The following is a 72,089-nucleotide window of genomic DNA, read 5'->3' on the forward strand; positions in this document are numbered from 1 at the left end:
ACTGTCTACTAGGGTCTATTACCATCTAGTAGGGAGATGTCTACAATACTGTCTACTAGGGTCTATTACCATCTAGTAGGGAGATGTCTTCAATACTGTCTACTAGGGTCTATTACCATCTAGTAGGGAGATGTCTACAATACTGTCTACTGTCTATTACCATCTAGTAGGGAGATGTCTTCAATACTGTCTACTGTCTATTACCATCTAGTAGGGAGATGTCTACAATACTGTCTACTAGGGTCTATTACCATCTAGTAGGGAGATGTCTTCAATACTGTCTACTGTCTATTACCATCTAGTAGGGAGATGTCTACAATACTGTCTACTAGGGTATATTACCATCTAGTAGGGAGATGTCTACAATACTGTCTACTGTCTATTACCATCTAGTAGGGAGATGTCTACAATACTGTCTACTAGGGTCTATTACCATCTAGTAGGGAGATGTCTTCAATACTGTCTACTGTCTATTACCATCTAGTAGGGAGATGTCTTCAATACTGTCTACTGTCTATTACCATCTAGTAGGGAGATGTCTACAATACTGTCTACTAGGGTCTATTACCATCTAGTAGGGAGATGTCTACAATACTGTCTACTAGGGTCTATTACCATCTAGTAGGGAGATGTCTACAATACTGTCTACTAGGGTCTATTACCATCTAGTAGGGAGATGTCTTCAATACTGTCTACTAGGGTCTATTACCATCTAGTAGGGAGATGTCTTCAATACTGTCTACTGTCTATTACCATCTAGTAGGGAGATGTCTTCAATACTGTCTACTAGGGTCTATTACCATCTAGTAGGGAGATGTCTTCAATACTGTCTACTGTCTATTACCATCTAGTAGGGAGATGTCTTCAATACTGTCTACTGTCTATTACCATCTAGTAGGGAGATGTCTTCAATACTGTCTACTAGGGTCTATTACCATCTAGTAGGGAGATGTCTACAATACTGTCTACTAGGACCTATTACCATCGAGTAGGGAGATGTCTTCAATACTGTCTACTATAGTCTATTACCATCTAGTAGGGAGATGTCTTCAATACTGTCCACTAGGACCTATTACCATCTAGTAGGGAGATGTCTACAATACTGTCTACTGTCTATTACCATCTAGTAGGGAGATGTCTACAATACTGTCTACTAGGACCTATTACCATCTAGTAGGGAGATTTCTTCAATACTGTCTACTAGGGTATATTACCATCTAGTAGGGAGATGTCTACAATACTGTCTACTGTCTATTACCATCTAGTAGGGAGATGTCTACAATACTGTCTACTGTCTATTATTATCTAGTAGGGAGATGTCTACAATACTGTCTACTGTCTATTACCATCTAGTAGGGAGATGTCTTCAATACTGTCTACTAGGACATATTACCATCTAGTAGGGAGATGTCTACAATACTGTCTACTAGGGTCTATTACCATCTAGTAGGGAGATGTCTACAATACTGTCTACTGTCTATTACCATCTAGTAGGGAGATGTCTACAATACTGTCTACTAGGGTCTATTACCATCTAATAGGGAGATGTCTTCAATACTGTCTACTGTCCATTACCATCTAGTAGGGAGATGTCTTCAATACTGTCTACTGTCTATTACCATCTAGTAGGGAGATGTCTACAATACTGTCTACTAGGGTCTATTACCATCTAGTAGGGAGATGTCTACAATACTGTCTACTAGGGTCTATTACCATCTAGTAGGGAGATGTCTACAATACTGTCTACTGTCTATTACCATCTAGTAGGGAGATGTCTACAATACTGTCTACTAGGGTCTATTACCATCTAGTAGGGAGATGTCTTCAATACTGTCTACTGTCTAAACTCCCGAGTTGAGCAGTGGTCTAAGCCTCTAGAGATTCTGGGTTTGAGTCCAGGATCTGCCGTGACCGGGAGACCCATGGGGCGGCACACAAATGGCCCAGCATTGTCCGGGTTAGGGGGAGGGTTTGGCCGGCAGGGATGTAGTTGTCCCATCGCGCATTAGCGACTCCTATGGCCGGCCGGGCACAGTGCACGCTGACACGGTCTCCAGGTGTTTCCTCCAACACATTGGTGCGGCTGGCTTCCGGGTTAAGTTGGCATTGTGTCAAGAAGCAGTGCGGCTTGGTTGGGTTGTGTTTCGGAGGACGCACGGCTCTCAACCTTCGCCTCTCCTGAGTCCGTACAGGAGTTGCAGCGATGAGACAAGACTGTAACAACCAATTGGATACCATGAAATTGGGGAGAAAACAGGGTAAAAAAAAGAAATAACAACATAAAATAAAAACTATTTTGGAGCCTGTCAACACCTCATATCCGATTTACTGTTGTTTTCCACAGCCTGCCAGGCTCAGACACAGTATCACCTTTGAAGTTCAGACGGAAACAGTAATAGTTGGAATAGTAACTGAAGTCTGGACACTGACTGTAGACCTCATGTAGTCTATTATAATATTAACTGAAGTCTGGACACTGACTGTAGACCTCATGTAATCTATTATAATATTAACTGAAATCTGGACACTGGCTGTAGGTCTCATGTAGTCTATTATAATATTAACTGAAGTCTGGACACTGACTGTAGGCCTCATGTAGTCTATTATAATATTAACTGTAGTCTGGACACTGACTGTAGGCCTCATGTAGTCTATTATAATATGAACTGAAGTCTGGACACTGACTGTAGGCCTCATGTAGCCTATTATAATATTAACTGAAGTCTGGACACTAACTGTAGGCCTCATGTAGTCTATTATAATATTAACTGTAGTCTGGACACTGACTGTAGGCCTCATGTAGTCTATTATAATATTAACTGAAGTCTGGACACTGGCTGTAGGTCTCATGTAGTCTTTTATTATATTAACTGAAGTCTGGACACTGACTGTAGGCCTCATGTAGTCTATTATAATATTAACTGAAGTCTGGACACTGACTGTAGGCCTCATGTAGTCTATTATAATAGTAACTGAAGTCTGGACACTGACTGTAGGCCTCATGTAATCTATTATAATATTAACTGAAGTCTGGACACTGACTGTAGGTCTCATGTAGTCTATTATAATATTAACTGAAGTCTGGACACTGACTGTAGACCTCATGTAGACTACTATAATATTAACTGAAGTCTGGACACTGACTGTAGTTCTCATGTAGTGTCATGTCCTGACCAGTATAAGGGGTTATTTGTTATTGTAGTTTGGTCAGGATGTGGCAGGGGGTGTTTGTTTTATGTGGTTCGGAGTTTGCTGGGTTATGTGTTTATGTAGAGGGGGTGTTTGTTTAGAGTGTTCCGGGGTTTTAGGTTTATGTTCTAGGTTTTGTATTACTATATTTTCTAGGTTGTGTATTTCTTTGTTGGCCTGGTATGGCTCTCAATCAGGAACAGCTGTACATCGTTGTTGCTGATTGGGAGTCATACTTAGGTAGCCCTTTTTTCACCTGTGGTTTGTGGGAAGTTGTTTTTGCATAGTTGTGTGTAGCCGGCATTACTGTTCGTTTTCTTGTTTTGTTTTTTTCAGTGTTCTAATAAACGTTAAAATGAACACTCAACCCGCTGCGGCTTGGTCCATTACATACGACAACCGTTACATGTAGCCTATTATAATATTAACTGAAGTCTGGACACTGACTGTAGGCCTCATGTAGTCTATTATAATATTAACTGTAGTCTGGACACTGACTGTAGGCCTCATGTAGTCTATTATAATATTAACTGAAGTCTGGACACTGACTGTAGACCTCATGTAATCTATTATAATATTAACTGAAGTCTGGACACTGACTGTAGGCTTCATGTAGTCTATTATAATATTAACTGAAGACTGGACACTGACTGTAGGTATCATGTTGTCTATTATAATATTAACTGAAGTCTGGACACTGACTGTAGACCTCATGTAGTCTATTATAGTATTAACTGAAGTCTGGACACTGACTGTAGTCTATTATAATATTAACTGAAGTCTGGACACTGACTGTAGGCCTCTGTGGGTCACTAGTTTATACAGACAAGCTGTCTTCATCAGAGTATAATGACAAACACTGCGGGTCACTAGTTTATACAGCGTCAAAGGAAACACAGGTGTCTGTAATCATGGCCCGGTGTAGCTTGATATCATTGGTTCATTTACAATATGACTACATAGACCTACAAATATTTACAATGAATAGCAAAATCACAAGAGTGACTTCAAAGTCTACGTGAAGACTTTAAATTAAAGATCCAGGCAGCCTCTCGTTTTAACAATAAATTATATAGGTCACCCCCTCTCCTAGGCAGGGTGACATGTTCGATGTCGATATAACGTAGGGACGAAATCGCTTCCAAAAAGTGGGCCGCAACTGGGTACGTCAAGTTTTTGCACCTAATGGTGCTACGATGCTCCAAAATTCATACTTTAAACCTTTTACAACTACTTAGGGATAGGGCAGTATTGATACATTTGAAAAAATATGTGCCCATATTACACTGCCTCCTACTCAATCTCAGAAGCTAGGATATGCATATTATTACTAAATTTGGATAGAAAACACTCTGAAGTTTCTAAAACTGTTTGAATGATGTCTGTGAGTATAACATAACTCATATGGCAGTCAAAAACCTGAGACAAATCCTAGCAGGAAGTGGAAATCTGATGTGTGGGATCATTTTCAAGTCTTTGCCTATGAAACACACAGGGACTGGTCACTCATTTAGCACTTCCACTAGATGTCAACAGTCTTTAGAAAGTTGTTTGAGGCTTCTCCGGTAAACACAGACCGAACGAGAAGCCTGGAAAGTTGGTTACAAGGGGAGGGCCATCACTACATTGGCGCGCGTTCATGTGGGGGGCTGCTTTGTTCCAAAAATGTTTTATAAGACAATGCAATCGTCCGGTTGGAATATTATTGAAGTTCTGATTGAAAAAGGCCCTAAAGATTTATGCTATAAAATGTTTGACATGTTTGAACGAACGTAAACAGATTTTTTTTTAAACTTTTCGTCGTGACATTTTCCGCACGTTTCGTACATTTTGAGTTGCCTACTGAATGCGCGAACAACAAGGAGCTATTTGGACATAAATTAGGAACTTTATCGAACAAAACAACATTTGTTGTGGACCTGGGATTCCTGGAAGTGCCTTCTGATGAAGATCATCAAAGGTAAGTGAATATTTCTAATACTATTTATGAATTTAGATGACTCCAAAATGGCGCTGGTCTGTATCGCCTAGTGTATTTTTCTGAGCTCAGTACTCAGATTATTGCAAAGTGTGCTTTCCCAGTAAAGTTATTTTGAAAATCTGGCAATGCGGTTGCATTCACGAGATGTTAATCTATAATTCTTTGAATGACAGTATAATATTTTATTAACGTTTATGACGAGTATTTTTGTAAATTGTGGTGCTGGTCCACCGGCGGTATTGGAGGGAAAATATTTTCTGAACATCACGCGCCAATGTAAAATGCTGTTTTTATATATAAATATGAACTTTATCGAACAAAAAAATTAATGTATTGTGTAACATGATGTTCTAGGAGTGTCATCTGATGAAGATTGTCAAAGGTTAGTGCTTCATTTAGCTGTGTTTTGGGTTTTTGAGATGCATGTAGTTGCTTAGAAAATGGCTGTGGTTATTTTTGTCGATGTACTCGCCTAACATAATCTAATGTTTTGCTTTCGCTGTAAAGCCTTTTTGAAATTGGACAACGTGGTTTGATTCAGGAGAGGTGTATCTATAAAATGGTGTAAAATAGTCCTATGTTTGAGAAATAGAAATTATTAGATTTGTGGTTTTGAATATGGCGCTCTGATTTTTCACAAAACTCGATCCAGCTAATGGGATATGCGCTGCAAGAAGTTTTAAATTAGTTTGTTTTACCCACATAATTCTTAAAACAAGGACAAGTTATAAGATAAATAATTGCCTTAGTGGAGCATGGGATAAAACCTTTGATTGGGATTTGTTTCCCTGTTTGGGGGTGATTAATCTACATTTGTAAGTGCCATATCAGCCATTACACTTATAGTTTCCATCCGGTAGAGGCGCAAATAGACGTTGTGCAGGGTATTTTGGGTACATCAGAGTTTAAAAATTGATCACTGAGATTTCTGCTCCACTAAGACAACATCATGACCAACTTTAGTCTTTACTGTTATAGAGAAACATAATGACCAACTTTTGTATTCTGTGGTTTAGAGAAACATCATGACCAACTTTAGTCTTCTGTGGTTTAGAGAAACATCATGACCAACTTCTGACCTTTAAGCAGTTCAGAACGGACTGCTTCCTTTCTTTCGTTCTGACGTTTTCCAACGACATTAATGGTTCATGAATCACATGCCTCTATTCCACTAAGACCTAATTGAAACACAAAGCAGAAAATGGAATCAGGGCTGTGTGTGTCATTCTTATCGAAAGTCCCGTTAACTCTCTCTCAAAAACAAATGTATAAACACTGCATGCACACACACACACACACACACACACACACACACACACACCTCTAGCTCAATCTGGCCATCTCTGGTCACTGTCCACAGCTAGTTAATGAGAAAGGGACTAAAATCAATGCACACACCATGGGAGGAATACCTGATTACCTACCCTTCGTGTTTGTGTGTCTGTGTCTGTGTGTGTGTGTGTGTGTGTGTGTGTGTGTGTGTGTGTGTGTGTGTGTGTGTGTGTGTGTGTGTGTGTGTGTGTGTGTGTGTGTGTGTGTGTGTGTGTGTGTGTGTGTGTCCGTCCTTTATCTCCCTCAGTAGGGAAAGAGAGAAATAAAGAAGTACATTTAAAGACGAACGTCGTCCTGAATAATTTCTGCTGACTAATCTCTCTCTCTCTCCCTCCCTCTCTTGCTCTCCCTCCACAGCAACCCATATCTCTCAGAGTGTCACTGATGTCACCCAGCCCATCAGGGCTCAAAGGCCCCAATTACCAAATATAAAAAAACTTCCACACATCCTCTGTCTCCACTCCCTCTCTCCCTCTCTCTCTTTTCCTCTGTTCTGACTATCTACCCTCCCTCTCTCTCTTTCCCTCTGTTCTGACTCTCTACCATCCCTCTCTCTCCCCCTCAGGGCTCCAGATCCTCTATCAGTTCTGACTCTCTACCCTCCCAGTATAGTAAACACAGACTGTACAACAGGACAATGATCCTAAGCCCGGACTTGAACCCGATCGAACATCTCTGGAGAGACCTGAAAATAGCTGTGCAGCGACGCTCCCCATCCAACCTGACAGAGCTTGAGAGGATCTGCAGAGAAGAATGAGAGAAACTCCCAAAATACAGGTGTGCCAAGCTTGTAGCGTCAAATCCAAGAAGACTCAAGGCTGTAATCGCTGCCAAAGGTGCTTCAACAAAGTACTGAGTAAAGGGTCTGAATACTTATGTAAATGTGATATCTAAGTTTTTTTTAAATACAAATTTGCACACATGAAATAAATTGTTTTGCTATGGGTTATTGTGTGTAGATTGATGAGGGGGGGAAAAACAATTTAATTAATTTTAGAATAAGGCTGTAACGTGACAAAATGTGGAAAAAGTCAAGGGGTCTGAATACTTTCTGAATGCACTGTATATCAGTATATTAGACTCTCTCTCTCACTCTCTGTATATCAGTATATTAGACTCTCTCTCAATGCATTGATGTTGTTTTCATCAATTCTGGTTTAACACTTCCATCAAGTGGTGATTGTCCAAACTGCACCCCGGTTAAGATATAAAAAGCAAGAGATTGGGGGGAGAGAGAGAGAAAGATAGAGAAGCAGAGCGAGAGAGAGAGCAGAGAGAGAGAGCAGAGAGAGAGAGCAGGGAGCAGAGAGCAGGCTGAGAGAGTGTCCAGAATCTCCCTCTCCGATGATGACGTCACAGGGTTCCTCTCCAAGAAGACAGTCCTCTGGTCTGGAGAGATTCACGCTGGGGCGCATCACACTCTGTTGCTATAGTGACCCTGCATCACAACACTATGTTGCTATAGTGACCCTGCATCACAACACTCTGTTGCTATAGTGACCCTGCATTACAACACTCTGTTGCTATAGTGACCCTGCATCACAACACTCTGTTGTACAATTTGTTTAATTCAATTTCACATATATAATTGTTTTGTATTTCATTTCATATTTGTTTCATGTAACCAGTCGCAGGTTAACCTGATAGAGACAATGTAAAAATCAATAATGAAGTGGTTTTCACAATTAACATGCTGTTTCTTGTTTCAAGTATGTTTTATTATGAAAAGTACAATATATCCCTGTATACTTGTACAACTATGGAGCGTATGTCCACATATAATTGTACAAATTGTTATTCAACATAAAAGACAACAAATGATCACATTAGTATTTTAACGGTGTTATTGTAAGAGGTCCTGGGTCAAGGTCCTCACAATTATAGGAAGACGCACATGTGTGTGTGTGAGAGTGTGTCCAGTGAGTGTGTGTGTCCTGTGTGTCCACTGTGTGTTTGTTTGTCCAGTGTGTGTGTGTGTTTGTTTGTCCAGTGTGTGTGTGTGAGTCCAGTGTGTGTGTGTGTGTGTGTGTGTGTGTGTGTGTGTGTGTGTGTGTGTGTGTGTGTGAGTGCAGTGTGTGTGTGTGAGTCTAGTGTATGTGTGTTTGTCCAGTGTGTGTGTGTGTGTTTGATTTCCAGTGTGTGTGTGGGTTTGTCCAGTGTGTGTGTGTTTTTCCAGTGTGTGTTTGTGTGTGTGTGTCCAGTGTGTGCGTGTGTGTGTGTGTGTGTGTCCAGCATGTGTGTGTGTGTGTTTGTCCAGTGTGTGTGTCCAGTGTGTGTGTGTGTGTGTGTGTGTGTGTGTGTGTGTGTGTGTGTGTGTGTGTGTGTTTGACCAGTATGTGTGTGTGTCCAGTGTGTGTGCGTGTCCAGTATGTGTGTGTGTGTGTGTGTGTGTGTGTGTGTGTGTGTGTGTGTGTGTGTGTGTGTCCAGTGTGTGTGTGTGTCCAGTGTGTGTGTGTGTGTGTGCCCAGTGTGTGTGTGTGTGTGTGTGTGTGTGTGTGTGTGTCTAGTGTGTCTGTGTGTGTGTGTGTGTGTGTGTGTGTCCAGTGTGTGTGTGTATGTGTGTGTCCAGTGTGTGTGTGTATGTGTGTGTGTGTGTGTGTGTGTGTGTGTGTGTGTGTGTGTGTGTGTGTGTGTGTGTGTGTGTGTCAGGTTATTATTTACAGGGACACTGAGGAGTCATTACCCCAAACCCCAAACCCTGGATAGAGGGGCTCAGTGAATGTGGAGGTGAATGTGATCAGGTGGGTCAGTGTGTCAGAGGAGGCTCTATAGAAGGACAGAGTGCCGGCTGGCCAGTCCAGATACACTCCAACTCTGTGGGGGCTGGAGGGGCGGACGTCTATGGTAGTGGGATTCTTATTATTGTAATAGGCAGCGTAACTGTTTTCAGAGCAGATCAGACTCCAGGACTTGTCATTGGCTCCAAGACAACAGTCACTATCCCTTCCTCTCCTGCTGATTCCTTTATATGTCACTGCTATACTTGCCTCCCCTCTCCACTCTACCTCCCAGTAACAGCGCTCAGTCAGACCCTCTCTACACAGCACATGTTTACAGTCCTCAAATCTCTCTGGGTGATCAGGATACGGCTGCTCCTCTCTCCTCCATGTCACCTTTCTGTTCTCCTCAGACAGAGAGAGGCGTCTGTTTGCTGTGTTTAGGTCCAGTGTGAGATCACAGACATCTGATGGATGAAACCAGACACAATATTAGAAATCATCATCATTCACATTAGAATGTTAACTCACTTTTCACTAATTCATTTAATGTAGATGTTTGTAGGTATCAAAAGGAGAAGTTAAGGTAACTTGAGACTTGTTGAATGATCACATGTTATACTGTATGGTAATATAATACACACTTATTCACATTAATTACACACACACACACACACACATTGTCATATCAACTCTTTGTAAACTTTGGTGTCCCTGATTTCTGCTTCTGTAGAACTACAGATGATATTTAACATGACCAAGTCAGTAATGATGGTGGTCATTGACTTAACTTGAATTAAGACTTATTCATAGTCATATTCTTCACAGCAGTCAACACTCACATTTTCTAAGTCCAGGTTTCATTCTGTTCTCTCCACCATGTTCCACACTGTAGCGGTAAGCAGAAAAACAGACAGTCATTGAGGGATACACCTGAACTCACACACACACACACACACACACACACACACACACACACACACACACACACACACACACACACACACACACACACACACACACACACACACACACACACACACACACACACACACACACACACACACTGGACACACAGTCAGCATATCATTTCTCCAAGTGGTGGTCAGAATGTTTGTCTTAACTAGCCTGATAAGTCAAACATGTCTGATATGAACATTGACATAAACCCTCTACATACTTGAGTTTCTCCAGTCTGCAGTGTGGATCCTCCAGTCCAGCAGAGAGCAGTCTGACTCCTGAGTCTCCTGGGTGATTGTAGCTCAGGTCCAGCTCTCTCAGGTGTGAGGGGTTTGACCTCAGAGCTGAGACCAGAGAAGCACAGCCTTCCTCTGTGACTAGACAGCCTGACAGCCTGCAAAGAGTCAAATCATATTAAAACCACACCGCTATTCTTTGGTGGTGAAAATAGTGGCAGTATATTTCTTCAACATATTCAGATACACCAGTGTCATGAAACCTGCCATATCTATTCAGAAATTAATGTATCATAATATAAATTACAGATTATCAAAGTTTTGCCTGCAGATAGAAACATGTATAGTACAAATATTTGAGTAGACTGATCAGACCAGTTTAAAAGCACTATCAGTCAAAAGACAGACAGTGAGGTATCAGATTTAGATTGTATTGAGTATACAGTCCACACCATATCTATTTTGACAGTGAATCTAACATTTTAAATGTGGCTCTAAACTCCAACATTTTGGATTTCAGATCAAATGTTTCATATGGGTTGACATTGACGCATTTGCAGTTTGTTTTGCCCAATAGTAAAATGGTGGATGATGACTGGATAATGTTCTGTCTAAGTGAGTAGATAACATGTTTCTAAACACTACTAAATGAACCCTGATGATAACATGATTAATACAAATCATGAATGAATCATGAATAATAATGAGAGAGAAAGTTAGAGGCTACAACAAAACATGCTAACCTCTCACCATTACCAATAACAGAGGCTACAACAAAACATGCTAACCTTTCACCATTACCAATAACAGAGGCTACAACAAAACATGCTAACCTCTCACCATTACCAATAACAGAGGCTACAACAAAACATGCTAACCTCTCACCATTACCAATAACAGAGGCTACAACAAAACATGCTAACCTCTCACCATTACCAATAACAGAGGCTACAACAAAACATGCTACCCTCTCACCATTACCAATAACAGAGGCTACAACAAAACATGCTAACCTCTCACCATTACCAATAACAGAGGCTACAACAAAATATGCTAACCTCTCACCATTAACAATAACAGAGGATACAACAAAACATGCTAACCTCTCACCATTAACCTCAAATATAAGGTGACATTCTGTACTGTCACCTAATATGAAACATTCTATCTCAAATCCAAAATGCTGGAACATAGCACCAAATTTAAAACTGTAAGCTTCACTGTCCAAACACATATGGTGTGGACTATGTGTGTCTGGTAAACACATGTGGATCTGGTGAACAGTTATCACTTGTTGACCAACTACAGGAATACTGACCTCAGAGTCTCCAGTTTACAGTGGGGATTCCCCAGTACAGCAGAGAGCAGCTTCACTCCTGAATCCTTCAGGTAATTGTTACTCAGGTCCAGCTCTCTCAGGTGTGAGGGGTTTGACTTCAGAGCTGAGACCAGAGAAGCACAGCCTTTCTCTGTGACTCCATAGCCTGACAGCCTGACAAAGAGATCATCATGACTTCACAAACACACTGTTAATTTAACACCAGTAGTGTAGAAGGACAATGGCAGACGCATTTGGTTTATTCTCTCAAACAACATATAGATTCATCTTCCGTCTCCTAGAATTGTATGGTCATAATGGTATACTAATGTGAAAATCAATGCATTCATTCAATATGTTTTTCAATATAATATTATATACATATTATAATACATATTTTTCTTTAAACATAATATTTCTTCCTGATGAATACTTCTTATATGTCATTTGATGTACTCACAGAACAGCTCTGGAGGCTTTGACCACTGGCAGCAGCCTCAGAAGACCTTCCTCTGATCTGGAGAATTTCTTCAGGTCAAACACATCCAGCTCCTTTTCTGAAGTCAGCAACACAAAGACCAGAGCTGACCACTGTGCAGGTGACAGGTTGGGTTTTGAAAGACTTCCTGAGCTCAGGAAGCTTTGGACCTCCTCCACTAGAGAATGGTCATTCAGTTCATTCAGACAGTGGAACAGATTGATGCTCCTCTCTGGAGAAGGATTCTTCCTGATCTTCTTCTTGATGTACTTTACTGTTTCTTCATTGCTCTGTGAGCTGCTTCTTGTCTTTGTCAGTAGACCTCGTAAGTGCTTCTGATTGGACTCCAGTGAGAGTCCCAGAAGGAAGCGGAGGAACAGGTCCAGGTTTCCCATCTCACTTTGTAAGGCTTTATCCACAGCACTTTTGTAGACAGTAACTTCAGACTTGTCTCTGTACAGCAGAGAAAAGATACTGGACTTTGTTTGCTGTTCGGCCATGAGATTCTCATTATTGTTGATGAATGAGAGGAACACATACAAAGCAGCCAGAAACTCCTGAATGCTCAGATGAACAAAGCAGTACACCTTGTCCTGGTACAGCCCACATTCCTTTTTAAAGAGCTGTGTGCACAATCCTGAGTACACTGAGGCTTCATTGACATCAATGCCAGCATCTTTCAGATCTTTTTCATAGAAAATCAGATTGCCCTTCACAAGCTGTTGAAAAGCCAGTTTTCCCAGTGACAGAATGCTCTTTTTATTCCAGTGTGGACCTGTCTCTTCTTTCCCAAGATACTTTTCATTCTTCTGTTTGGTATGAAACACCACAAGGTGTGTGTACATCTCAGTCAGAGTCTTGGGCATCTCTTCTCTCTTATGTTTCAGCATGTGTTCGAGGACTGTTGCAGAAATCCAACAGAAGACTGGAATGTGGCACATGATGTGGAGGCTCCTTGATGTCTTTATGTGTGAGATGATTCTGTTGGCCAGGTCCTCATCACTGAATCTCTTTCTGAAGTACTCCTCCTTCTGTGGGTCATTGAACCCTCGTACCTCTGTCACCTGGTCAACACACTCTGAAGGGATCTTATTGGCTGCTGCAGGTCGGGTAGTTATCCAGAGGAGAGCAGAGGGAAGCAGATTTCCCTTGATGAGATTTGTCAGCAGAACATCCACTGAGGTTGACTCTGTGACGTCCCAACAGATCTTGTTCTTCTGGAAGTCTAGGGGCAGTCGGCACTCATCCAGACCATCAAAGATGAACAGAACTTTGTACTTGTCGTAGTTGGAGATTCTTGATTGTTTGGTTTCCATTGAGAAGTGATTGAGAAGTTCAATCAAAGTGTGTTTGTCCCCTTTCATCAAATTCAGCTCCCGGAAAGGGAATGAAAACACAAATTGAACATCCTGATTTGCTTTTCCTTCAGCCCAGTCCAGAATGAACTTCTGCACAGAGACTGTTTTTCCAATGCCAGCAACTCCCTTTGTCAGCACAGTTCTGATACGTTTGTCTTGTCCAGTTAAGGGTTTGAAGATGTCGTTACATTTGACTGCAGTCTCTGGTCTTGCTTGTTTCCTGGTTGTTGTCTCAATCTGTCTCAGCTCATGTTCATTATTGACCTCTCCTGTTCCACTCTCTGTGATGTAGAGCTCTGTGTAGATCTGATTGAGAAGTGTTGGGTTTCCTTGTTTAGCGATCCCCTCAAATACACATTGAAACTTCTTCTCTAGATTAGATTTGAGTTCACGTTGGCAAATCACAGCAGGATCATCTGAATCTAGAAATAACACAGAGGATATTAATATTACGTCTGTTTTAATGCCTACAGTATTGTAGGACTGTTATAACATTTTAAATTATAATCATTTATTCTCTTAACTGAATGTATATATGTGTAAATGTTTTCATAATGCATTACAGACTGGTGTGACTGATTATATTATTATTGGTATTATTGATGGTATTATTAATGTTGTCTCTCTCTGTCTCTCTAAATTAATCAACACAACACATCCCTTCTGCTACTTGATAAGGTCACTAGGTGTTGTGTTAAGGCTGCTACAATATCATTGAGTTACACAGCCACTTTAGCTGTACTTTAGCTACAGCTTTTAAATGTTATAAAACAGCATTCAACATGAGGCAGACAGATCTTACATTTCTGCAGTGTGTCAGCAAGCTCCTTCTGGTTCATTTTCCTCAGGACGTGCAGTGTGATCTTCAGAGCCCCCTCTCTGGCACTGCTCTCCTGCTTCTCATCTTCAGCATCCACCACTTCCTCATCCTGCTTCTGACTCTCAAAGCCTTCTGGGAGTTCTGGACTAAGAATCCTCTTGAACATCTTCAGCTCCTTCTTCACAAATGTAATCATTTTCTCTTCAAGCAACTGAAATAAATCAAGTAAATATTAAGCAAGAGAAGAAATGCTTTCTCATTAACACAATAATGAAAAATTGACAGATCAACTTTACTTGAGGAAAACAAAAACAAATGTTCATAACAGGACCACATACACTGAATATGGAGGCCAGGTCTGTTTGATGACTGTGGGAAGACTGACCACTGAGAATCTCTGACTCTGATCTCTCCTGTTGGTTTCTGTGGACAAAACATGAGATTACATCTCCTCATCCAGGGAGTACACACACACACACACACACACACACACACACACACACACACACACACACACACACACACACACACACACACACACACACACACACACACACACACACACACACACACACACACACACACACACAGGGAGGGAACGTTGTGTTTGTTTAATATTGTTTTAGGACTATGAAAATGGACTAAAGGATTAGCCTATGGATTATGAAAACAACCAAAAGAAATGTGAAAATGGGAGAGGAGAAATGACTAGAGACAGTGTTGTTTAACTCACTGACCATGACCCATGAGTTCTTCTTACCTTTGTTCAGTAGAAAAGTCTCCCTCTCTAAAGGACATAGGTTTACCCATAGACCAGTCACTCTTCATGGACACACAGCTGGGTCCAGAGGAGGCTGGTCTCTTCTGCTTGATTGGTCTTCAACACAACAGAGACAAATATTACATTTCTCATCTACTCTGAGCTCAGATGGGGAAACATAAGAAGAGTTTCATTCCAAAACACTATATATCACTTTTTAGAAATGTTGGTAAATTAGCTTTTATTGTTTGAAGAAGTTATGAAAGAGATTGGTGTGTTTTTCACTATCTAATCATGGCATGTGGCTGTTCAATGACAGACATGTATTTTTTTTTTTTAATCTATCACTTGATGTTTTCATTTCATTTTTGCAAAATGCTATATAACTGCTAGGTTTTACACAGTAATAATATATATCTGCCTCTCAGAGAAATCAGTAGTACTGCTAGGTTTAACACAGTAATAATATATATCTGCCTCTCAGAGAAATCAGTAGTACTGCTAGGTTTAACACAGTAATAATATATATCTGCCTCACTCTCAGAGAAATCAGTAGTACTGCTAGGTTTAACACAGTAATAATATATATCTGCCTCTCAGAGAAATCAGTAGTACTGCTAGGTTTAATACAGTATTAATATATATCTGCCTCACTCTCAGAGAAATCAGTAGTACTGCTAGGTTTAATACAGTAATAATATATATCTGTCTCACTCTCAGAGAAATCAGTAGTACTGCTAGGTTTAATACAGTAATAATATATATCTGTCTCACTCTCAGAGAAATCAGTAGTACTGCTAGGTTTAATACAGTAACAATATATATCTGTCTCACTCTCAGAGAAATCAGTAGTACTGCTAGGTTTAACACAGTAATAATATATATCTGCCTCTCTCTCAGAGAAATCAGTAGTACTGCTAGGTTTTATACAGTAATAATATATATCTGTCTCACTCTCAGAGAAATCAGTAGTACTGCTAGGTTTAATACAGTAATAATATATATCTGCCTCTCAGAGAAATCAGTAGTACTGCTAGGTTTAATACAATAATAATATATATCTGCCTCTCAGAGAAATCAGTAGTACTGCTAGGTTTAATACAGTAATAATATATATCTGCCTCATTCTCGGAGAAATCAGTAGTACTGCTAGGTTTAATACAGTTATAATATATATCTACCTCACTCTCAGAGAAATCAGTAGTACTGCTAGGTTTAATACAGTAATAATATATATCTGCCTCTCAGAGAAATCAGTAGTACTGCTAGGTTTAACACAGTAATAATATATATCTGCCTCTCAGAGCGATCAGTAGTACTGCTAGGTTTAATACAGTAATAATATATATCTTCCTCTCAGAGAAATCAGTAGTACTGCTAGGTTTAACACAGTAATAATATATATCTGCCTCTCTCTCAGAGAAATCAGTAGTACTGCTGGGTTTAACACAGTAATAATATATATCTGCCTCTCAGAGAAATCAGTAGTACTGCTAGGTTTAATACAGTAATAATATATATCTGCCTCTCAGAGAAATCAGTAGTACTGCTAGGTTTAATACAGTAATAATATATATCTGCCTCTCAGAGAAATCAGTAGTACTGCTAGGTTTAATACAGTATTAATGTATATCTGCCTCTCAGAGAAATCAGTAGTACTGCTAGGTTTAATACAGTAATAATATATATCTGCCTCTCAGAGAAATCAGTAGTACTGCTAGGTTTAACACAGTAATAATATATATCTGCCTCTCAGAGAAATCAGTAGTACTGCTAGGTTTAACACAGTAATAATATATATCTGCCTCTCAGTGAAATCAGTAGTACTGCTAGGTTTAATACAGTAATAATATATATCTGTCTCTCAGAGAAATCAGTAGTACTGCTAGGTTTAATACAGTAATAATATCTGCCTCATTCTCAGAGAAATCAGTAGTACTGCTAGGTTTAATACAGTAATAATATATATCTGCCTCACTCTCAAAGAAATCAGTAGTACTGCTAGGTTTTATACAGTAATAATATATATCTGCCTCTCAGAGAAATCAGTAGTACTGCTAGGTTTAACACAGTAATAATATATATCTGCCTCACTCTCAGAGAAATCAGTAGTACTGCTAGGTTTAATACAGTAATAATATATATCTGCCTCATTCTCAGAGAAATCAGTAGTACTGCTAGGTTTAATACAGTAATAATATACATCTGCCTCACTCTCAGAGAAATCAGTAGTACTGCTAGGTTTTATACAGTAATAATATATATCTGCCTCTCAGAGAAATCAGTAGTACTGCTAGGTTTAATACAGTAATAATATATATCTGCCTCTCAGAGAAATCAGTAGTACTGCTAGGTTTAATACAGTAATAATATATATCTGCCTCACTCTCAGAGAAATCAGTAGTACTGCTAGGTTTAACACAGTAATAATATATATCTGTCTCACTCTCAGAGAAATCAGTTGTACTGCTAGGTTTAACACATTAATAATATATATCTTTCTCTCAGTGAAATCAGTAGTACTGCTAGGTTTAATACAGTAATAATATATATCTGGTTTATAACAGTCAAATGTGATCTACCGTCTCGATTCAGTCTTATGTAGCAAAAGATTCCAATAGATGGGAACATAAGACCACAAATGATATTTCAGAATATTAGTTTAGTTTTCTCCCTGGATACACCACCACTCCCCGCGCTTCTTTCTGTCCCTTTCCACACTGCTAACGCAAGAGGAAGGACTGAAAAAGCATTTAACAGATTACTGTAAAGTAATATTATTATGATTCATGTTTATTATGACCTGTTTTTATGCTCATGTTTTACACTTCATTAATATAACGATTATCAATAAGCCTGAACATTAATTCAGTCATCTCTGGTCGAGAAATACGTATTTTCCCAGTACATTCATCAACCAGCATCCACCTGCTCTGCCTTCTCGCACATGAAGTCAACTCAGCCCCGCTAAACAGCTGGTGTCTTCACTTCACTCTCACTCGCCTTCTCAAGGGGCATGTCGAGGTAAATTTACTAACCAGGAGGGTTGAATGATGTCATTTATTGGTGGGCTGGAAGACGCGCTCTTGTCTTTTCTATTCCGAGGTGGTTTACTCCCAATATCAGATATTAACATGATTTTTTACAATGTATGTACTACTGATTATCTACCCGGGGTTCAATACCTCACTATTTTTACCTCACTATTTACACCTCACTATTCAATACCTCACTATTTACACCTCACTATTCAATACCTCACTATTTTTGTTTCTCTCCCAAAATCAACACAGCCCTAATATGAGATATATAACTAACTAAAGTAATGAGTGACCATTTTAGAAAATCATGGGACATATAGTCTGTGGTTGCATGCTATTTTATGTCAATCATATTGCTGCTTGTAGCCTATAACTGATGCTTCGTGGTCTTATGCTGCTATCTATTGAAAATATTTAGCAACTAAAAGTTATTAATTTACTTACAGACATTGGTGAGGCAGCTGAGAATTAAAATAAACGGAATGTGTCCAGCCTACTGAGGAGCCCCAAAAATAATATTCAAAAGTTTGGTCCTTGGATACAGAGGGGTTAAACACTAAAGTTACCGTCCATCTAGTGAAGAGAGGAGAACCGGACAGAGGTAGCCAGCATCAGTCAATTAGAGAGAACTACGATGCTACTAATTAGTAACTAGCTAGCTTACCTAGCTGTACTGACTAGCTAGGATAACTAGGACGCTGCTGGTAGAGAAGCTAGCTAACTTACCGAGCTGTACCGACTAGCTAGGATAACTAGGATGCTGCTGGTAGAGAAGCTAGCTAGCTTACCGAGCTGTACCGACTAGCTTGGATAACTAGGATGCTGCTGGTAGAGTAGCTAGCTAGCAGGTCGTTTATCTGTCTCGTCTCGATGACGAATCCGGTGAACCACAAAATGAAACGAGGATAGAGAGTGAAATGATCTGGCTACACTCATACTGTCCCTGACCGTAAAGCAAAAAGATAATTGAACAATAAACTTCAGCGTTTCAACACTGTAACAAACTCAGTCGTTATTCCCCAAAATCACCTCAGCCCACTCTGCGCGTAACCGGACAATATGCTTGGCGCCACAATGTACGTGGACGCGGACAGTTCTATACGTGGACGCGGACAGTTCTGTACGGGGACGCGGACAGTTCTGTACGGGGACGCGGACAGTTCTGTACGGGGACGCGGGAAGGTCCAGAACGCGGACATGAGCAGTGCAACACAATCAACTAAACCCAGTCTTTACAGTGGGTTACATTAGTAATATTCATTTTTTATTATTATGTAAAACAAACATCATAAGTTTTTTATAACAATATTTTGAGATCTGGGCCCATATCCACAAAACGGCTCAAAGTAGAAAATTGGTCATATAAGTGCTGAGAAAAAAGATATTTTACACTTCTGGGTATAAATTAAAGCTATGCATGAAGTCTCTAGTCCCACCTAGTCGGCAGATATTTAGGACACATCGTGAGCTGTCCTAAGTAGTTAAGAGTTAACAGCAGGTGTCTTGATAATACTATAGAATAATGCAGTGAGTCAGTGGTTCCTGCACCACATGTAAATGCTTTGTAGTAGTTAAAAATAATGTTTTATATTTCTATATAATCAATCCATTAATAATATATGTCTTGTGCTTTTGGCAATGATTTATGTATAATACTTATGTATAACAAGTGATACCATGTATGTCTCCAAAGCATTTTGTCTTCATTTTGGCAGATTCATTTATGCTAATTTCTGAAGACTAACTCAGGTTTTCACCCAGTGGCTAATGAGTTGGAGCTGTAGCAGGAGTTGGACCTGTGGCTGAAAGGTGGCTGGTTTATATCCCGGGCCGGGCGCTGGAAAAAACAGGCGGAATTGATCTGACCACTGGAGGGCTGCTGGGTTCACATCTTCAAAACATTCACCTTTCATTGATCAGAACTCTAGAGGTTCTTCTTCACTGAACCCAAAAATATATATAACTTTTAGTGATTCCATATATTAAGGAAGTAGTAAGAAGACGCACTCTTGTCTTTTCTATTCCAAGGTTGTTTACTCGCAATATCAGATATTAACATGATTTTTATAATGCATGTTTACTAGAGTTGAGGTTCTGACTAGTAATAATTTACCCAGGGTTCAAAACCTGCTATAGTCACATTTTTTTTTGCTCTCCCAAAAGCAACACAGCCCCTATACAAGATATATTGCTAACTAAAGTATTAAGTGACCATTTTAGAAAATCATGGGACATATAGTCTGTGGTTGCATGCTATTTTATGTCAATCATTTTGCTGCTTGTAGCCTATAACTGATGCTTTGTGATCTTATGCTTCCATCTATTGGAAATATTTAGCAATTAAAAGTTATTAATTCAGGGACAGACATTGGTGAGGCAGCTGAGAAATAAAGTGTATTTTTCTTGTAAATTCATTAGATCAGTCTCAAACCTGCCCCACCTATCCCACACCAATTGCTTGCCAGGAGGCTAGTTCCTTTTGGCCATTTATGCAAGTATATGGCGAAGCGCGTTACGCATATCTGTGAGTTATGAAAGTTATGAAAACGAAGTGTTTTGCAAATTTTGAACTTACAATATGGCTACTAATACTGGAAAAGCTAAATCAATGCCCAAGTATAGAGATTTTTTGACGATATTCTTGCATACATTTTTTTTGAGACAACAGCTAAAGGAGAGAACGCTAACGTTACCTGCTAACGTTACATTAGACTGGTAAGTGAAATACGAGTCTTCATATTAATATTCTTTTATATTGTAAATCTGAAAGCCACAACATGTCAAAGTCAACATACAATATACACTGGCACCCGACTGGCACAGTTGTCTAACACACTGCCAGTACCTGGTTCGAATCCGTTTGTGATTGGGAGTCCCATAGGGAGGCGCACAATTGGCCCAGCGTCGTCTGGGTTTGGTCGGGGTAGGCGTCATTGTAAATAAGAATTTGTACTGACTTGCCTAGTTAATACGTGTCACATATTAGTTTGCAAACAATGTAAAACAAATAATAATAAAGCTGCATACAAACATGCTCTTTTATGTTGTCTTGAGTTAGGCAGCTCCTAAATGCAGGTGTTTCAGCCTTGCTCAGTGCTTTCTGTGGTGGTGGGGCAGCCAGAGGAAAATACTGAGCGTAGGGGTTGGTAATGATCTGTAGTTGCGCCTTGATTGGCTCAGTGTTCTGTCACTCATGGAGACACTACGTCACCACAAAATCTACAGGGAGAGCTCAAAAATTCAAGCCCATTGGGTGCTGCCATAGAGTTACATTAGAAGTGCCCATCCAAAAGGCTCAAGGTCATTGGCCACAGATAAAATTGTCAAATCACGTTATATCTACCATGGCTTTGATTGGACTGGTCCAATTCTGCGTTTAACCTGTCAAGGTATAGGGGGCAGTATTTTCGATTTCGGATGAAAAATGTGCCCAAACAAAACTGCCTGCTACTAGGGCTCAGAAGGTAGGATATGCATATTATTAGTATATTTGGATAGAAAACACTCTGAAGTTTCTAAAACTGTTTTAATTTAACCTCTCTGGGCTAGGCGGGACGTAATCGTCCCACCTACGCAACAGCCAGTGTAATCCAGTGGCGCGATTTTCAAATACCTTAAAAATCCTATTACTTCAATTTCTCAAACATATGACTATTTTACAGCTATTTAAAGACAAGACTCTCGTTAATCTAACGAATGTAAATGTCACTTTTTTTTACTTTTCGTCGTGACATTTTGGCCGCGCTTCCTACATTTGGAGTAGCTTACTGAACGCGCAAACAAAGGTATTTTGACATAAATTATGGACTTTATCGAACAAAACAACATTTATTGTGGACCTGGGATTCCTGGAAGTGCCTTCTGATGAAGATCATCAAAGGTAAGTGAATATTTCAAATGCGATATTAGATGACTCTAAAATGGCGGGTATCTGTATTGTTTGATGTCTTTTTCTGAGTGCAGTACTCAGATTATTGCAATGTGTGCTTTCCCCATGAAGCTTTTTTGAAATCTGTCACAGCGGTTGCATAAAGGAGATGTTCATCTATAATTCCTTGAATAACAGTTTAATATTTTATCAACGTTTATGATGAGTATTTTTGTAAATTGTTGTGCTGATTCACCGGCAGTATTGGAGGCAAAATATTTTCTGAACATCACGCGCCAATGTAAAATGCTGTTTTTGGATATAAATATGAACTTTATCGAACAAAACATACATGTATTGTCTAACATTGAGTCCTAGGAGTGTCATCTGATGAAGATCGTCAAAGGTTAGTGCATAATTCTAGCTGAATTTATGGTTTTTGTGACCCCTCTCCTGCTTGGAAAATGGCTGTGTGGTTTTTCTTGTGTTTTCGCTGTCCTAACATAATCTAACTTTATGCTTATGCCGTAAAGCCTTTTTGAAATCGGACAACATGGTTACATTAAGGAGAAGTGTATCTTTAAAATAGTGTAAAATAGTCATATGTTTGAGAACTTAGAATTATGACATTTTGTTGTTTTGAATTTGGCGCCCTGACATTTCACTGGCTGTTGAATAGTGTGAACCGTGGGTGGGACGGTAGCTTCCCAGGCAGCCCTGAGAAGTTAAGGGTCTCTTTTCCAAACTTTAAAGGATAAACATTCACATGCAACACCAAGGGACAGAAAAGGTTGAATACATTGGCCATGCTGTGAATCCAGCATGACTTCTGCAACGTTCAAAACAACTGGAACCTGGGAAATATCAGACTTCAGTGAGTTCAGGACAACTCTGAAAAAAACGAGCTCCAACTAAGAAAATACGGTTTGAACGGTCATCCAACTCGAAATTCCAAGTGGGGATCTCGGCCTCTTTCTAGAGCTCCGACCTGAAGATCACTGACGTCATCATTAGAACTTCCCAGTTCCCAGTTGTCTTGAAAACACCATAAATCCAGAGAATGATATACTTTGATGACAAAATTTGCCCACAAGGACCGCCGCGCCACCCCATCCTATACGAAACACATCCCTTATTTGAAGTGTTTCTACAATTCCCTATGGGAAAACTGTATGGTAGAAACATGTTTGGATTTTGACAGCAATGCTAAGAACTTACAGATAAATTCAAAATGAGAGGCTAAAAGGACAGAACTCTTGATGAAAATATCTCAAAAACCAACAGAGGAATTGCTAAAAACTCAACCAAAGAAGAAAAACAACCGTCTTTTGCACCAAGTATTCTGAGAAAACGAAAGCAATCCTGAAAAAGCACTGGAATAGTCTGCAGTCAGACAAAACAATCACACACCTCTTCAAGGAACCCCCACTGGTGGTCTAAAGCGTGGTCGCAATATTGTAGATAGTTTGGTGAGATCTGACCTGCCCTCTGAGCCCATTCAGACACTCTTGACACTCATTCCAAATGGGAACTACAAACGTGGCTCATGAGCACAGTGCAACAGCACTATAAAAACATCCATCTTCAGACATCAACATACAGGTAGAAAAATCCCTGTTAGAGGGATCATCTCATGCAAGACCAAGGGAGTAATCTATCTCATCACCTGTTCATGTGGGAAAGCCTACGTAGGACAAACGAAAAGACTATTAAAACAACGCATAGCTGAACACCGCAGCTCAATCAGGTGTAAGAACATTGACTGTCCAATAGCAGCTCACTTTGTTGAAGCTGACCATCCAATCTCCTCCCTCAAATACACAGGCATTGAGCATGTTGCTCTACCAAGGAGAGGAGGTAACATGGAGATCCTACTACTACAAAGGGAGGCTTACTGGAGATCCTGTCTAAAAACATAGACCCCTAGTGGTCTGAATATTGACTTTGATCTCAGGCCCTTATGAACAGTTCTCTGTTTTAAATGGATATATTATTTCTACAGCTTATCAGAGCACATCCAATATGTTCCCCTGTTGATGATGCTCATTATGCATTATGGTTGAACCAAAACATTACATTTAACAAATGTTTTTATTGAAATAGGAAACAATTAAATATGTGAAATTGAATAAAACAATAATGTATGTTGATGCTAATGTTATGTACAATTATCAGTTATGTTTCTATATGATAACAATAGCCTGATATATTCAATATGCCAAACTATTGTTTTTTTTAAGTTTCACTCAATTCATTCTATTTAACTTAACAATTATGACACACCCCTCACTATTGCCTTTGGTGGCACTAACTGCACTGTTCGTCTACATAACCTGGTTCAAGTATTCATGACATCACCCTGAAGAAGGCACAGTGATGCTGAAACGTTGGTAAATACCCAATAAATTACTAGGAGTTAATATATGGAGTGTGCTTATAGCTTATAGTTTAGCCGTTAGTCAGAACCTCCACATAAATAAACATTATCTGGGTGTGCGACAGCTCATGTTTTTTATTGGAAAAACTATTGGAACCATTTCCCTGTTTGACCACAAGGTGTTATGGGTATTATGACACCTCCACTGTGGGGCTCTATAAAACTATTGGAACCATTTCCCTGTTTGACCGCTAGGTGTTATGGGTACTATGACACCTCCACTGTGGGGCTCTATAAAACTATTGGAACCATTTCCCAGTTTGACCGCTAGGTGTTATGGGTATTATAACACCTCCAATGTGGGGCTCTATAAAACTATTGGTACCATTTCCCTGTTTGACCACAAGGTGTTATGGGTATTATGACACCTCCACTGTGGGGCTCTATAAAACTATTGGAACCATTTCCCAGTTTGACCGCTAGGTGTTATGGGTACTATAACACCTCCACTGTGGGGCTCTTTAAAACTATTGGAACCATTTCCCTGTTTGACCGCTAGGTGTTATGGGTATTATAACACCTCCACTGTTGGGCTCTATAAAACTATTGGAACCATTTCCCTGTTTGACCGCTAGGTGTTATGGGTATTATGACACCTCCACTGTGGGGCTCTATAATGCAAATGAAATGTGAGAATCTGGTGAATGCAGAATCTAGAGAATGCAACAATATTTGTTTCATCTTGCTGTGATGTTCTCAGTAAAATGTCATACGCTAAAATCTATGAATTTTAAATCTTAGAACAGTAATATTTTACACACCCATCATCCTTAATTTCTGAAGAAAAAAACACAAATGAGAAGAAATGGTGGATATAGTGTTTTGGATATAAACTCTTCATAAATTCTTTACAAAACTAATCTCACCTCTTAGATTTGGTGCCGTGTTCCCCAGAGACACTCCTTTTAGAGGCAGGGCCCTCCTCCTCTCTCTTCCAAGAGAGACTCATTTTAGAGCAGTGACCCCTAAACAGAGATCCAGCACGTTGGTTGTGATTAACACAGTGACAACTAATTATTGAATGTCAATTGTTGTATTTTATTCATTATCTCTTAGAAATAAAACATTTACTAACAGATACATCCAAACAGTCAGGTGATTTAATGCATCACATGAACATGTAGTCGTGACTGATATTTTTCACCTTTTCTCCATGTAGTTTAACTAATAATAATAATAACAACAATATAATATTAATAAGTCACTTTCTCTTTTAATAATTTATCTCATTCTAGTGTGTTGCTTAGTTTAACAGGTATGATATTATTATTCTGTTACTGAATTCAGTTCATAATAAGAAAAGTAGGTTCAGTGGTTTCAAACCAAATTACACAGGAAAGAGGAGCTCATTGTAATTTTGAAAACAAATTTTATGATATTTTGAAAGACGATTTACAACTTATACATAAAAAATATACAAATTGTAAAATAACCACAATATACGAATATATGAACAATATGTTTTTGAATTTGACTTGCCTACGCCCAGTTAGCGCCATTTTGTATGATTGAACTGTCACATAACTGTCCCAGGTGAAATGGACTGTTAGATCTGAGTGTTTTACTGTCAGTCACTATACTAAAATAACACCATACATTTAATTTCTCTACACACTTTACAATAATCCCTGGGAAGATTCTTACCTTGTAGCCTGAATTCACTACCAGAACATGTCAAGTCATTGAGATATTTTCCGTTGTTCTGAGAGAGCACCTTCCTGATAACAAGTGGCTCTGTATCTATGTTCTAGGTACAGTTGATCTTTGGATGTAATAATATCTGGTCAAAGTCTAGTGACACAACACCATAGTATATCATAAACATAACAGCAGTTGGCCAGAAAAGGCCATGGCATACTATAAAACAGGGTTCGTCAACTAGATTTGGCTTCGGGACAATTTTTTTCTGATTGGGCCAGAACATAATTAGCATATAATATTAGCACAATTAATACGCCTACACTATAAATTTAACAACATGTTTAACACATTTGATTAGTACATAGTACATTCAGTGACAATAAAATAATTTAGATCTGTAACGCCCTGGCCATAGAGAGGGGTTTTTTGTTCTTTATTTTGGTTAGGCCAGGGTGTTACATTGGGTGGGCGTTCTATGTTCTTTTTCTAGGTTTTTTGTATTTCTTTGTTTTGGGCTGTGTGTGGCTCCCAATCAGGCACAGCTGAAGTTCGTTGTTGTTGATTGGGAGTCACACATAAGGAGCATGTTTTTCCTTTGGGTTTTGTGGGTAATTGTTTTCTGTTTAGTGTGTTCGTAACAGAACTGTTGCTAGTTGTTTTTTGGTTTCTTTTTGTATAGTGTTCGTTAATCATTAAAACCTTTTATGATGAACACTCACTCCGCTGCACCTTGGTCTCTCTCTCACGACAGCCCTTACAGAATCCCCCACCAAGAAACGGACCAAGCAGCGGAGGAAGGAGAGGAACCAGGAGAAGAGCTATCGGGACTCATGGAGGTTGGAAAAAATGGAGAGGAACGTTCAGGATTCCTGGAGATGGGAGGAATTACTGGATGAAGGTGGACCATGGGCTCAAGCTGGGGAGTATCGCCGCCCGCAATGGGAGATCGAGGCGGCGATAGCTAAGAGGCGCTGGTACGAGACAAGGGAGCGTGACAGACACGAGAGGCAGCCCCCAAAAACATTTGGGGGGGGGGCACACGGGGAGATTGACGGAGTCAGGCGGTAGACCTGAGCCAAGCAGCGTGGTACTGGTAAGACACCGTGTTATGCTGTGGAGCGCATGGTGTCCCCAGTGCGCGTGCATAGCCCGGTGCGCTACATACCAGCCCCCCGCAAGTGCCATGCGAGTGCAGGCATCGAGCCAGGGTGGATGGTGCCAGCTCAGCGCGTCTGGTCTCCAGTGCGCCACCTCGGTCCAGGTTATCCTGCGCCGGCGCTGCGCACTGTGTCTCCAGAGCGCTGGGAGGGTCCAGTTCGCCCAATGCCTGCGCTCCGCCCGTGCCGGGCCAAAGTGGGCATTCAGCCTGGAGTGTGGGTAAAGCATGCATAAAGTAAGCATGTCGAGCGTACATACCAGAACTCCAGTGCTCCCCCACAGACCAGTTTATCCTGTGCCTCCTCCTCGGTCCAGGCCTCCAGTGGGTCTCCCCATCCTGGTCCGTCCTGTGCCTCCTCCTAGGTCCAGGCCACCAGTGGGTCTCCCCATCCTGGTCCGTCCTGTGCCTCCTCCTAGGTCCAGGCCACCAGTGGGTCTCCCCATCCTGGTCCGTCCTGTGCCTCCTCCTAGGTCCAGGCCTCCAGTGGGTCTCCCCATCCTGGTCCGTCCTGTGCCTCCTCCTAGGACCAGGCCACCAGTGGGCCTCCCCATCCTGGTCAGTCCTGTGCCACCTCCCAGGACTAGGCCTCCAGTGGGTCTTGCCAGTCCAGAGCCGCCAGAGCTGCCCGCCAGTCCGGAGCCGCCAGAGCCGCCCGCCAGTCAGGAGCCGCCAGAGCCGCCCGCCAGTCAGGAGCCGCCAGAGCCGCCCGCCAGCCTGGTGAGTCCTGTGCCTGTGCCCAGGGCCAGGCCTCCTTCATGTCTCCCCAGCCTGGTGAATCCTGGGGCAGAGCCGCCAGAGCTGCCAGAGCCGCCCGCCCGCCAGCCCGGAGCCGCCAAAGCCGCCCGCCAGACTGGTGAGTCCTGTGCCTGCGCCCAGGGCCAGGCCTCCTTCATATCTCCCCAGCCTGGTGAATCCTGGGTCAGTGCCGCCGGAGCCGCCATCGCCGCCCGCCAGCCGGGCGTAGCCATCGCCGCCCGCCAGCCGGGCGCAGCCAGGTGCGCCACCTAAGAAGGCGATGCCAATGGTGGAACAGAGGCCACGTCCCGCACCTGAGCCGCCGCCGTAAGAAGGCCCACCCGGACCCTCCCCTTCAGTGTCAGGTTTTGCGGCCGGAGTCCGCACCTTGGGGGGGGGGGGGGGGGGGTACTGTAACGCCCTGGCCATAGAGAGGGGTTTTTTGTTCTTTATTTTGGTTAGGCCAAGGTGTTACATTGGGTGGGCGTTCTATGTTCTTTTTCTAGGTTTTTTGTATTTCTTTGTTTTGGGCCGTGTGTGGCTCCCAATCAGGCACAGCTGAAGTTCGTTGTTGTTGATTGGGAGTCACACATAAGGAGCATGTTTTTCCTTTGGGTTTTGTGGGGGATTGTTTTCTGTCTCGTTCGTTTTGACCAGACAGGACTGTTAGCTATCGTTGCTGTTTGATGTGTTGTTTATAGTGGTTCATTTTATTAAATATTTATAATGAATCCACAACCTCCGCCACATCTTGGTTTTCTTGCGACGACAGCCGTTACAAGATCTGATTAAGTTCATAAAATCACCAATATCTCTATTCAATTATATTTTTTGGTTTATTTCTCTGTGTGTTGATTGGTGGGGAAAAACAGGTCTACGTAGCCTACTGTAGTCTACATTACTTTATTAATATCAACATTCATTCAGAACAATGAGCTTGATAGCAAGAGAACATGTCGCTCTCAAAAAGTAGCAAAAGGTAGATAATGAAAATCAAAGTTTCAGGGAAGAACGGACAGAGAGCTATGCATTCATCTGACCATCTTTCTCCAATGCCAAGCCAGAGTGTCTTGTTTGCAATGAAAATGTCATTGTTTGCAAAGAATTCAATCTCAGACGGCATTATGAATCTAAACATGGTACTTTCAAAGTGGCCTTCCCGCCCCAGGCAGAGGCCTGAAGCAGAAACACTGAAGCATTAACTACAACCTACAAACACGGCAGTAGAATCCTCCTCAGAAACACTGAAGCATTAACTACAACCTACAAACACGGCAGTAGAATCCTCCTCAGAAACACTGAAGCATTAACTACAAGCTACAAACACGGCAGTAGAATCCTCCTCAGAAACACTGAAGCATTAACTACAACCTACAAACACGGCAGTAGAATCCTCCTCAGAAACACTGAAGCATTAACTACAAACTACAAACACGGCAGTAGAATCCTCCTTAGAAACACTGAAGCATTAACTACAAGCTACAAACACGGCAGTAGAATCCTCCTTAGAAACACTGAAGCATTAACTACAACCTACAAACACGGCAGTAGAATCCTCCTTAGAAACACTGAAGCATTAACTACAAGCTACAAACACGGCAGTAGAATCCTCCTCAGAAACACTGAAGCATTAACTACAACCTACAAACACGGCAGTAGAATCCTCCTCAGAAACACTGAAGCATTAACTACAACCTACAAACACGGCAGTAGAATCCTCCTTAGAAACACTGAAGCATTAACTACAAGCTACAAACACGGCAGTAGAATCCTCCTCAGAAACACTGAAGCATTAACTACAAGCTACAAACACGGCAGTAGAATCCTCCTCAGAAACACTGAAGCATTAACTACAAGCTACAAACACGGCAGTAGAATCCTCCTCAGAAACACTGAAGCATTAACTACAACCTACAAACACGGCAGTAGAATCCTCCTCAGAAACACTGAAGCATTAACTACAAGCTACAAACACGCAGTAGAATCCTCCTTCATGGTTTGACCCAACAACAGAAGGTCACAAGTGCTTTCCTAAAAGCATCCTGGGTTCTAACCAAACACAACATGCCCTTCACAGACGCAGAGCTGTTTAAAAAATGCATGGTGACAGTTTTGGAGGAATTGGCTACAGACAAGTCTATGGATAGCATAATTGCGTCTGTCAAACAGGTGCCCCTGTCTGTGACATCAGCCGGACGCCGTGTCTGTGCTCTGGCGGATGATGTGCATAGGATTGTTCTGGAGGGGCTCCATCAGGCTGAGCATTATCCCCTGGCTATTGATGAGAGTACTGACAACACTGATGTAGCACAGTTGTGTGTATATGTCCGTTATTTTCATGGGAATGACTTTAAAGAACAGCTACTGGCACTGATTCAACTGGAAGGACACACCGCCGGGGACGTTCCCCTGGAAGGACACACCGCCGGGGACGTTCCCCTGGAAGGACACACCGCCGGGGACGTTCCCCTGGAAGGACACACCACCGGGGACGTTCCCCTGGAAGGACACACCACCGGGGACGTTCCCCTGGAAGGACACACCACCGGGGACGTTCCCCTGGAAGGACACACCGCCGGGGACGTTCCCCTGGAAGGACACACCACTGGGGACGTTCCCTTGGAAGGACACACCACCGGGGACGTTCCCCTGGAAGGACACACCACCGGGGACGTTCCCCTGGAAGGACACACCACCGGGGACGTTCCCCTGGAAGGACACACCACCGGGGACGTTCCCCTGGAAGGACACACCACCAGGGACATCCTATTCACAATGCTGGAAGAATTGTTTACACAGCATGGCTTGTCATTCGAAGAAGTCAACTCTGAGGTCTCCGACGGGGCTCCTGCTACGGTGGACAGAGGTTTCTGATGGGACTCCTGCTATGGTGGACAGAGGTTTCTGATGGGACTAATGCTATGGTGGACAGAGGTTTCTGATGGACTCCTGCTATGGTGGACAGAGGTTTCTGATGGACTCCTGCTATGGTGGACAGAGGTTTCTGATGGACTCCTGCTATGGTGGACAGAGGTTTCTGATGGACTCCTGCAGTGGTGGACAGAGGTTTCTGATGGACTCCTGCTATGGTGGACAGAGGTTTCTGATGGACTCCTGCTATGGTGGACAGAGGTTTCTGATGGACTCCTGCTATGGTGGACAGAGGTTTCTGATGGACTCCTGCTATGGTGGACAGAGGTTTCTGATGGACTCCTGCTATGGTGGACAGAGGTTTCTGATGGACTCCTGCTATGGTGGACAGAGGTTTCTGATGGACTCCTGCTATGGTGGACAGAGGTTTCTGATGGGCTCCTGCTATGGTGGACAGAGGTTTCTGATGGGACTCCTACTATGGTGGACAGAGGTTTCTGATGGACTCCTGCTATGGTGGACAGAGGTTTCTGATGGGCTCCTGCTATGGTGGACAGAGGTTTCTGATGGGACTCCTGCTATGGTGGACAGAGGTTTCTGATGGATTCCTGCTATGGTGGACAGAGGTTTCTGATGGACTCCTGCTATGGTGGACAGAGGTTTCTGATGGACTCCTGCTATGGTGGACAGAGGTTTCTGATGGACTCCTGCTATGGTGGGCAGAGGTTTCTGATGGACTCCTGCGACGGTGGACAGAGGTTTCTGATGGGGCTCCTGCTATGGAGGACAGAGGTTTCTGATGGACTCCTGCTATGGTGGACAGAGGTTTCTGATGGACTCCTGCTATGGTAGACAGAGGTTTCTGACAGGACTCCTGCTATGGTGGACAGAGGTTTCAGATGGACTCCTGCTATGGTGGACAGAGGTTTCTGATGGGACTCCTGCTATGGTGGACAGAGGTTTCTGATGGGACTCCTGCTATGGTGGACAGAGGTTTCAGATGGACTCCTGCTATGGTGGACGGAGGTTTCTGATGGACTCCTGCTATGGTAGACAGAGGTTTCTGATGGACTCCTGCTATGGTAGACAGAGGTTTCTGATGGACTCCTGCTATGGTGGACAGATGTTTCTGATGGACTCCTGCTATGGTGGACAGAGGTTTCTGATAAACTCCTGCTATGGTGGACAGAGGTTTCTGATGGGACTCCTGCTATGGTGGACAGAGGTTTCTGATGGACTCCTGCAGTGGTGGACAGAGGTTTCTGATGGACTCCTGCTATGGTGGACAGAGGTTTCTGATGGACTCCTGCTATGGTGGACAGAGGTTTCTGATGGACTCCTGCTATGGTGGACAGAGGTTTCTGATGGACTCCTGCTATGGTGGACAGAGGTTTCTGATGGACTCCTGCTATGGTGGACAGAGGTTTCTGATGGACTCCTGCTATGGTGGACAGAGGTTTCTGATGGACTCCTGCTATGGTGGACAGAGGTTTCTGATGGACTCCTGCTATGGTGGACAGAGGTTTCTGATGGGCTCCTGCTATGGTGGACAGAGGTTTCTGATGGGACTCCTACTATGGTGGACAGAGGTTTCTGATGGACTCCTGCTATGGTGGACAGAGGTTTCTGATGGGCTCCTGCTATGGTGGACAGAGGTTTCTGATGGGACTCCTGCTATGGTGGACAGAGGTTTCTGATGGATTCCTGCTATGGTGGACAGAGGTTTCTGATGGACTCCTGCTATGGTGGACAGAGGTTTCTGATGGACTCCTGCTATGGTGGACAGAGGTTTCTGATGGACTCCTGCTATGGTGGGCAGAGGTTTCTGATGGACTCCTGCGACGGTGGACAGAGGTTTCTGATGGGGCTCCTGCTATGGAGGACAGAGGTTTCTGATGGACTCCTGCTATGGTGGACAGAGGTTTCTGATGGACTCCTGCTATGGTAGACAGAGGTTTCTGACAGGACTCCTGCTATGGTGGACAGAGGTTTCAGATGGACTCCTGCTATGGTGGACAGAGGTTTCTGATGGGACTCCTGCTATGGTGGACAGAGGTTTCTGATGGGACTCCTGCTATGGTGGACAGAGGTTTCAGATGGACTCCTGCTATGGTGGACGGAGGTTTCTGATGGACTCCTGCTATGGTAGACAGAGGTTTCTGATGGACTCCTGCTATGGTAGACAGAGGTTTCTGATGGACTCCTGCTATGGTGGACAGATGTTTCTGATGGACTCCTGCTATGGTGGACAGAGGTTTCTGATAAACTCCTGCTATGGTGGACAGAGGTTTCTGATGGGACTCCTGCTATGGTGGACAGAGGTTTCTGATGGACTCCTGCTATGGTGGACAGAGGTTTCTGATGGGCTCCTGCTATGGTGGACAGAGGTTTCTGATGGGACTCCTGCTATGGTGGACAGAGGTTTCTGATGGACTCCTGCTATGGTGGACAGAGGTTTCTGATGGGACTCCTGCTATGGTGGACAGAGGTTTCAGATGGACTCCTGCTATGGTGGACGGAGGTTTCTGATGGACTCCTGCTATGGTAGACAGAGGTTTCTGATGGACTCCTGCTATGGTAGACAAAGGTTTCTGATGGACTCCTGCTATGGTGGACAGATGTTTCTGATGGGACTAATGCTATGGTGGACAGAGGTTTCTGATGGGACTCCTACTATGGTGGACAGAGGTTTCTGATGGACTCCTGCTATGGTGGACAGAGGTTTCTGATGGGCTCCTGCTATGGTGGACAGAGGTTTCTGATGGGACTCCTGCTATGGTGGACAGAGGTTTCTGATGGATTCCTGCTATGGTGGACAGAGGTTTCTGATGGACTCCTGCTATGGTGGACAGAGGTTTCTGATGGACTCCTGCTATGGTGGACAGAGGTTTCTGATGGACTCCTGCTATGGTGGGCAGAGGTTTCTGATGGACTCCTGCGACGGTGGACAGAGGTTTCTGATGGGGCTCCTGCTATGGAGGACAGAGGTTTCTGATGGACTCCTGCTATGGTGGACAGAGGTTTCTGATGGACTCCTGCTATGGTAGACAGAGGTTTCTGATGGGACTCCTGCTATGGTGGACAGAGGTTTCTGATGGACTCCTGCTATGGTGGACAGAGGTTTCTGATGGGACTCCTGCTATGGTGGACAGAGGTTTCAGATGGACTCCTGCTATGGTGGACGGAGGTTTCTGATGGACTCCTGCTATGGTAGACAGAGGTTTCTGATGGACTCCTGCTATGGTAGACAGAGGTTTCTGATGGACTCCTGCTATGGTGGACAGATGTTTCTGATGGACTCCTGCTATGGTGGACAGAGGTTTCTGATAAACTCCTGCTATGGTGGACAGAGGTTTCTGATGGGACTCCTGCTATGGTGGACAGAGGTTTCTGATGGACTCCTGCTATGGTGGACAGAGGTTTCTGATGGGCTCCTGCTATGGTGGACAGAGGTTTCTGATGGGACTCCTGCTATGGTGGACAGAGGTTTCTGATGGACTCCTGCTATGGTGGACAGAGGTTTCTGATGGGACTCCTGCTATGGTGGACAGAGGTTTCAGATGGACTCCTGCTATGGTGGACGGAGGTTTCTGATGGACTCCTGCTATGGTAGACAGAGGTTTCTGATGGACTCCTGCTATGGTAGACAGAGGTTTCTGATGGACTCCTGCTATGGTGGACAGATGTTTCTGATGGACTCCTGCTATGGTGGACAGAGGTTTCTGATAAACTCCTGCTATGGTGGACAGAGGTTTCTGATGGGACTCCTGCTATGGTGGACAGAGGTTTCTGATGGGGCTCCTGCTATGGTGGACAGAGGTTTCTGATGGACTCCTGCTATGGTGGACAGAGGTTTTTGTTGGACTCCTGCTATGGTGGACAGAGGTTTCTGATGGACTCCTACTATGGTGGACAGAGGTTTCTGATGGGACTCCTGCTATGGTGGACAGAGGTTTCTGATGGGACTCATGCTATGGTGGACAGAGGTTTCTGATGGGACTCCTGCTATGGTGGACAGAGGTTTCTGATGGACTCCTGCTATGGTGGACAGAGGTTTCTGATGGACTCCTGCTATGGTGGACAGAGGTTTCTGATGGATTCCTGCTATGGTGGACAGAGGTTTCTGATGGACTCCTGCTATGGTGGACAGAGGTTTCTGATGGACTCCTGCTATGGTGGACAGAGGTTTCTGATGGACTCCTGCTATGGTGGGCAGAGGTTTCTGATGGACTCCTGCGACGGTGGACAGAGGTTTCTGATGGGGCTCCTGCTATGGAGGACAGAGGTTTCTGATGGACTCCTGCTATGGTGGACAGAGGTTTCTGATGGACTCCTGCTATGGTAGACAGAGGTTTCTGATGGGACTCCTGCTATGGTGGACAGAGGTTTCTGATGGGCTCCTGCTATGGTGGACAGAGGTTTCTGAATGGGCTCCTGCTATGGTGGACAGAGGTTTCTGATGGGACTCCTGCTATGGTGGACAGAGGTTTCTGATGGACTCCTGCTATGGTGGACAGAGGTTTCTGATGTACTCCTGCTATGGTGGACAGAGGTTTCTGATGGACTCCTGCTATGATGGACAGAGGTTTCTGATGGACTCCTGCTATGGTGGGCAGTGGTTTCTGATGGACTCCTGCTATGGTGGACAGAGGTTTCTGATGGACTCCTGCTATGGTGGACAGAGGTTTCTGATGGGACTCCTGCTGTGGTGGACAGAGGTTTCTGACGGGGCTACTGCTATGGTGGACAGAGGTTTCTGATGGACTCCTGCTTTGGTGGACAGAGGTTTCTGATGGGACACCTGCTATGGTGGACAGAGGTTTCTGATGGACTCCTGCTATGGTGGGCAGAGGTTTCTGATGGACTCCTGCTATGGTGGACAGAGGTTTCTGACAGGACTCCTGCTATGGTGGACAGAGGTTTCTGATGGACTCCTGCTATGGTGGACAGAGGTTTCTGAAGGTCTCCTGCTATGGTGGACAGAGGTTTCTGATGGGAATCCTGCTATGGTGGACAGAGGTTTCTGATGGACTCCTGCTATGGTGGACAGAGGTTTCTGATGGACTCCTGCTATGGTGGACAGACACAGGGGCCTGGTCAGCAGGTTGTTTTACATTGTCTCATCCATCAGAGTGTGTTGTGTACCAGACCAAACATGGTTTACATTGTCTCATCCATCAGAGTGTGTTGTGTACCAGACTAAACATGGTTTACATTGTCTCATCCATCAGAGTGTGCTGTGTACCAGACTAAACACTGAGCTAAAGGATGTGATGGATAAAGTAATGCTCATAATAAACTTTGTCAGGGAGACATCAAGCAACACAACACCGTATTTTCCGCAAGCTGGTGACAGAACCAGAGGAATCCATCCAGGATGATCTCCTGCTTCACAACAACGTGTGCTGGCTGAGTAACGGAAAAGCAAGCTGGTGACAGAACCAGAGGAGGCCATCCAGGATGATCTCCTGCTTCACAACAACGTGTGCTGGCTGAGTAAAGGAAAAGCAAGCTGGTGACAGAACCAGAGGAGGCCATCCAGGATGATGTCCTGCTTCACAACAACGTTCGCTGGCTGAGTAAAGGAAAAGCAAGCTGGTGACAGAACCAGAGGAGTCCATCCAGGATGATCTCCTGCTTCACTACAACGTGCGCTGGCTGAGTAAAGGAAAAGCTCTAGAGCCATTCTGTGAGCTTCATGACCAGGTTGTGGATTTTGTCAGAAAAATCCAAATGAGGGCAGCAGCTGATCACCTTTGTATTTTGGAAATTGAGGAATTCCTCTCAGATGTTGCTTTTTTGGCGACAGTCTGTAATTTAAATTAAATCTGCAGTGACAAGGAAGAGGAAAACAGTCGTGGACACGGTGATAAATCTTGAGGCCTTTACTAGGAAGCTTGAGTTGTTGGATTTGGACTTGTCATCTGGAAGGCTACTGCTCTTCAGCACACTGAAGAAACGACAGGCAGAGGGACCAGACAACTTCTCCTCCAGATTTGAAGACTACAGCATGCCCAAGGATATCATTTCGTTTTAATGTGATATTCTCACAGTCCTCCCTGGTGGATAATTCTCCTCCCTTGCTAAGAAAGCAGTACCCCTCGCTGGATAAGGCTGTAATTCAAAATGAGCTGATTGAAATCCATTGAGCCATCTGTTTGTTCTGTCAATAAAGGATCAGGCTATCCCGATACAGACATTCAGATAAAGACATCGCCTTTTTTTCATTCAAATATTGTTTTATGTAGGATGCTGCCTTTTTGGCCATGATGCAGTTGTAAGTCGGCCTAATAAATAAATACAAATCCCACTTCTATCAGGCCATTTTGTTTTCTTGTGAAAGATGCTGTTAAGCCACATAGCCTAGCTCAGACAGTTAAGTTATTTATATGTGCCTTCGCCCCCACATAGCCTAGCTCAGCCAGTTAAGTTATTTTATATGGACCTTCGCCCCCACACAGCCTAGCTCAGACAGTTAAGTTATTTATATGTGCCTTCGCCCCCACACAGCCTAGCTCAGCCAGTTAAGTTATTTTATATGGACCTTCGCCCCCACACAGCCTAGCTCAGCCAGTTAAGTTATTTTTTTTGGGCCTGCGCCCCCACACAGCCTAGCTCAGACAGTTAAGTTATTTATATGGGCCTGCGCCCCCACATAGCCTAGCTCAGACAGTTAAACTATTTTATATGGGCCTTAGCCCGCAGTACGGGAAAATAAAAATGTATGAAATGTCTGCATTCACTACTGTAAGTCGCTCTGGATAAGAGCGTCTGCTAAATTACTAAAATGTAAATGTAAAACTGTAATGGTTTGAATACACCTGGGCTTTCTGTGAAGAACTACAACTCCCTGTTTCACGTTGCATCGCGTCCAGCGACGGCAACCGGAAATGGCGCCGGAATTGTAGTTCTAACCCCTTTGTGGTTTAGTAGAAAGAGGAAGAAGGGAAGCGCTACTAAGGTCCACAATAGTAAATGTTGGTAGACAGAAGGTGCTCTTTGGTTAAAGGGGTGAGTAGGTCATCAAACAGAAAGGAGGACCAAGGCACTCTTCATATAATTGATTAAAATGCCTTTATTAGTATGGCATGTTCAATAGAGACAATGTTTTTGTTTAGAATAATTATTTATTAAATGTGCTACTTTGACCCCACCATGGCCTCCAGTCTCCCCTCTCCTGCAAAGTGAATTTATCTGAAATGACAAGGCTTGATCTCTGAATGTGTTTCTCTGTAGGCTACATACTGAAACCTTAAAGCTACAATCCTTAGTTACTAATTCCATTATTGGACGGTTAAATTTTGCAGGTGCCAGGCAGGATCAGCTGCAGAAGTTATTAATTTATTTAAAGATGACAATGGTGATCTAGATATTCACATGACAATATTTACACACTAATCTACATTGATGATGGTGATCTAGATATTCACATGACAATATTTACACAATAATCTACACTGATGATGGTGATCTAGATATTCACATGACAATATTTACACAATAATCTACCTTGATGATGGTGATCTAGATATTCACATGACAATATTTACACAATAATCTACATTGATGATGGTGATCTAGATATTCAAATGACAATATTTAAACAATAATCTAAATTGACTTGCCTAGTTAAATAAAGGTTAAATAAAATATATTTACAAACTCCACAACTAACAGGCCAATAAAAAGACAAAACTTTAGAGGAAGCAAACCTGTCTATTCCATTAGACTCTTGGGGAATATCAGGCTCAAGTCAGGTTCTCCTCACCATGACATCAATAGTAAATGACATGCAACAATGGCCTGTACCACATCTAACAATTAAACAGAAATGTGCTTCTTTCAACCCCAAAAGAGCAATAAAACATAACATTATAAACACAGGACAGGAATACAATGACATCAATTAAAAAGCAATGGACATGTTAAAAACAACACACCATCAGCCTCATTAATCTATTCCTCCATCAATATCACCATCGTTGTTGTAGTCATCACCATCAGCCTCATTCATCTGTTCCTCCATCAATATCACCATCGTTGTTGAAGTCTCACCCTCAGCCTCATTCATCTGTTCCTCCATCAATATCACCATCGTTGTTGTAGTCATCACCCTCAGCCTCATTAATCTGTTCCTCCATCAATATCACCATCGTTGTTGTAGTCATCACCATCAGCCTCATTCATCTGTTCCTCCATCAATATCACCATCGTTGTTGTAGTCATCACCATCAGCCTCATTCATCTATTCCTCCATCAATATCACCATCGTTGTTGTAGTCATCACCCTCAGCCTCATTCATCTATTCCTCCATCAATATCACCATCGTTGTTGTAGTCATCACCCTCAGCCTCATTCATCTGTTCCTCCATCAATATCACCATCGTTGTTGTAGTCATCACCCTCAGCCTCATTCATCTGTTCCTCCATCAATATCACCATCGTTGTTGTAGTCATCACCCTCAGCCTCATTCATCTGTTCCTCCATCAATATCACCATCGTTGTTGTAGTCATCACCCTCAGCCTCATTAATCTATTCCTCCATCAATATCACCATCGTTGTTGTAGTCATCACCATCAGCCTCATTAATCTATTCCTCCATCAATATCACCATCGTTGTTGTAGTCATCACCCTCAGCCTCATTCATCTGTTCCTCCATCAATATCACCATCGTTGTCGTCGTCATCGTCGACATCATAATAGTCATCCTCCTCCTCTTCATAGTTTCTGCCCTCAATAAATGCTCTGTGTAATGTTGTAAGGTCTCCACGATCAGTTCCTGCTCTGTGTAATGTTGTAAGGCCTCCACGATCAGTTCCTGCTCTGTGTAATGTTGTAAGGCCTCCACGATCAGTTCCTGCTCTGTGTAATGTTGTAAGGCCTCCACGATCAGTTCCTGCTCTGTGTAATGTTGTAAGGCCTCCACGATCAGTTCCTGCTCTGTGTAATGTTGTAAGGCCTCCACGATCAGTTCCTGCTCATGTGAGTAGAACATCTTGGCAGTGAAGACATCATCCTCAATCTACTGCTTCTCTTCACAAAGAGCACCAAGAGCCTTAGCTTGAGGTGCACCTCCCCATCATCCTCTGCTCCTCCTGCTCTCCAGGACCAAACAGTGCTGTCAACCTGCATTGCATCCTCATACACCAGCGCCTGTAGGAGCTGTGAGGACAAACCTGGTCTCCTCAGGGTGTAGTCCTTCACATATGTTTTTATGCTACTACCGACCGTGGCCTTTTGGACAGGCAGTTGGCAATACCTTGACCATCTATTGATAACAGATAATCAATACCTTGACCATCTATTGATAACAGATAATCAATACCTTGACCATCTATTGATAACAGATCATCAATACCTTGACCATCTATTGATAACAGATAATCAATACCTTGACCATCTATTGATAACAGATAATCAATAACTTGACCATCTATTGATAACAGATAATCAATACCTTGACCATCTATTGATAACAGATAATCAATACCTTGACCATCTATTGATAACAGATAATCAATACCTTGACCATCTATTGATAACAGATAATCAATACCTTGACCATCTATTGATAACAGATAATCAATACCTTGACCATCTATTGATAACAGATAATCAATACCTTGGCCATCTATTGATAACAGATAATCTGTCACAGCTGTGGAAAGGAGTAGACCAAGGTGCAGCGTGGAAGATGTTCATCTTGTATTTATTTTACTCAGAACACTCTGACAATCAAACAAAACGACAGCAAAACAGTTCTGTCAGGTTTCACGAACTAAACAGAAAATAACTTCTCACAAGGACAAAGGAAAAACAGGCTGCCTAAGTATGGCTTCCAATCAGAGACAACTAAAGACACCTGCCTCTGATTGGAAACCATACCCGGCCAAAACATAGAAAATAAAACATAGATTGCCCACCCACCTATCACACCCTGGCCTAGCTAAACAGAGAAAACACAGCTCTCCTAGGTCAGAGTGTGACATAATCAATACCTTGACCATCTATTGATAACAGATAATACAGACAGAAAATATGTTAAAGGTAATCCAATCTAAACAAAAAATCAATAAAAAATGACCTAAAGCTGCTATAAAATTACTCTGATTACCATCCAACAATAGATCATTAGCAACAGAAACCAAGTTCAGAAACAGATACAAAAAAACATTATTATTGTGTTTGAACACCCAGAATTATCATAGAACTGATATGAGTTGACTTGTTCTATTGTTGAATATATATCAATAACCTGCATATTTTCAGGCCACAGAGGAACCTCCATTCTAGCAGCAGACTGAAGGTTCCCTCCAGATTGGTCCTCAATCTGTTCCTCTGCAGTCTGGAAGAGACTGCTGGTGGGGGACCATCAATCTGTTACTCTGCAGTCTGTGGAGTGCAGTCTGGAAGAGACTGCTGGTGGGGGACCATCAATCTGTTCCTCTGCAGTCTGTGGAGTGCAGTCTGGATGAGACTGCTGGTGGGGGACCATCAATCTGTTCCTCTGCAGTCTGTGGAGTGCAGTCTGGAAGAGACTGCTGGTGGGGGACCATCAATCTGTTCCTCTGCAGTCTGTGGAGTGCAGTCTGGAAGAGACTGCTGGTGGGGGACCATCGATGGAGGATGCTGTTCTTCCTCTCCATCGTCTTCATTTTTCTGTCATCAGAAAGGTTCTAAATACTTTGTCCAGGGAGATCAATTATATTCATTGATCTAACAATTACACGGTGAAAAACTGAGGAAGTACCTATCGAACTGCACAAGCTGAAAAACAACTGTTCCAACTTCACTTTCCTGCTGTACCCTGAAAATAAAAAATGGATTACAGAGGGCATACAATAATGCATGTCGAGAAATAACAACTTGCACACCATGAATGAATGAATTACATACATTGCAATTGTATGTTGCTGGAGCATTGCAACATATTGCTCCTCCCAGCACAGAGCAGGTTTTTGCCTCTCAAGGGTGACACTGACATTCCTGCCCCAATCCCTAATGGTGTCCAGTGTTGTTCCTAAAACATAACAACACTGACATTCCTGCCTCAATCCCTAATGGTGTCCAGTGTTGTTCCTACAACATAACAACACTGACATTCCTGCCCCAATTCCTAATGGTGTCCAGTGTTGTTCCTACAACATAACAACAGTGACAGATGTGACAACATTTCAAATCAATACTGAAATTCTATGCTTAGATTATTGATACAATGGTTTACCTGGAAGAGACTGTGCAATTTCTTCCATTTCCCTTTTTGCCTCTGTTGCAACTTCTGTTGCTGGGGAAACCCTCTATGGCAGAGAGTCCACTACATCAAAACAACAGGAAATGTTAGGAACATCACTAGAGTCAACCAGCATCAAGTCAATTAATAACAATTCCAAGTGTACTAACGTAGCCTCTGGCGTTTTCCCATGGTGGAGAAGTGCATCAGTCAGGAGGTCAATAAGATGGGACGGCCTCATTTCTTTGGTGACCTTCCCAAAGTGCCTCAGATACGACCACAGCCTCTCCATCTGCTCCCCATCTGCCAGTCCAGCACCTTCCACATATCGGGTGTTGAATTTCATCTACAAATATAAAATCATGTCATACCATGGTAAAAGGGTTATTTGGTTAAACCTTATAGAATATGAATAAATACCTACTGATAATATTAATGATCCTGTTCAAGTACCTGACATGGCAAGTCATGTCCATCAGCATGGAAACCTGGAACAACCAATTTGGTCCCATGCTTCAATTCAGGAAAGTTTCTCTAAAAAGTTATGGACAAAATGCTCATGTTAAAACTATTGTTGGAGAAACTGCTTTTCAAATGTTAAAGTCAATGAGATCTTGAATAAAAAAGGTTAATTACTTGCACATGTAGCTGCATCTGGAATCAATGTTCTCCATGAAGATGAGACTGATGTTCTGGCCTCTCATCCCCTCCTTCATCTCTCAGCAGGTTCACTGCATCTGGCATCAATGTCCTCCATGAAGATGAGACTGATGTTCTGGCCTCTCATCCATCTCTCAGCAGGTTCACTGCATCTGGCATCAATGTCCTCCATGAAGATGAGACTGATCTTCTGGCCTCTCATCCCCTCCTTCATCTCTCAGCAGGTTCACTGCATCTGGCATCAATGTCCTCCATGAAGATGAGGTTGATGTTCTGGCCTCTCATCCCCTCCTTCATCTCTCAGCAGGTTCACTGCATCTGGCATCAATGTCCTCCATGAAGATGAGACTGATGTTCTGGCCTCTCATCCCCTCCTTCATCTCTCAGCAGGTTCACTGCATCTGGCATCAATGTCCTCCATGAAGATGAGACTGATGTTCTGGCCTCTCATCCCCTCCTCATCTCTCAGCAGGTTCACTGCATCTGGCATCAATGTCCTCCATGAAGATGAGGTTGATGTTCTGGCCTCTCATCCCCTCCTTCATCTCTCAGCAGGTTCACTGCATCTGGCATCAATGTCCTCCATGAAGATGAGGTTGATGATCTGGCATCTCATCCCCTCCTTCATCTCTCAGCAGGTTCACTGCATTTGACAAACTACAGAAGAAGTACATCATTATCTTACTAAATTAACTAAATTAATCAACACTGAAATAAAATACTGAAAAAGAAACTGAAAAAAACCTCATTTTTACTGCATCCCACCTTTCACCCTTTTTCATGTTCAGGAAGTGTAGGGGGTGGTCATGCTGGCAGGAAACCCCCAACACGCCTGTCTCCTACAATTTCCTTGTTTTGTGTTTGAACCTGATGGCATTGCCTGCTTGAAATCCATGGCAACCCTAAAATATCTATAATAATATAAAGTACAATACAAGTATTATGTACTGAAATGCTTCCTTGCAGGTTAACCTCTTGACAATGTCAAAATGATTAAAAAAAATATACAGCTGTCTTTAATAAGATAAAACTGAACTAACTGCTATCTTGAAATGTTGTATCTTGAAATGTTGAAAAAGTGTTTTAAAATAGGCATCCTATCATTTGAAATTTAGTTGAAAGGCTAAGTGATTCTCCTCCTGACAAGAAGTTGACAGCCTTCAAACAGAGCAAAAAAAGTGGTCCCAAACAATATGTCAAAATGAATAAAAAAATGATACAGCTGTCTTTAATAAGATCAAACTGAACTAACTGCTATCTTGAAATGTTGAAAAAGTGTTTTTAAATAGGCATCCTATCATTTGAAAATTAGTTGAAAGGCTAAGTGATTCTCCTCCTGACAAGAAGTTGACAGCCTTCAAACATGGTGCAAAAAAAGTGGGCGTGAACAGAGAATATTTTTGGGTCAAAAAAAAGAATATACAGCTGTCTTTAATAAGATCAAACTGAACTAACTGCTATATTGAAATGTTGAAAAAGTGTTTTTAAATAGCTCAGTCTTATCACTCAATATAAGTCAAAATCTGACACTTCCAGGACTGCTCATTTTGTCAAAAATGAAAAAATGAAAAAATTAACAACTCACAGCTGTGTTAATAGACCCAACTCAAACATCTGCTATCTTGAAATGTCCAAAAAAGGTATTTAAATGGGCCTACCAGACATCTTCTTGAGAGAAGATAAGATCAGGGATCTCTCTGGTCACTCCCAAAGCCAATTCCTCCTTTGGCCGTCTCCTTCCAGTTCTCTGCTGCCAATGACTGGAACGAACTACAAAAATCTCTGAAACTGGAAACACTTATCTCCCTCACTAGCTTTAAGCACCAGCTGTCAGAGCAGCTCCCAGATCACTGCACCTGTACATAGCCCATCTATAATTTAGCCCAAACTACTACTTGTTCCCCTACTGTATTTATTTATTTATTAATTTATTTTGCTCCTTTGCACCCCATTATTTATATTTCTACTTTGCACTTTCTTCTACTACAAATGTACCATTCCAGTGTTTTACTTGCTATATTGTACTTACTTTGCTACCATGGCCTTTTTGCCTTTACCTCCCTTATCTCACCTCATTTGCTCACATTGTATATAGACTTATTTTTTTACTGTATTATTGACTGTATGTTTGTTTTACTCCATGTGTATCTCTGTGTTGTTGTATGTTGTCGAACTGCTTTGCTTTATCTTGGCCAGGTCGCAATTGTAAATGAGAACTTGTTCTCAACTTGCCTACCTGGTTAAATAAAGGTGAAATAAATAAAAATGTATATACTGTATTCCAGTCATGGTTCATCCTATATAACTACTGCTGTCCACTTCATATGTATATACTGTATTCTAGTCCTGGTTCATCCTATATAACTACTGCTGTCCACTTCATATGTATATACTGTATTCCAGTCATGGTTCATCCTATATAACTACTGCTGTCCACTTCATATGTATATACTGTATTCTAGTCATGGTTCATCCCATATAACTACTACTGTACATCTACTATTCTTCAGATATACTACAGATGTACTCCAAATTGTCTATGCATCACATCATAGTACACAGTGCATATATATATATATATACATATATATACATTGCTTGTCCTAATATTTTCATTGACTTTTTAGATTTGCCCTCTGTGAGCTAGGAACACAAGCATTGTTAGATATTACTGCACTGTTGGAGCTGGGAACACAAGCATTTCACTTCACCCACAATAACATCTGATAAATATGTGTATGAAACCAATAAAATAAAATGTGATTGTATTGTTGAAAGTGTTAGATAATTCTCAATCCGTGTTGTGTCTTGTCTAAGAACAGCCCTTAGCCGTGGTTCTGTATAATAACCATATATCACACCTCCTCAGGACTTATTGATTTATAAGGCATTATAAAGGTGATTAAAATGATGATACATACGTACTTCATAGAAAACTGTTAACCTTCATATATTCTAACAACTCACATTTTAAGATTCATTATGTCATTTGTTCCATGTTAAGGGCTCTAACATTGGAACAAAATTATTTGTCTCCCTCTTGATGTTGCTTGCAGTTCCTCTCTCTCTTCCTGCATTCCTCTAACCCCTCCCTCCCTCCCTCTAACCCCACCCCTCTGGCAGAACCAGGAAGTCCATCCCCCTTCACAAACTCTCTTCTGAGGAAACGAAACTGATCTGAGTCTCTGTGTCGTCTGTCTGTGTCAGAGTGAACAACCGTCCCAATGGCTCAACAGGGAGTTCTACTGGACCAGGACCAGTTCTGTTGTTCTGTCTGTCTGGATCTACTGAAGGAACCAGTCACCATCCCCTGTGGGCACAGTTACTGTAGGAGCTGTATTGAGGGCTGCTGGGATCAGGATGTTCTGAAAGGGGTCTATAGCTGTCCACAGTGCAGACAGACCTTCACTCCAAGGCCTATTCTGACAAAAAGTAACCTATTGGCTGAGCTGGTGGAGAAACTGAAGAAGACAGGAGTCCAGGCTGCTCCCCCTCCTGCTCTGTGCTATGCTGAACCTGGAGATGTGGCGTGTGATGTCTGCACTGGGACCAGAAAGCAGAAAGCCATCATGTCCTGTCTGGCGTGTCTGGCCTCTTACTGTGAGACTCACCTCCAACCTCACTACGAATCTCCTGCTTTCAAGAAGCACAAGCTGGTCAAAGCCACCGCACAACTACAGGAGAAGATCTGCTCTCATCATGACAAACTGCTGGAGGTTTACTGTCGTACCGATCAGCAGTGTATCTGTCTGATGTGTACAATGGATGAACATAAAGGCCATGATACAGTGTCAGCTGCAGCAGAGAGGACTGAGAAACAGGTAAGACCAGAACAACTTGTTGGTGACTGTCTGATAAACAAAGAATTAAAGATACAGTAGGAACTAAGGCTGTTTGAATATGAGATCATTGAAATGAAATGGATCCTCAGCAGAACAAATATGAACACAAACCTTGAGTATATTGATATGTTAACCCAGATTCTCCAGATGTATCACCATTTTATAATGTCAAACACTATTATCATTCTGAATGGCCTTTTATGAGTCCAAAGTTCAGTCTCAACCTGTTGATACATGTAGTCCTACCATAAAAACTATAATCATTCACATAGCAACAAATAAATATCATTTAGTAAATGGACCATCCATTTTTTAGACCTTCCTCTCTATGGGCCCTATGTCACATTACTATACTATTGATCTACTGGACTAATAAAGCTTGATAGCTCATTGAAGAGTGATTCTCCACAGAAGCAGCTGGGGATGAGTCAGCAGAAGGTCCAGCAGAGATTCCAGGAGAGAGAGAAGGAGCTGAAGGAGCTCCAACAGGCTGTGAAGTCTCTCAAGGTGAGTATTGTTGACCAGAGGAGACACACCATTTCACCTGTCTCCTCCAATCAGAGAGAGAGAGAGAGAGAGGTAGAGGGGCCCCTATCCAATCCCACTGACCCCACTGTTGGGAACAGGTTGTCACTGCTGAGGCAGTGAAGAAAGTAGAGGAGGATGGGTCAAGGCTGAGGGATCCTGAGAGGATCAATTAATCAATCAAATGTATTTATATAGCCCTTCGTATATCAGCTGAAATCTCAAAGTGCTGTACAGAAACCCAGCCTAAAACCCCAAACAGCAAGCAATGCATGTGAAAGAGGCACGGTGGCTAGGAAAAACTCCCTAGGAAAAACTCCCTAGGAAAAACTCCCTAGAAAGGCCAAAAACCTAGGAAGAAACCTAGAGAGGAACCAGGCTATGAGGGGTGGCCAGTCCTCTTCTGGCTGTGCCGGGTGGATATTATAACAGAACATGGTCAAGATGTTAAAATGTTCATAAATGACCAGCATGGTCAAATAATAATAATCATTGTAGTTGTCGAGGGTGCAACAAGCACGTCCGGTGAACAGATCAGGGTTCCGTAGCCGCAGGCAGAACAGTTGAAACTGGAGCAGCAGCATGGCCAGGTGGACTGGGGACAGCAAGGAGTCATCATGCCAGGTAGTCCCGAGGCATGGTCCTAGGGCTCAGGTCCTCCGAGAGAAAGAAAGAAAGAGAATTAGAGAGAGCATATTTAAATTCACACAGGACACCGGATAAGACAAGAGAATACTCCAGATGTAACAGACTGACCCTAGCCCCCCGACACATAAACTACTGCAGCATAAATACTGAAGGCTGAGACAGGAGGGATCAGAAGACACTGTGGCCCCATCCGATGATACCCCCGGACAGGGCCAAACAGGCAGGATCCCTGTGAGTAGTAGATCTGTGACAGCACAGAGGGATGGGCCAACCAGTGATATATGCTTCAGTAAGGTTGGCTTCTTAGTGTTCATAGCAAATAGTTATCAACTGTACCGCAGAAATGGAATGGAAATCACAGAAAAAAATATGTTTTGGTGGCAGCTGCAGAGAAGTATTTGGTCATACTAGATTTGACTTCAGAAGAGTTCCAGGGTGTGTTGAGTGGTGGTGTCCTGTCCTCCCAGGTTGTTGGCCTGGTGCAGGAGCAGATAGGGTCAAAGTAGTGGAATGGGGGTAGTAGGTTTTAACCTCTATGGGCTAACTAGTCTGTATATATAAAGTTCTGTGTGGGGTCCATTTACTGGGAGGTGGTTAACCTCTATGGGCCACCCCTGGTACACCCTATCAACAACAGGTGAAATATCAAGAGCTCCAAATTTGAAAACAATTAAATGTCATAATTCAAATTTCTCAAACATACAACTATCTTCCACCCTTTGAAAGATAAACATCTCCTTAATCTAACCACGTTGTCCGATTTCAAAAAGGTTTTACGGCGAAAGCATAAAGTTAGATTATGTTAGGAGAGTACATTGACAATAGCTGTGTGTAATGTTTTGTCAATTCAAAGACAGGCGTCACCAAAAGCAGAAAACCAGCTAAAATTATGCACTAACCTTTGACAATCTCCATCAGATGACACTCCTAGGACATTATGTTAGACAATACATGCATTTTTAGTTCTATCAAGTTCATATTTATATCCAAAAACAGCGTTTTACTATGGCGTTGATGTTGAGGAAATCGTTTCCCTCCAATAACCGCCAGTCAATTAGCAAAACAAATTAAATAATTACTATTCGAAAACATTGGTAAAATTTTATATTGTCATTCAAAGAATTATAGATTTACATCTCTTGAACGCAACCGGATTGCCAGATTTAAAAATAACCTTACTGGGAAATCACACTTTGCAATAATCTGAGCACTGCGCCCAGAAAAAGACGCTTTGCGATACAGACTAACCGCCATGTTGGAGAGATCTAAAATCGAAAATACTATGTAAATAATCCATTACCTTTGATTCTCTTCATCAGATGTCACTTCCAGGAATCCCAGGTCCATAACAAATGTAGTTTTGTTCGAAAAAGCTCATAATTTATGTCCAAAAAGCTCCGTGTTGTTAGCACATGATCTAAGCCCGCCGGACTTCTCTTCATGAAAGAAGGGAGAAAAAATATTTACGTTCGTTCATGTCGTACATGTCAAACGTTGTATAGCATAAATCATTAGTGCCTTTTTTAACCAGAACATAAATAATATTCAAGGCGGACGATTGCATTCTCTTTTATTTAACCAGGTGGCCAGTTGAGAACAAGTTCTCATTTACAACTGCGACCTGGCCAAGATAAAGCAAAGCAGTGTGACACAAACAACAACACAGAGTTACACATGGAATAAACAAACGTACAGTCAATAACACAATAGAAAAGTCTATATACAGTTGTGCAAATGAGGTAAGATAAAGGAGGTAAATTAATAAATAGGCCGTGGTGGCGAAATAATTACAATTTAGCAATTAAACACTGGAGTGATAGATGTGCAGAAGATGAATTTGCAAGTAGAGATACTATTAACAAACTGCTATCTCTCTGTCTCTCTCTCTCTCTCTCTCTCTCTCTCTCTCTCTCTCTCTGTCCCTCTCTCTCTCTCTGTCCCTATCTCTCTCTCTCTCTCTCTCTCTCTGTCCCTCTCTCTCTCTCTGTCCCTCCCTCTCTCTCTCTCTGTCCCTCTCTCTGTCCCTCTCTCTCTCTGTCTCTCTCTATCCCTCTCTCTCTCTCTCTCTGTCCCTCTTTCTCTCTCTGTCTCTCTCTGTCCATCTCTCTCTCTCTCTCTGTCCCTCTCTCTCTCTCTCTGTCCCTCTCTTCTCTCTCTCTCTGTCTCTCTGTCTCTCTGTCTCTCTGTCCCTCTCTCTCTCTCTGTCCCTCTCTCTCTCTCTCTGTCCCTCTCTCTCTCTGTCCCTCTCTCTCTCTGTCCCTCTCTCTCTCTGTCCCTCTCTCTCTCTGTCCCTCTCTGTCCCTCTCTGTCCCTCTCTCTCTGTCTCTCTCTCTGTCCCTCTCTCTCTGTCCCTCTCTCTCTCTGTCTCTCTCTCTCTGTCCCTCTCTCTCTGTCCCTCTCTCTCTCTGTCCCTCTCTCTCCCGCTCTCTCTCTCTCTCTCTCTCTCTCTCTCTCAACAGCGCTCTGCACAGGCAGCAGTGGAGGACAGTGATCAGATCTTTACTGAGCTGATCCGCTCCATTGAGAGAAGGAGCTCTGAGGTGAAGGAGCTGATCAGAGCCCAAGAGAAGGCTCAAGTGAGTGAAGCTGAAGGAGTCCTGGAGCAACTGAAGCAGGAGATAGCTGAGCTGAGGAAGAGAAGCACTGAGCTGGAGCAGCTCTCACACACAGAGGATCACATCCAATTCCTCCAGGTAACTAAACTGTCTTGTTACATGTGATATGAAATTAACTTCATGTGAAACTATTCATCTCAATCATTATGTTGTCCTCTCTGTCCCTCTCTCTCTCTCTGTCCCTTTTTCTCTCTCTCTCCCTCTCTCTCTCTGTCCCTCTCTGTCCCTCTGTCTCTCTGTGTCCCTCTCTCTGTGTCCCTCTCTCTCTGTGTCCCTCTGCCCCTCTCTCTCTCTCTCTCTCTCTCTCTCTCTCTCTCTCTCTGTCTCTCTCGGTCTCTCTCGGTCTCTCTCTGTCTCGGTCTCTCTCTGTCTCTGTCTCTCTCTGTCTCTCTCTCTGTCTGTCTCTCTCTGTCTCTCTCTCTCTCTGTCTCTCTCTCTGTCTGTCTCTGTCTCTGTCTCTCTCTCTGTCTCTCTCTCTCCCTCTGTCCATCTCTCTCTCTGTCTCTCTGTCTCTCTCTCTCTGTCTCTGTCTCTCTCTCTCTCCAGAGTTATCAGTCTCTCTCCAGTATCAGTGTATCTTCAGACTTACCCAGCATCGTTGTCCGTCCTCTTCAGTACTTTGGAGATGTGAGTAAGACCGTGTCTGAACTGAGAGAGAAACTAGAAGACTTCCTTAAAGGAGAATGGACCAAGATCTCCACTACAGGTGTGTTGAAAACAATCAGAACATCAACTTTAGACCATTGAAAGTTCCCTACTAGTCATATACATGTGGAATATGGTATGATGATAACATTCCCTCTCTCTGTCAATGTGTTTGTGTGTCTGTGGTGAATATAGTGGATGTTGTTCTGCCTCCAGAGCCCAAGACCAGAGAACAGTTGTTACAATGTGAGTCTCTTTATTGTGAAGTAACTAACAGTCTCTTTTTACTGCCACTCCTAACAATCCCTCTAGAAATATATAGCAATAGTAGATCTAATCAAAGACTGGGTATCTATCTGACTCCTCATATTTCTCTGATTTGATCTCTGCTGTGCTCTAATCAAAGACAGGGTAGATACAGTATCTGACTTAACTTATTGTTCTGACTCCCCTCATTGGTCTCTGCTCTTCTCCCAGATTCCTGTCAGCTCACACTGGACCCAAACACAGCATACACACACCTCTCTCTGTCTGAAGGGAACAGAAAGGTGACCTTTACATTCCAAGACCAACCATATCCTGACCATCCAGACAGATTCACCAACCGGTGGCAGGTTCTGTGTAGAGAGGGTCTGTCTGGACGCTGTTACTGGGAGGTGGAGTGGACTGGTGGTGTTGTTACAGCAGTCTCATATAAAGACATCAGCAGAACAGAGACAGATAATAGATTTGGATTCAATAACAAGTCCTGGAGTTTATTGTGCTGTAGTGATGGTTATTATTTCAGACACAATAATGTTGAGACTAAAGTACCAGGCCCTCAGTCCTCCAGAGTAGGAGTGTACCTGGATCACAAGGCAGGTACTCTGTCCTTCTACAGGGTCTCTGACACAATGACCCTCCTACACAGAGTCCAGACCACATTCACTCAGCCCCTCTATCCTGGGTTTAGTCTCAATGGTACTGCTGAGCTGGTTAAACTGTAGTAGGGTCCACATAGATACTAGTCATGCTGGTGTAGTCTATAGCTGAGCTGGTTAAACTGTAGTAGGGTCCACATAGATACTAGTCATGCTGGTGTAGTCTATAGCTGAGCTGGTTAAACTGTAGTAGGGTCCACATAGATAATAGTCACGCTGGTGTAGTCTATAGCTGAGCTGGTTAAACTGTAGTAGGGTCCACATAGATACTAGTCATGCTGGTGTAGTCTATAGCTGAGCGGGTTAAACTGTAGTAGGGTCCACATAGATACTAGTCATGCTGGTGTAGTCTATAGCTGAGCTGGTTAAACTGTAGTAGGGTCCACATAGATACTAGTCATGCTGGTGTAGTCTATAGCTGAGCTGGTTAAACTGTAGTAGGGTCCACATAGATACTAGTCGTGCTGGTGTAGTCTATAGCTGAGCTGGTTAAACTGTAGTAGGGTCCACATAGATACTAGTCGTGCTGGTGTAGTCTATAGCTGAGCTGGTTAAACTGTAGTAGGGTCCACATAGATACTAGTCGTGCTGGTGTAGTCTATAGCTGAGCTGGTTAAACTGTAGTAGGGTCCACATAGATACTAGTCATGCTGGTGTAGTCTATAGCTGAGCTGGTTAAACTGTAGTAGGGTCCACATAGATACTAGTCATGCTGGTGTAGTCTATAGCTGAGCTGGTTAAACTGTAGTAGGGTCCACATAGATACTAGTCATGCTGGTGTAGTCTATAGCTGAGCTGGTTAAACTGTAGTAGGGTCCACATAGATACTAGTCATGCTGGTGTAGTCTATAGCTGAGCTGGTTAAACTGTAGTAGGGTCCACATAGATACTAGTCATGCTGGTGTAGTCTATAGCTGAGCTGGTTAAACTGTAGTAGGGTCCACATAGATACTAGTCATGCTGGTGTAGTCTATAGCTGAGCTGGTTAAACTGTAGTAGGGTCCACATAGATACTAGTCATGCTGGTGTAGTCTATAGCTGAGCTGGTTAAACTGTAGTAGGGTCCACATAGATACTAGTCATGCTGGTGTAGTCTATAGCTGAGCTGGTTAAACTGTAGTAGGGTCCACATAGATACTAGTCATGCTGGTGTAGTCTATATATGAGCTGGTTAAACTGTAGTAGGGTCCACATAGATACTAGTCATGCTGGTGTAGTCTATAGCTGAGCTGGTTAAACTGTAGTAGGGTCCACATAGATACTAGTCATGCTGGTGTAGTCTATAGCTGAGCTGGTTAAACTGTAGTAGGGTCCACATAGATACTAGTCATGCTGGTGTAGTCTATAGCTGAGCTGGTTAAACTGTAGTAGGGTCCACATAGATACTAGTCATGCTGGTGTAGTCTATAGCTGAGCTGGTTAAACTGTAGTAGGGTCCACATAGATACTAGTCATGCTGGTGTAGTCTATAGCTGAGCTGGTTAAACTGTAGTAGGGTCCACATAGATACTAGTCATGCTGGTGTAGTCTATAGCTGAGCTGGTTAAACTGTAGTAGGGTCTACATAGATACTAGTTGTGCTGGTGTAGTCTATAGCTGAGCTGGTTAAACTGTAGTAGGGTCCACATAGATACTAGTCGTGCTGTTGTAGTCTATAGCTGAGCTGGTTAAACTGTAGTAGGGTCCACATAGATACTAGTCGTGCTGGTGTAGTCTATAGCTGAGCTGGTTAAACTGTAGTAGGGTCCACATAGATACTAGTCGTGCTGGTGTAGTCTATAGCTGAGCTGGTTAAACTGTAGTAGGGTCCACATAGATACTAGTCGTGCTGGTGTAGTCTATAGCTGAGCTGGTTAAACTGTAGTAGGGTCCACATAGATACTAGTCGTGCTGGTGTAGTCTATAGCTGAGCTGGTTAAACTGTAGTAGGGTCCACATAGATACTAGTCGTGCTGGTGTAGTCTATAGCTGAGCTGGTTAAACTGTAGTAGGGTCCACATAGATACTAGTCGTGCTGGTGTAGTCTATAACTGAGCTGGTTAAACTGTAGTAGGGTCCACATAGATACTAGTCGTGCTGGTGTAGTCTATAGCTGAGCTGGTTAAACTGTAGTAGGGTCCACATAGATACTAGTCCTGCTGGTGTAGTCTATAGCTGAGCTGGTTAAACTGTAGTAGGGTCCACATAGATACTAGTCGTGCTGGTGTAGTCTATAGCTGAGCTGGTTAAACTGTAGTAGGGTCCACATAGATACTAGTCGTGCTGGTGTAGTCTATAGCTGAGCTGGTTAAACTGTAGTAGGGTCCACATAGATACTAGTCGTGCTGGTGTAGTCTATAGCTGAGCTGGTTAAACTGTAGTAGGGTCCACATAGATACTAGTCATGCTGGTGTAGTCTATAGCTGAGCTGGTTAAACTGTAGTAGGGTCCACATAGATACTAGTCGTGCTGGTGTAGTCTATAGCTGAGCTGGTTAAACTGTAGTAGGGTCCACATAGATACTAGTCGTGCTGGTGTAGTCTATAGCTGAGCTGGTTAAACTGTAGTAGGGTCCACATAGATACTAGTCCTGCTGGTGTAGTCTATAGCTGAGCTGGTTAAACTGTAGTAGGGTCCACATAGATACTAGTCATGCTGGTGTGGTCTATAGCTGAGCTGGTTAAACTGTAGTAGGGTCCACATAGATACTAGTCATGCTGTTGTAGTCTATAGCTGAGCTGGTTAAACTGTAGTAGGGTCCACATAGATACTAGTCATGCTGGTATAGTCTATAGCTGAGCTGGTTAAACTGTAGTAGGGTCCACATAGATACTAGTCATGCTGGTGTAGTCTATAGCTGAGCTGGTTAAACTGTAGTAGGGTCCACATAGATACTAGTCACGCTGGTGTAGTCTACAGCTGAGCTGGTTAAACTGTAGTAGGGTCCACATAGATACTAGTCATGCTGGTGTAGTCTATAGCTGAGCTGGTTAAACTGTAGTTGGGTCCACATAGATACTAGTCATGCTGGTGTAGTCTATAGCTGAGCTGGTTAAACTGTAGTAGGGTCCACATAGATACTAGTCATGCTGGTGTAGTCTATAGCTGAGCTGGTTAAACTGTAGTAGGGTCCACATAGATACTAGTCACGCTGGTGTAGTCTATAGCTGAGCTGGTTAAACTGTAGTAGGGTCCACATAGATACTAGTCACGCTGGTGTAGTATATAGCTGAGCTGGTTAAACTGTAGTAGGGTCCACATAGATACTAGTCATGCTGGTGTAGTCTATAGCTGAGCTGGTTAAACTGTAGTAGGGTCCACATAGATACTAGTCATGCTGGTGTAGTCTATAGCTGAGCTGGTTAAACTGTAGTAGGGTCCACATAGATACTAGTCATGCTGGTGTAGTCTATAGCTGAGCTGGTTAAACTGTAGTAGGGTCCACATAGATACTAGTCATGCTGGTGTAGTCTATAGCTGAGCTGGTTAAACTGTAGCAGGGTCCACATAGATACTAGTCATGCTGGTGTAGTCTATAGCTGAGCTGGTTAAACTGTAGTAGGGTCCACATAGATACTAGTCATGCTGGTGTAGTCTATAGCTGAGCTGGTTAAACTGTAGTTGGGTCCACATAGATACTAGTCACGCTGGTGTAGTCTATAGCTGAGCTGGTTAAACTGTAGTAGGGTCCACATAGATACTAGTCGTGCTGGTGTAGTCTATAGCTGAGCTGGTTAAACTGTAGTAGGGTCCACATAGATACTAGTCACGCTGGTGTAGTCTATAGCTGAGCTGGTTAAACTGTAGTAGGGTCCACATAGATACTAGTCATGCTGGTGTAGTCTATATCTGAGCTGGTTAAACTGTAGTAGGGTCCACATAGATACTGGTCACGCTGGTGTAGTCTATAGCTGAGCTGGTTAAACTGTAGTAGGGTCCACATAGATACTAGTCATGCTGGTGTAGTCTATAGCTGAGCTGGTTAAACTGTCGTAGGGTCCACATAGATACTAGTCATGCTGGTGTAGTCTATAGCTGAGCTGGTTAAACTGTAGTAGGGTCCACATAGATACTAGTCATGCTGGTGTAGTCTATAGCTGAGCTGGTTAAACTGTAGTAGGGTCCACATAGATACTAGTCATGCTGGTGTAGTCTATAGCTGAGCTGGTTAAACTGTAGTAGGGTCCACATAGATACTAGTCATGCTGGTGTAGTCTATAGCTGAGCTGGTTAAACTGTAGTAGGGTCCACATAGATACTAGTCACGCTGGTGTAGTCTATAGCTGAGCTGGTTAAACTGTGGTAGGGTCCACATAGATACTAGTCACGCTGGTGTAGTCTATAGCTGAGCTGGTTAAACTGTAGTAGGGTCCACATAGATACTAGTCATGCTGGTGTAGTCTATAGCTGAGCTGGTTAAACTGTAGTAGGGTCCACATAGATACTAGTCATGCTGGTGTAGTCTATAGCTGAGCTGGTTAAACTGTAGTAGGGTCCACATAGATACTAGTCATGCTGGTGTAGTCTATAGCTGAGCTGGTTAAACTGTAGTAGGGTCCACATAGATACTGGTCATGCTGGTGTAGTCTATAGCTGAGCTGGTTAAACTGTAGTAGGGTCCACATAGATACTAGTCATGCTGGTGTAGTCTATAGCTGAGCTGGTTAAACTGTAGTAGGGTCCACATAGATACTAGTCATGATGGTGTAGTCTAAAGCTGAGCTGGTTAAACTGTAGTAGGGTCCACATAGATACTAGTCATGCTGGTGTAGTCTATAGCTGAGCTGGTTAAACTGTAGTAGGGTCCACATAGATACTAGTCATGCTGGTGTAGTCTATAGCTGAGCTGGTTAAACTGTAGTAGGGTCCACATATATACTAGTCATGCTGGTGTAGTCTATAGCTGAGCTGGTTAAACTGTAGTAGGGTCCACATAGATACTAGTCATGCTGGTGTAGTCTATAGCTGAGCTGGTTAAACTGTAGTAGGGTCCACATAGATACTAGTCATGCTGGTGTAGTCTATAGCTGAGCTGGTTAAACTGTAGTAAGGTCCACATAGATACTAGTCATGCTGGTGTAGTCTATAGCTGAGCTGGTTAAACTGTAGTAGGGTCCACATAGATACTAGTCATGCTGGTGTAGTCTATAGCTGAGCTGGTTAAACTGTAGTAGGGTCCGCATAGATACTAGTCATGCTGGTGTAGTCTTTAGCTGAGCTGGTTAAACTGTAGTAGGGTCCACATAGATACTAGTCATGCTGGTGTAGTCTATAGCTGAGCTGGTTAAACTGTAGTAGGGTCCACATAGATACTAGTCATGCTGGTGTAGTCTATAGCTGAGCTGGTTAAACTGTAGGAGGGTCCACATAGATACTAGTCATGCTGGTGTAGTCTATAGCTGAGCTGGTTAAACTGTAGTAGGGTCCACATAGATACTAGTCATGCTGGTGTAGTCTATAGCTGAGCTGGTTAAACTGTAGTAGGGTCCACATAGATACTAGTCATGCTGGTGTAGTCTATAGCTGAGCTGGTTAATCTGTAGTAGGATCCACATAGATACTAGTCATGCTGGTGTAGTCTATAGCTGAGCTGGTTAAACTGTAGTAGGGTCCACATAGATACTAGTCGTGCTGGTGTAGTCTATAGCTGAGCTGGTTAAACTGTAGTAGGGTCCACATAGATACTAGTCACGCTGGTGTAGTCTATAGCTGAGCTGGTTAAACTGTAGTAGGGTCCACATAGATACTAGTCACGCTGGTGTAGTCTATATCTGAGCTGGTTAAACTGTAGTAGGGTCCACATAGATACTGGTCACGCTGGTGTAGTCTATAGCTGAGCTGGTTAAACTGTAGTAGGGTCCACATAGATACTAGTCACGCTGGTGTAGTCTATAGCTGAGCTGGTTAAACTGTCGTAGGGTCCACATAGATACTAGTCATGCTGGTGTAGTCTATAGCTGAGCTGGTTAAACTGTAGTAGGGTCCACATAGATACTAGTCATGCTGGTGTAGTCTATAGCTGAGCTGGTTAAACTGTAGTAGGGTCCACATAGATACTAGTCATGCTGGTGTAGTCTATAGCTGAGCTGGTTAAACTGTAGTAGGGTCCACATAGATACTAGTCATGCTGGTGTAGTCTATAGCTGAGCTGGTTAAACTGTAGTAGGGTCCACATAGATACTAGTCACGCTGGTGTAGTCTATAGCTGAGCTGGTTAAACTGTAGTAGGGTCCACATAGATACTAGTCACGCTGGTGTAGTCTATAGCTGAGCTGGTTAAACTGTAGTAGGGTCCACATAGATACTAGTCATGCTGGTGTAGTCTATAGCTGAGCTGGTTAAACTGTAGTAGGGTCCACATAGATACTAGTCATGCTGGTGTAGTCTATAGCTGAGCTGGTTAAACTGTAGTAGGGTCCACATAGATACTAGTCATGCTGGTGTAGTCTATAGCTGAGCTGGTTAAACTGTAGTAGGGTCCACATAGATACTAGTCATGCTGGTGTAGTCTATAGCTGAGCTGGTTAAACTGTAGTAGGGTCCACATAGATACTAGTCATGCTGGTGTAGTCTATAGCTGAGCTGGTTAAACTGTAGTAGGGTCCACATAGATACTAGTCATGATGGTGTAGTCTATAGCTGAGCTGGTTAAACTGTAGTAGGGTCCACATAGATACTAGTCATGCTGGTGTAGTCTATAGCTGAGCTGGTTAAACTGTAGTAGGGTCCACATAGATACTAGTCATGCTGGTGTAGTCTATAGCTGAGCTGGTTAAACTGTAGTAGGGTCCACATAGATACTAGTCATGCTGGTGTAGTCTATAGCTGAGCTGGTTAAACTGTAGTAGGGTCCACATAGATACTAGTCATGCTGGTGTAGTCTATAGCTGAGCTGGTTAAACTGTAGTAGGGTCCACATAGATACTAGTCATGCTGGTGTAGTCTATAGCTGAGCTGGTTAAACTGTAGTAAGGTCCACATAGATACTAGTCATGCTGGTGTAGTCTATAGCTGAGCTGGTTAAACTGTAGTAGGGTCCGCATAGATACTAGTCATGCTGGTGTAGTCTATAGCTGAGCTGGTTAAACTGTAGTAGGGTCCGCATAGATACTAGTCATGCTGGTGTAGTCTTTAGCTGAGCTGGTTAAACTGTAGTAGGGTCCACATAGATACTAGTCATGCTGGTGTAGTCTATAGCTGAGCTGGTTAAACTGTAGTAGGGTCCACATAGATACTAGTCATGCTGGTGTAGTCTATAGCTGAGCTGGTTAAACTGTAGGAGGGTCCACATAGATACTAGTCATGCTGGTGTAGTCTATAGCTGAGCTGGTTAAACTGTAGTAGGGTCCACATAGATACTAGTCATGCTGGTGTAGTCTATAGCTGAGCTGGTTAAACTGTAGTAGGGTCCACATAGATACTAGTCATGCTGGTGTAGTCTATAGCTGAGCTGGTTAATCTGTAGTAGGATCCACATAGATACTAGTCATGCTGGTGTAGTCTATAGCTGAGCTGGTTAAACTGTAGTAGGGTCCACATAGATACTAGTCATGCTGGTGTAGTCTATAGCTGAGCTGGTTAAACTGTAGTAGGGTCCACATAGATACTAGTCATGCTGGTGTAGTCTATAGCTGAGCTGGTTAAACTGTAGTAGGGTCCACATAGATACTAGTCATGCTGGTGGAGTCTATAGCTGAGCTGGTTAAACTGTAGTAGCGTCCACATAGATACTAGTCATGCTGGTGTAGTCTATAGCTGAGCTGGTTAAACTGTAGTAGGGTCCACATAGATACTAGTCATGCTGGTGTAGTCTATAGCTGAGCTGGTTAAACTGTAGTAGGGTCCACATAGATACTAGTCACGCTGGTGTAGTCTATAGCTGAGCTGGTTAAACTGTAGTAGGGTCCACATAGATACTAGTCACGCTGGTGTAGTCTATAGCTGAGCTGGTTAAACTGTAGTAGGGTCCACATAGATACTAGTCGTGCTGGTGTAGTCTATAGCTGAGCTGGTTAAACTGTAGTAGGGTCCACATAGATACTAGTCATGCTGGTGTGGTCTATAGCTGAGCTGGTTAAACTGTAGTAGGGTCCACATAGATACTAGTCATGCTGTTGTAGTCTATAGCTGAGCTGGTTAAACTGTAGTAGGGTCCACATAGATACTAGTCATGCTGGTGTAGTCTATAGCTGAGCTGGTTAAACTGTAGTAGGGTCCACATAGATACTAGTCATGCTGGTGTAGTCTATAGCTGAGCTGGTTAAACTGTAGTAGGGTCCACATAGATACTAGTCATGCTGGTGTAGTCTATAGCTGAGCTGGTTAAACTGTAGTAGGGTCCACATAGATACTAGTCATGCTGGTGTAGTCTATAGCTGAGCTGGTTAAACTGTAGTAGGGTCCACATAGATACTAGTCATGCTGGTGTAGTCTATAGCTGAGCTGGTTAAACTGTAGTAGCGTCCACATAGATACTAGTCATGCTGGTGTAGTCTATAGCTGAGCTGGTTAAACTGTAGTAGGGTCCACATAGATACTAGTCATGCTGGTGTAGTCTATAGCTGAGCTGGTTAAACTGTAGTAGGGTCCACATAGATACTAGTCACGCTGGTGTAGTCTATAGCTGAGCTGGTTAAACTGTAGTAGGGTCCACATAGATACTAGTCACGCTGGTGTAGTCTATAGCTGAGCTGGTTAAAATGTAGTAGGGTCCACATAGATACTAGTCGTGCTGGTGTAGTCTATAGCTGAGCTGGTTAAACTGTAGTAGGGTCCACATAGATACTAGTCACGCTGGTGTGGTCTATAGCTGAGCTGGTTAAACTGTAGTAGGGTCCACATAGATACTAGTCACGCTGTTGTAGTCTATAGCTGAGCTGGTTAAACTGTAGTAGGGTCCACATAGATACTAGTCATGCTGGTGTAGTCTATAGCTGAGCTGGTTAAACTGTAGTAGGGTCCACATAGATACTAGTCATGCTGGTGTAGTCTATAGCTGAGCTGGTTAAACTGTAGTAGGGTCCACATAGATACTAGTCATGCTGGTGTAGTCTATAGCTGAGCTGGTTAAACTGTAGTAGGGTCCACATAGATACTAGTCATGCTGGTGTAGTCTATAGCTGAGCTGGTTAAACTGTAGCAGGGTCCACATAGATACTAGTCGTGCTGGTGTAGTCTATAGCTGAGCTGGTTAAACTGTAGTAGGGTCCACATAGATACTAGTCGTGCTGGTGTAGTCTATAGCTGAGCTGGTTAAACTGTAGTAGGGTCCACATAGATACTAGTCGTGCTGGTGTAGTCTATAGCTGAGCTGTTTAAACTGAAGTAGGGTCCACATAGATACTAGTCATGCTGGTGTAGTCTATAGCTGAGCTGGTTAAACTGTAGTAGGGTCCACATAGATACTAGTCATGCTGGTGTAGTCTATAGCTGAGCTGGTTAAACTGTAGTGGGGTCCACATAGATACTAGTCATGCTGGTGTAGTCTATAGCTGAGCTGGTTAAACTGTAGTAGGGTCCACATAGATACTAGTCATGCTGGTGTAGTCTATAGCTGAGCTGGTTAAACTGTAGTAGGGTCCACATAGATACTAGTCATGCTGGTGTAGTCTATAGCTGTGCTGGTTAAACTGTAGTAGGGTCCACATAGATACCAGTCATGCTGGTGTAGTCTATAGCTGAGCTGGTTAAACTGTAGTAGGGTCCACATAGATACCAGTCATGCTGGTGTAGTCTATAGCTGAGCTGGTTAAACTGTAGTAGGGTCCACATAGATACTAGTCATGCTGGTGTAGTCTATAGCTGAGCTGGTTAAACTGTAGTAGGGTCCACATAGATACTAGTCATGCTGGTGTAGTCTATAGCTGAGCTGGTTAAACTGTAGTAGGGTCCACATAGATACTAGTCATGCTGGTGTAGTCTATAGCTGAGCTGGTTAAACTGTAGTAGGGTCCACATAGATACTAGTCACGCTGGTGTAGTCTATAGCTGAGCTGGTTAAACTGTAGTAGGGTCCACATAGATACTAGTCATGCTGGTGTAGTCTATAGCTGAGCTGGTTAAACTGTAGTAGGGTCCACATAGATACTAGTCATGCTGGTGGTGATGGTCCCCAGATGTGATGATTTATTCTGCTCTGTTTTATGTACAATCCTTATTTTCTGACTGATTTGAATTTGAAGAGATTTAAGGTTTTCATATTTGATAAAATACAATGTCCATTTCCATGAATCATGATGTCTGGTGTTGATGTATATTGGTTGTCATTCAGAACCATTGATATGTTTTCTCAGAACCATTGATATGGACTGGTTTCCCAGAAACAGATTAATCCTAGTCCTGGACTAAAAAGTGTGTTCAATGTAGATGTCCAGGAAACCGTCCCTAAATGTGTCATCTTTCATCCTCCCATACAGCTCAGTCCAGCAACATTAAACCTGTCCAGCAGGAGGTGCTATTGACCAAACAATAAAACCAGCAGATATCTGGACTTGCCACTCAGTATATCAGTAATGGTCAGAATAGTACTTTAATATCATTGGAGATTGATGGTGTTTTTAATCCACTATCCAGAGTCAGGAACAGATGAAGTTAGGTCTGCTACTGTTCAGTGATTAAATATGATTTATGGTGATGGGAAATAAAAAATCCAACACTAAACTTCATCTAGTAATAGTTTTCCTTTGTTATTTATTCCAAGGTGTGTCTTTAAGTTGTAAATGGATTGTGTGGAGGTGAGCTGGTGGTGTGGCTGATAGAACAGAATGAAAAGGGAGGAGGAGGAAGAGGGGAGGAGTGAAGGGCTGTTCAAGAAACCAGATGAGGAAGAGAAAGATGTTTAGGGGAATTACTGGCTCTGTTCCAAATGGTTCCCTATTCCCTACGTAGTGCACTACGGTGCTTCTGACCAGGTCTAAAGTAGTGTTCTACGTAGGGAATAGGGTGTAGATTTATTAGAATATCATGCTTTAGTGTTTGGCACAAAACATCTGTCATTAACCTGGTTTCAGAGTCTAATACACACCATAAACCTGGTTTCAGAGTCTAATACACACCATCCGTCATTAACCTGTTTTCAGAGTCTAATACACACCATCTGTTATTAACCTGGTTTCAGAGTCTAATACACACCATCCGTCATTAACCTGTTTTCAGAGTCTAATACACACCATCTGTTATTAACCTGGTTTCAGAGTCTAATACACACCATTTTCCTGGTTTCAGAGTGTAATACACACCATAAACCTGGTTTCAGAGTCTAATACACACCACCTGTCATTAACCTGGTTACAGAGTCTAATACACACCATTAACCTGGTTTCAGAGTCTAATACACACCATAAACCTGGTTTCAGAGTCTAATACACACCATCCGTCATTAACCTGGTTTCAGAGTCTAATACACACCATCTGTTATTAACCTGGTTTCAGAGTCTAATACACACCATAAACCTGGTTTAAGAGTCTAATACACACCATCCGTCATTAACCTGGTTTCAGAGTCTAATACACACCATCTGTTATTAACCTGGTTTCAGAGTCTAATACACACCATAAACCTGGTTTCAGAGTCTAATACACACCACCTGTCATTAACCTGGTTACAGAGTCTAATACACACCATTAACCTGGTTTCAGAGTCTAATACACACCATAAACCTGGTTTCAGAGTCTAATACACACCATCTGTCATTAACCTGGTTTCAGCGTCTAATACACACCATCTGTCATTAACCTGGTTTAAGAGTCTAATACACACCATCTGTCAATAACCTGGTTTCAGAGTCTAATACACACCATTAACCTGGTTTCAGAGTGTAATACACACCATAAACCTGGTTTCAGAGTCTAATACACACCACCTGTCATTAACCTGGTTACAGAGTCTAATACACACCATTAACCTGGTTTCAGAGTCTAATACACACCATAAACCTGGTTTCAGAGTCTAATACACACCATCTGTCATTAACCTGGTTTCAGCGTCTAATACACACCATCTGTCATTAACCTGGTTTCAGAGTCTAATACACACCATCTGTCAATAACCTGGTTTCAGAGTCTAATACACACCATTAACCTGGTTTCAGAGTCTAATACACACCATAAACCTGGTTTCAGAGTCTAATACACACCATCTGTCATTAACCTGGTTTCAGCGTCTAATACACACCATCTGTCATTAACCTGGTTTCAGAGTCTAATACACACCATCTGTCATTAACCTGGTTTCAGAGTCTAATACACACCATCTGTCATTAACCTGGTTTCAGAGTCTAATACACACCATCTGTTATTAACCTGGTTTCAGAGTCTAATACACACCATCTGTTATTAACCTGGTTTCAGAGTCTAATGCACACCATCTGTCATTAACCTGGTTTCAGAGTCTAATACACACCATCTGTCATTAACCTGGTTTCAGAGTCTAATACACACCATCTGTTATTAACCTGGTTTTAGAGTCTTATACACACCATCTGTTATTAACCTGGTTTCAGAGTCTAATACACACCATTAACCTGGTTTCAGAGTCTAATACACACCATTAACCTGGTTTCAGAGTCTAATACACACCATCTGTCATTAACCTGGTTTCAGAGTCTAATACACACCATTAACCTGGTTTCAGAGTCTAATACACACCATCTGTCATTAACCTGGTTTCAGAGTCTAATACACACCATTAACCTGGTTTCAGAGTCTAATACACACCATCTGTCATTAACCTGGTTTCAGAGTCTAATACACACCATCTGTCATTAACCTGGTTTCAGAGTCTAATACACACCATTAACCTGGTTTCAGAGTCTAATACACACCATAAACCTGGTTTCAGAGTCTAATACACACCATCCGTCATTAACCTGGTTTCAGAGTCTAATACACACCATCTGTTATTAACCTGGTTTCAGAGTCTAATACACACCATAAACCTGGTTTCAGAGTCTAATACACACCATCCGTCATTAACCTGGTTTCAGAGACTAATACACACCATCTGTTATTAACCTGGTTTCAGAGTCTAATACACACCATAAACCTGGTTTCAGAGTCTAATACACACCATCTGTCATTAACCTGGTTTCAGCGTCTAATACACACCATCTGTCATTAACCTGGTTTCAGAGTCTAATACACACCATCTGTCAATAACCTGGTTTCAGAGTCTAATACACACCATTAACCTGGTTTCAGAGTGTAATACACACCATGAACCTGGTTTCAGAGTCTAATACACACCACCTGTCATTAACCTGGTTACAGAGTCTAATACACACCATTAACCTGGTTTCAGAGTCTAATACACACCATAAACCTGGTTTCAGAGTCTAATACACACCATCTGTCATTAACCTGGTTTCAGCGTCTAATACACACCATCTGTCATTAACCTGGTTTCAGAGTCTAATACACACCATCTGTCAATAACCTGGTTTCAGAGTCTAATACACACCATTAACCTGGTTTCAGAGTCTAATACACACCATAAACCTGGTTTCAGAGTCTAATACACACCATCTGTCATTAACCTGGTTTCAGCGTCTAATACACAATATCTGTCATTAACCTGGTTTCAGAGTCTAATACACACCATCTGTCATTAACCTGGTTTCAGAGTCTAATAAACACCATCTGTCATTAACCTGGTTTCAGAGTCTAATACACACCATCTGTCATTAACCTGGTTTCAGAGTCTAATACACACCATCTGTCATTAACCTGGTTTCAGAGTCTAATACACACCATCTGTTATTAACCTGGTTTCAGAGTCTAATACACACCATCTGTTATTAACCTGGTTTCAGAGTCTAATACACACCATCTGTCATTAACCTGGTTTCAGAGTCTAATACACACCATCTGTCATTAACCTGGTTTCAGAGTCTAATACACACCATCTGTTATTAACCTGGTTTTAGAGTCTTATACACACCATCTGTTATTAACCTGGTTTCAGAGTCTAATACACACCATTAACCTGGTTTCAGAGTCTAATACACACCATTAACCTGGTTTCAGAGTCTAATACACACCATCTGTCATTAACCTGGTTTCAGAGTCTAATACACACCATTAACCTGGTTTCAGAGTCTAATACACACCATCTGTCATTAACCTGGTTTCAGAGTCTAATACACACCATCTGTCATTAACCTGGTTTCAGAGTCTAATACACACCATCTACCATTAACCTGGTTACAGAGTCTAATACACACCATTAACCTGGTTTCAGAGTCTAATACACACCACCTGTCATTAACCTGGTTACAGAGTCTAATACACACCATTAACCTGGTTTCAGAGTCTAATACACACCATAAACCTGGTTTCAGAGTCTAATACACACCATCTGTCATTAACCTGGTTTCAGCGTCTAATACACACCATCTGTCATTAACCTGGTTTCAGAGTCTAATACACACCATCTGTCAATAACCTGGTTTCAGAGTCTAATACACACCATTAACCTGGTTTCAGAGTGTAATACACACCATAAACCTGGTTTCAGAGTCTAATACACACCACCTGTCATTAACCTGGTTACAGAGTCTAATACACACCATTAACCTGGTTTCAGAGTCTAATACACACCATAAACCTGGTTTCAGAGTCTAATACACACCATCTGTCATTAACCTGGTTTCAGAGTCTAATACACACCATAAACCTGGTTTCAGAGTCTAATACACACCATCTGTCATTAACCTGGTTTCAGCGTCTAATACACACCATCTGTCATTAACCTGGTTTCAGAGTCTAATACACACCATCTGTCATTAACCTGGTTTCAGAGTCTAATACACACCATCTGTCATTAACCTGGTTTCAGAGTCTAATACACACCATCTGTCATTAACCTGGTTTCAGAGTCTAATACACACCATCTGTTATTAACCTGATTTCAGAGTCTAATACACACCATCTGTTATTAACCTGGTTTCAGAGTCTAATACACACCATCTGTTATTAACCTGGTTTTAGAGTCTTATACACACCATCTGTTATTAACCTGGTTTCAGAGTCTAATACACACCATTAACCTGGTTTCAGAGTCTAATACACACCATTAACCTGGTTTCAGAGTCTAATACACACCATTAACCTGGTTTCAGAGTCTAATACACACCATCTGTCATTAACCTGGTTTCAGAGTCTAATACACACCATTAACCTGGTTTCAGAGTCTAATACACACCATCTGTCAGTAACCTGGTTTCAGAGTCTAATACACACCATTAACCTGTTTCAGAGTCTAATACACACCATCTGTAATTAACCTGGTTTCAGAGTCTAATACACACCATCTGTCATTAACCTGGTTTCAGAGTCTAATACACACCATCTACCATTAACCTAGTTAAAGAGTCTAATACACACCATTAACCTGGTTTCAGAGTCTAATACACACCATCTGTCATTAACCTGGTTTCAGAGTCTAATACACACCATTAACCTGGTTTCAGAGTCTAATACACACCATCTGTCATTAACCTGGTTTCAGAGTCTAATACACACCATTAACCTGGTTTCAGAGTCTAATACACACCATCTGTTATTAACCTGGTTTCAGAGTCTAATACACACCATTAACCTGGTTTCAGAGTCTAATACACACCATAAACCTGGTTTCAGAGTCTAATACACACCATCCGTCATTAACCTGGTTTCAGAGTCTAATACACACCATCTGTTATTAACCTGGTTTCAGAGTCTAATACACACCATTTTCCTGGTTTCAGAGTGTAATACACACCATAAACCTGGTTTCAGAGTCTAATACACACCACCTGTCATTAACCTGGTTACAGAGTCTAATACACACCATTAACCTGGTTTCAGAGTCTAATACACACCATAAACCTGGTTTCAGAGTCTAATACACACCATCCGTCATTAACCTGGTTTCAGAGTCTAATACACACCATCTGTTATTAACCTGGTTTCAGAGTCTAATACACACCATTTTCCTGGTTTCAGAGTGTAATACACACCGTAAACCTGGTTTCAGAGTCTAATACACACCATCTGTCATTAACCTGGTTTCAGAGTCTAATACACACCATCTGTCATTAACCTGGTTTCAGAGTCTAATACACACCATCTGTTATTAACCTGGTTTCAGAGTCTAATACACACCATCTGTTATTAACCTGGTTTCAGAGTCTAATACACACCATCTGTCATTAACCTGGTTTCAGAGTCTAATACACACCATCTGTCATTAACCTGGTTTCAGAGTCTAATACACACCATCTACCATTAACCTGGTTACAGAGTCTAATACACACCATTAACCTGGTTTCAGAGTCTAATACACACCATCTGTCATTAACCTGGTTTCAGAGTCTAATACACACCATTAACCTGGTTTCAGAGTCTAATACACACCATCTGTCATTAACCTGGTTTTAGAGTCTTATACACACCATCTGTTATTAACCTGGTTTCAGAGTCTAATACACACCATCTGTCATTAACCTGGTTTCAGCGTCTAATACACACCATCTGTCATTAACCTGGTTTCAGAGTCTAATACACACCATCTGTCATTAACCTGGTTTCAGAGTCTAATACACACCATCTACCATTAACCTGGTTACAGAGTCTAATACACACCATTAACCTGGTTTCAGAGTCTAATACACACCATAAACCATAAACTTAGCCATTTCTAATGAATCAGATTACATGGAGAGGGGGGTACCTGATCCTAGATCATAATGAATCAGATTACATGGAGAGGGGGGACCTGATCCTAGATCATAATGAATCAGATTACATGGAGAGGAGGGGACCTGATCCTAGATTATAATGAATCAGATTACATGGAGAGGGGACCTGATCCTAGATCATAATGAATCAGATTACATGGAGAGGGGGGACCTGATCCTAGATCATAATGAATCAGATTACATGGAGAGGGGGGACCTGATCCTAGATCATAATGAATCAGATTACATGGAGAGGGGGGACCTGATCCTAGATCATAATGAATCAGATTACATGGAGAGGGGGGACCTGATCCTAGATCATGATGAATCAGATTACATGGAGAGGGGGGACCTGATCCTAGATCATAATGAATCAGATTACATGGAGAGGGGGGACCTGATCCTAGATCATAATGAATCAGATTACATGGAGAGGGGGGACCTGATCCTAGATCACAATGAATCAGATTACATGGAGAGGGGGACCTGATCCTAGATCATAATGAATCAGATTAAATGGAGAGGAGGGACCTGATCCTAGTTCATAATAATTCAGATTACATGGAGAGGGGGGACCTGATCCTAGATCATAATGAATCAGATTAAATGGAGAGGAGGGACCTGATCCTAGATCATAATAATTCAGATTACATGGAGAGGGGGGACCTGATCCTAGATCATAATGAATCAGATTAAATGGAGAGGAGGGACCTGATCCTAGATCATAATGAATCAGATTACATGGAGAGGGGGGACCTGATCCTAGATCATAATGAATCAGATTACATGGAAAGGAGGGACCTGATCCTAGATCATAATGAATCAGATTACATGGAGAGGGGGGACCTGATCCTAGATCATAATGAATCAGATTACATGGAGAGGGGGACCTGATCCTAGATCATAATGAATCAGATTAAATGGAGAGGAGGGACCTGATCCTAGATCATAATGAATCAGATTACATGGAGAGGGGGGACCTGATCCTAGATCATAATGAATCAGATTACATGGAGAGGAGGGACCTGATCCTAGATCATAATGAATCAGATTACATGGAGAGGGGGGACCTGATCCTAGATCATAATGATTCAGATTAAATGGAGAGGAGGGACCTGATCCTAGATCATAATGAATCAGATTACATGGAGAGGGGGGACCTGATCCTAGATCATAATGAATCAGATTAAATGGAGAGGAGGGACCTGATCCTAGATCATAATGAATCAGATTACATGGAGAGGGGGGACCTGATCCTAGATCATAATGAATCAGATTACATGGAGAGGGGGGACCTTATCCTATATCATAATGAATCAGATTACATGGAGAGGGGGGACCTGATCCTAGATCATAATGAATCAGATTACATGGAGAGGGGGGACCTGATCCTATATCATAATGAATCAGATTACATGGAGAGGGTGGGACCTGATCCTAGATCATAATGAATCAGATTACATGGAGAGGAGGGGACCTGATCCTAGATCATAATGAATCAGATTAAATGGAGAGGAGGGACCTGATCCTAGATCATAATGAATCAGATTACATGGAGAGGGGGGGACCTGATCCTAGATCATAATGAATCAGATTAAATGGAGAGGGGGGACCTGATCCTATATCATAATGAATCAGATTACTCGGAGAGGAGGGACCTGATCCTAGATCATAATGAATCAGATTACATGGAGAAGGGGACCTGATCCTATATCATAATGAATCAGATTACATGGAGAGGAGGGACCTGATCCTAGATCATAATGAATCAGATTACATGGAGAGGGGGGGACCTGATCCTAGATCATAATGAATCAGATTACATGGAGAGGGGGACCTGATCCTAGATCATAATGAATCAGATTACATGGAGAGAGGGGGACCTGATCCTAGATCATAATGAATCAGATTACATGGAGAGGGGGGACCTGATCCTAGATCATAATGAATCAGATTACATGGAGAGGGGGACCTGATCCTAGATCATAATGAATCAGATTACATGGAGAGGAGGGACCTGATCCTAGATTATAATGAATCAGATTACATGGAGAGGAGGGACCTGATCCTAGATCATAATGAATCAGATTACATGGAGAGGGGGGACCTGATCCTAGATCATAATGAATCAGATTACATGGAGAGGAGGGACCTGATCCTAGATCAGCAATCCATAGTTGTAAAGTCTAGTTACAGCAGGTGTTTACTGCCATCTAGTGGAAGATACCAATAAAACACTTTATTTTCAGGGAGGGGAGGCAGCTGATTGAAACCGAAAGTTAAGTTGTTCTTTTGTTCAGGATCCATTTTGAGACGACAGAGCAGAAAACACTATATGGACAATACTGACAAATAAAGTAAGTATTTATGAACAATAATTAATTCTACTGGACAGAGTAAGAGAATGAATACCTGGAATGAGATATTACTAGTTAGTAGAACTACTACTTGAGCTGAGTTGCTGACAGACAGCAGTTTTCAAAGTGGAAACTAATCAGTAGGTCTACATGTTATCAGTAAAACGTCTGGTAAAGATGGCGGAGGAGCTTTTACATTATATGGTTTTATGTTTATCTCAGGGTTTCTCAATCCTTTTGTTCTTACCAGCACTTACACACCTGATTCAACTAATCATTAAATATTTTAAGACAGTTTAATATTTGAGGCATACAAATTAACATTCTCAAATTAAAACCTTTTGGGTTTGGTAGATCTGTTAACAATTATTAAAGTCCTACATTAACTCATATGTTGGAGATAAAAAAAAACACAACTAAACCTGGTTTAGAGTAAATGATAAGTTTAGCTTAAATAATGTAAGAGAGATGTCTCGAAGAAGGACTATAAAAAAAAATGTAAGCAAGATTCGGTACAATGCCACGAGTTACTGATGTCACTGTTAGCGCCACCCTCTGGTTAATATTGTTATATAAAGTGAAAGTAAGGGTGTGGTCTACGCTGTTACAAAATGACTGTAGAAAATGTAGCGCACATTTCTCTGCAACATTAGAAGCAGGATAAATGTGTTGATTTGAAGGACAGACGGACAGACTCTGGTAAGTCTTGGCTACATATAACTATTATAAAGTTAGGTCGTAGTCAGACATTCAATAGACAGAGTATGATTGAGATATGATTCTTTATCATGCTGACCAACCTGGGCCCGGTTTCCGCGATGAAATTTAGACTTAACGTTGGAAACGCATAATAAGTGGTAAACGATAATTAACAAAATACAGTGTTGAGTTTACGCTATTTTACAAATAAAAGGTTTACCCTCCACCACATCCCCGTTGATGCGGTGTACAGTGTAGAGTGCATAGTCCTTTAGTCTGTATGGGCCAGATGGCGAGTTGGTGAGGGCCACAGCATAGTCCTTTAGTCTGTATGGGCCAGATGGCGAGT

The 72,089-nt window shown here is 42.4% G+C and overlaps 1 protein-coding gene and 4 long non-coding RNA genes across 6 annotated transcripts in view; 2 read left to right on the forward strand and 3 right to left on the reverse strand.

Annotated features, from left to right (window-relative positions):
* Nucleotides 1-15,238: 15,238 nt before the first annotated feature.
* On the reverse strand, nucleotides 15,239-26,523 carry LOC115182548 (uncharacterized). Its single transcript, XR_003873807.1, has 3 exons — nucleotides 26,140-26,523; nucleotides 25,362-25,460; nucleotides 15,239-15,266 (listed from the first exon to the last, which is right to left on the reverse strand). It is a non-coding gene; the product is annotated as an uncharacterized LOC115182548 (long non-coding RNA).
* LOC115182549 (uncharacterized) lies at nucleotides 18,046-18,868 on the reverse strand. Its single transcript, XR_003873808.1, has 2 exons — nucleotides 18,378-18,868; nucleotides 18,046-18,334 (listed from the first exon to the last, which is right to left on the reverse strand). It is a non-coding gene; the product is annotated as an uncharacterized LOC115182549 (long non-coding RNA).
* Nucleotides 26,524-42,162: 15,639 nt separating the features above from the next.
* Nucleotides 42,163-42,413, reverse strand: LOC115182551 (uncharacterized). Its single transcript, XR_003873810.1, has 2 exons — nucleotides 42,306-42,413; nucleotides 42,163-42,219 (listed from the first exon to the last, which is right to left on the reverse strand). It is a non-coding gene; the product is annotated as an uncharacterized LOC115182551 (long non-coding RNA).
* A 2,960-nt stretch (nucleotides 42,414-45,373) lies between these two features.
* On the forward strand, nucleotides 45,374-52,056 carry LOC115182557 (tripartite motif-containing protein 16). Its single transcript, XM_029744101.1, has 6 exons — nucleotides 45,374-46,616; nucleotides 47,049-47,144; nucleotides 50,270-50,503; nucleotides 50,972-51,129; nucleotides 51,255-51,316; nucleotides 51,548-52,056. Exons 1-6 carry the CDS (start codon nucleotides 46,020-46,022, stop codon nucleotides 52,054-52,056), a joined length of 1,656 nt encoding a protein of 551 aa, XP_029599961.1. The 5' UTR covers nucleotides 45,374-46,019.
* An 18,859-nt stretch (nucleotides 52,057-70,915) lies between these two features.
* Nucleotides 70,916-72,089, forward strand: part of LOC115182558 (uncharacterized) — a 4,604-nt gene continuing 3,430 nt past the window's right edge. The window contains exon 1 of one of the 2 annotated variants that reach the window (XR_003873814.1): nucleotides 70,916-71,041. This is a non-coding gene — a long non-coding RNA (uncharacterized LOC115182558). The other variant, XR_003873815.1, reaches the window with a different exon arrangement.

The sequence above is a fragment of the Salmo trutta genome, unplaced genomic scaffold (assembly GCF_901001165.1).
Source record: "Salmo trutta unplaced genomic scaffold, fSalTru1.1, whole genome shotgun sequence".
Lineage (NCBI taxonomy): Eukaryota > Metazoa > Chordata > Actinopteri > Salmoniformes > Salmonidae > Salmo > Salmo trutta.

Coding starts and splice junctions, on each gene's coding strand:
- LOC115182557 (XM_029744101.1), top strand. CDS start 46,020: ATGGCTCAACAGGGAGTTCTACTGGACCAGGACCAGTTCTGTTGTTCT. Junction 47,145..50,269: donor AGGCTGTGAAGTCTCTCAAG/GTGAGTATTGTT, acceptor CTCTCTCAACAG/CGCTCTGCACAGGCAGCAGT. Junction 50,504..50,971: donor ATCACATCCAATTCCTCCAG/GTAACTAAACTG, acceptor CTCTCTCTCCAG/AGTTATCAGTCTCTCTCCAG.